This window comes from Neofelis nebulosa, chromosome 2, assembly GCF_028018385.1.
Source record: "Neofelis nebulosa isolate mNeoNeb1 chromosome 2, mNeoNeb1.pri, whole genome shotgun sequence".
NCBI lineage: Eukaryota > Metazoa > Chordata > Mammalia > Carnivora > Felidae > Neofelis > Neofelis nebulosa.
The window spans coordinates 199,264,452-199,335,060 of NC_080783.1; the positions used below are offsets into that span (position 1 = coordinate 199,264,452).

Here is a 70,609-nt window from a genome sequence, read left to right on the forward strand (position 1 = left end):
CACCATGGAAGTTGGCAAATGCAAAAAGCCTATCTTCCCCCTCCCCACCGTGCTGGTCTCCCAGCACGCTACTGCAAATCTTTGACAATGGGGTCATACACAGAATAAATAAGACAACGATGAAGAGAGAGACTACCCACAGAAAACTGGAAAATGACTTATTTTACGAAAGAGGTTATGCAAGTGATCTATTAGCATACGAGAAGTTTCTCAAATATTAGCCACTGGGAAAATGTAAAACTACGATGTAATACCGTGATATATGTACAAGAATCAGCTAAGATGGGAATAGAGTACCAAGTGTTGGGGAAGATTGGAGTAGCCAGGATTCACATTCACTGCCGGGGGGACAATCTGCTGGTACAGTATTGGGGGACACTTTGGTACTTTCTACAAAAGTTAAAATCCACTTATCCTATGACCCAGCTACAGATTCCACTCTCACCTATTTACATCTGTTTAGCAGTAAAAATGTATGAGATTCTTCACAGCATTACTGTTCGTCATAGCCTCAAACTGGAAACTAACCAAATGTCCAATGAAAGCAGGATGGATAAATAAAATATGGTACTAAACAGCCATGAGAATGAACAAGCCACGACGACACACGACACGGATGAATGTCACAAATGCAATGTGGAGAGAAGACACCAGGCATAAAAGAGTACATAGCACCTTATTCTGTTACATCAAGTTCAAAACAGGCAAAAGGATTCTCTGCCGGTAGAAGTCAGGACGCCTGGTGGGGGTGTAGTGAAGGGATTACAAGGAGGCTTCTTGGTTTGCTGGTAAGTTGTGTGTTCACTTTGTGTGTGAAAATTCATCCAGCTGAATGCTTATGGTTTGGACGTTTTTCTGCATGTGTGTTATATATGCGTCAATACAAAGCTTGCATTACACAAAGCAACCAGAGAAAGGCTTGATGACCTGCCAAGGAAAGACAACAGACTTCTCTGCAGCAACAATAGAGATCAGGAGACAATGGGATAATGCCTTCAATGTCAAGGGCTAGGGCTGTCAAATTCTGGTGTCAGCTACACTGTCACTGCACAGTGAGGGACATCCTGGTTGAAGTGGGAAATAATGCTCATCTGACCAGTTTTCTCTTCAAGCCATTTCCATGTTGATGATGCTGATGGGGCTCAATTATATATATTTAAAACTTTTTTTTTTAACATTTATTCATTTTTGAGAGACAGAGAGAGACAGAGTGCAAGCCGGGGAGGGGCAGACACACACACACACACACACACACACACACACACACACACAGAATCAGAAGCAGGCTCCAGGCTCTGAGCTGCTAGCACAGAGCCCCCCTGCAGGGCTTGAACTCACGGACCACGAGATCATGACTGGAGCTGAAGTTGAATGCTGAACTGACTGAGTCACCCAGGTACCCCTCCATTGTATTTTTTTAAATTTCAGTCACTCCTGATAAATAACAAATTTGAAGGAATAAAAAATATCTGAAATCCAAAAACAACGTTGAGGGAGAAAGAAAGATATTTTCCAAGAAAGTCTGAGAGATGTCACTCACAGGACCTTGCTGAGAGAACTGATAAAATGACATGTTTCGTGGAGGACCTTGCTATCAGAAGGAAGGAGCAAATCACGAATACAGTGCCAAGCGGAGAAACCAGGCCACATGCACTGATGATACAACACAAGAGCAATGATAACAATAATCGCGATGTGACTAACTTGGAGTGTAAAGGACAGTGAAACCATCACATGAAGATGGGAAGAGGCATGAAAACTGATGGAGTCTAAGATCTTACCAGAGGGGGAGGGAGGTATTGACTTACTTTAGACTGTGTTACGTGTGCCTATTAAAATGTAAAGATTAACCAGTGAAGAAGAGAAATAGAACGTATAGTTTCCAAACCCGTAGGGGGTGGGGGAAAGGGAATAAAAGCTGATTGATACTGCAAAGAAGAAGGCAGAAAGAATCCTGGCCCTGCCACTCATATCTGTGTGTGACTTTGGGCAAAGGATTTAATGATGTCGCCTCTCTAAGCCTCAGTTTCCCTATCTGCACAGTGGGGAGATGATGCCCCCTTGCACTTGCTGTGGGGATGTGATGAGACTGCCCCTTTGGCCCTTACTGTGGGGTGACACAACACATGGAGGGCGAGTGACAGCCCTCGCCTCTTTGCAAGCAGGGACCTTGTGTAAGAAATGGATTTTATGGACATTGTGGGCGAGCGTCTTCTTTTTTTTCCTCTTTTCTTCTTTGGTGATAAAGCTTTCTGCAGTCAAGCTTTGTTTTGTCAGGAGAATAAAAGATTATCACACTGGCTGAAGCAGTCCACTGAGGACATTTCCAAGGGGACCAAGAGGCGAGAAGCGTCTCTCCCAGGACGCCCCCTGCTTTATCTCTGCTCCTCACACAGTCGATGACAGCGGCGACACGTCTGGAATGTTTCCAGGGCCCCACGCTGCACCCACGTTCTTGCACTTACACCTGTGAGAGAGACGCCCCCTCCCGCTCCAGAGATGAGGAGTCGGAGGTCTGGAAGGTGAAGTGCAACCTACCCACGGATGTGGCCGAGCTCACACTCAAACCCAGGTCTGCTTGACTCTGAAGCCCTGTTCATTGTCCTTAAATACTCAGAACCCCCTACTCACTTAACTATTGAAGGATTGGCTCTAACCAGGGGTTAATGCATCATATGAAAAGGATATTTTAAAATGTCCATGTTTAATTATTGATCTTTTTCATAGGACCCACCTCTATTTTCCTTCTCGTGTTAGAACTTCTTCCTTGATCTCTAAGAGTGGTTCGTTAATGCTTAGGGACGATTTGAAGAACGGAGCAAACCAGAAGCAAACCATGCAGCTGCCTGTCTGGTTGCTGGTGTCCTTGGGGGTGTCCTTGGCTGCCTTGGGAAGGTGAGCAGGGATCCCTTGATCCAGTTCCTGGTGACTCTGCTGGGGCTGCCCCCCGGGAGGCTGGACTTGCTGTGGGAGAGCAGAGGGAGTGCAGACGAGTCTGAGCCAGGCTGGTCCCGCCAGGTAGAGCCGAGCAGGTGACCGGCAGGGATGATCCCTTGGTCTCTATGCTCAACATCATTGGCTGAGACGGGAGACAGGAAGGTTCTAGAACTGGTAGAGGGTCCTCTAAGCAAGATGTCCCAAGGCAATTTGGGGCTACCAAGGGGCCACCCTTGGGGGTGGGGCTACCAAGGGGCCACCTCCAGGTCTTTGACCTCCCTGAGCACAGAGCAAGGGCCCTGCTTAGCGGAGCGACTGCCTGGTTGTACAGAATCTACTACTACGGACTCTGTCTCAGGAGCCCGTCCACTCCTCATACAGGATAGAGTCCACACTGCTAGGCATGGCCAGCAGGGTCCTTTATGACTGACTGGGACTCTCCCGCTTTGTCTTCCTTTCTCCTAAAAACACATACACACACATGCACACAATACTCTCTCTCTCACACACACACATGCACACAACACTCACATACGCATGTACATGCACACTCTTTCACACACGCATTCTCACACACACGCATACACACTCTCACACTCTCACATAAACACACGCACATACACTCTCCCACATGCACACACGTGCACTCTTACACACACACGTGAGCACACACACACACCCCAGCTACATCCATATGCTACTCATGGTTCTCTAAATACTCCAGGCTTGGGGTGCCTGGGTGGCTCAGTTGGTCGAACGTCTGACTTCATCTCAGGTCATGATCTTGCGGTTCGTGAGTTCGAGCCCCGAGTCGGGCTCTGTGCTAACAGCTCAGATCCTGGAGCCTGCTTCGGATTCTGTGTCTCCCAATCTCTCTCTGCCCCTGCCCCACTCACACTCTGTCTCTCTCTGTCTCAAAAATAAATAAACATTATAAAAAATTACAAACAACAAACAAAGACAAAACACCCCTGTCTCTCACCCAGCTCCCCACTTTCTCACAAATGTTACCTTTTTCCCAGAAGGCCCTCCTCCCCCACCTGTCTGCCTGGTAAACTCCCCATCCTCGTCCTCCACGACTTAGTTCTTGTTTCCTCTGTGCTTCTGAACTCAGATGTCCGTGTCCTAGAGTGTCCCGTGTTTGCCCCCATCCGGGCACCCACCTCTGGGCAGCGCTTGCTTAGGGACTATTTTTTCCAGACTGTGGGTTGCTCGAGGGCATGTGGGAGGCGCCCAACACATATTTGCTGAAAGACTGAGGGTGGATGTGATGATTCAGTCACACTATCCTTTCTCTATTAGTGAGAGGGACGGGAGCGTTCGCATCGGCCCTTCTGTCCCCAGAACCCAGCCTGGGGCCTGGCACATGAAGGATTCTCAGCCAGTGTTTCTGGAATCAATCAGTAGATATGTACCACGCTGCCTGGTCCAGACCAGGCTTAGCTGGTAGTGAGGCTGTTGGGATCACTGAGCAGCCCTGTAAAAATGTCTGGAGTCTTCTCTAGTTTCGACTGGCCTTCTCCAGCCTCCTCCCCCACACTCCTCACGGCCAACTCCATCAGGTGGGATTAGAAGAGGGTGGCCATCACCCAGGTGCGGGAGGTGGGTGCAGAGCAGAGAAAGGAGGCAGTCCGGTGGGTGTCCAACCCAGAGAAAGTTCTGCAGGCGGGGACCTATCCGTGCAGGATATTCAGTCTGAGAGACGGAGGAGACAGTCTGAGTGAGCTGGGCTATTCAGGAAGGCAGACTTCTGGAAGGAGGCAGAAATTCCAGATTCCCACTTGCAGACACAGCACTCAGTCCGCAGGACTGAGGGACGCATCGAGTCCACCGTCAGGCATGAGCTCCTCCGGGAGCCCGCGAGGCTTGGCAGGTGTCAGGCCCACGAGCTGACCCCGGTCACTGGCAGGTCGGGGCAGTGGAGACAGGAGACGAGATGCCCCCTCGGGCGCTCTTCCTCAGGGCAGAGCCCCTGGGCCCCTGGTCAGAGCCCTGGCGCTCGCGTCCCGCACAGTCACGCGGTTGTCCCTCAGGCTCCCTCCGTCTCAGGCCCCGGATATTAGAGGGGGCACACAGCGGGGTGACAGAGGGGCCCAGACAGGCTGGCAGCGGAGGAGTAAAGGGAAGCAGTGACACCTGGAGAGACTCAGACAGGCTCCCTGAGGACCACGGGGAGGGGCCCTCTGCTTATCAAACCTCCTTGTCCTGCAAGGGACTCCAGGCCGCTTGTAAAAGCCGCTGCACGGTGGGATCCGGCCGGCCCTCGGCGTTTGCTGAGCACCTGCTGTGTGCTGAGCACCTGCTGTGGGCGGACGGGCCCCGCCCTTCGTCTGGTGGGGGAGAAGCGCAGGTCAGGAGGAGCCCCCGTTTCTCTGCCGAGGACGAGCCCCTGCCGGGGGCCGGGGAGAGGTGACTGACTCTGCTAGAACAAGCCCCCGAGTCCCCCAGGGAGGTTGGGAACTGGGGTACTGGTCTCACTTTATAGGGCCCCACACTGAGGCCCAGGTGGTTGAGTTACTTGTTTAATGTCACATGGCAACAGATGGGGCCTGGGACCCAGGCTCTGAGCTCCCCAGCCTCCTCCCTGGGCCGCATGGCCTCCCCGCTGTCTTCTCAGGACCCCACGGCCCCCTCACTCCCAGGCCACTCGGCAAACTTTCCCATGCCGGCAAGTAATTACAGCACCCGGAGGTTAATTTGTAAGGAGATGAGGCAAGCAGCTATTTTAATAGCAATTATTAAAATCAGGCTGGGGGGTTGCTACCTAATGGGTAATTATCTGCAACCGAATTGGGAAAACAATACAATCGATTCTACTTAGCTCTTTCCGCAGAGCTCGGAGTAAATCCTGTGGAGCGGCCACCTTTAGCCGGTGTTGTTTAATAACATTCTTATCGAATGCAAACAGAAGCTACTTAAAAGCCCTTCCAGGAGAGGAGTGTGGCCAGTCTGCCAAGACCTCCGCTCCAGGGGGTCCGAATGGATACCCGCGGGGTGTGGCCGTGTCCTGCCCTACAACCCACCGTCCCCTGGGGTCCGCCGGGCCGCCTTGTCCACCGGTCGGCTCACGTGTTCGCTCGGTTACTCATTCACAGACTGATCTTCCTGCTTCCACGTCCATTCTTTCATTCACTCGTTCGCTCCTTTATTCCCCTCCTCAACCATCCATCTGAAACTGGTTTCTCACCCTCACTCTGTGTGAATTTATTCCTCCTTTCCATCGTTTGTTCACACATTTCTTCTTCCCTGTGCCTGCACTTCGTTGGTCCCTGGTTTCCTCTGTCTCCCATTTGTGTGCTTTTCTGCTTGCGCACTCCATCACTAGAATTATGGAATGCATAATGGAATTATATTATGTATTCCTTCCGTGATTGGCTCACTCATGCATTTGCTTACGCGTGTCCTCCTTCGTGCGAGGCTTCACGCAAAGGCCACGCCTTTGTTCGTTCCCGGATTTGTCCCTTCCTTTATTTTTTTAAAAAATCTATTCCTCAGATATGTACCGTGTGCTCGTAACCCACGTCTGAGGGATGTCTGGTCTGATGGGATCCAGCCTTACACATCCCTCCGTGTGTTCTGGGCGTCCCCTAGAGAATGCTCCTTGCCATTTTCTTAGGCGAAGTCTTTGTCAGACTGTGACAGGACGACGCTGAGGTCCCATGCTCGGGTGGCTGGGGGAGTTCGTCCAATCTTGGAGATTGAGTACACAAGGGAGGGACAGGTTGGGTGCAGAGGAGATGACCTCATTTTCGGACAAGGTACATTTGAAGGTGCCAATAGTACCCCCAAGGGAGAGATGTCTGGTGCTTAGAAATGCAGAGGTCAATGGAAAAGGCCTGGGATTGGAGCGGGAAAGCCGGGTGAGTCTCACCTCTGTGGCCCTCTCCCGGGCTGCAGTCAGCGGGATTTACCTCTCCTGCCCTTTCCGCCTCCCGCTGCACGGGGCGTAAGCGAGGCACGGCGAGGTCGGAAGCAGTTGTCAGTGATGTGTTCGATTTCGAAATTGGTTTTGGGCTCCTCAAACGGTCGGGGTGAACTTCACTGCCTCGCCGAGCTGCTTCAGATGCCGCTGAGCACCTGCCGTGTGGATGACAGAGTCTGGGATGATGGGATCGGGCTGAAATGGGTCATCGCGGGGAGGTCTGTAAAAGACAAACGTAAAAGTTGATCCCGCCATGGTGCCTGTGCCCGGTTCCTCCCCGGCTTGTGGACGGGGGTCCCCCTTCTCCGGGAGGGTACGGCCCCTCTCTCAGGGTGGCTGGAGGGCTGTGGGTGGCCCGGGTGTCAGCTCCGAAACCCTGTTTCCCCCGGGGGGGCCCTGTCAGGACCTAGAAGGGAGAGTGAGAAGCCTCGCTGCCTTCGTCAGCTTTCTCCAGCCAAGTTCCAGCAGGTACAGAGTCCAGAGGGTGACCCCCTGGGACAAGGCCCCTCTCCCATTTGGTCCTCCCTGGGGCAGGGGGGCGGGGCCTCTGCGATGGGCCCCCGGGAGAGGGATGCCCGCCCCGCAAGCCCCCACCGCAGACGCTCACCCTCAGCGTTTGGTGCAGGGGCGCGGACGTGCGACCACCTGCATGTCTTCGTGTTGAGAACTCAGGACTCTGGGCATCTGGGGCAGGGACAGGCCGCGTGATTTGGAGTCAGAGAACGGCAACCAGTCCCTGCAGGAGACTTGCAACCGAGGGGCTCCGGGCAGGCCTTACCACCTGTCCGGGGCTTCAGTGCCACAGCCACGGAATGGGATGGCACCACGCACCTCCTGGGTCTACACGAGGGTTGAGCGAGACAATGGAGGGGAGGGTGTCTCGCGGACTCTGCCGCCTCATCCCGCGCCCGTCCCCGGGCTGGTGCCACACTGTCAGGGCAGACTATGCTGTCCTTACTCGGGTCCTACGAATCAAGGTCCCAAGCGCAGCAAGAGTATCCTTCCTGCCTCCCCTCCCCCTCCTTCCTCCTTTCTCTCTATTCATCTTTGACTTGTTTATAATTCTAGAAACTCGAAAAGGACTCTTAGGGATGAAATAATCCTTTGTTTCACGCATCGGGGAAACTGAGGCCCATCGAGGAGGAGCAGGGGGTTCCAGGTCACCTCGCCAGCCCGCCACCAAATCCCGACCCCCACCCGAGAGCTCGAGCCCCGTTTTCTTGCTCTGCTGGGTTCCACCTCTCCGCTCTCCGAGGTCACCTCGGACCTTGCCTTGGCGGTCTCTCCGGTGGGTTCATCACATCCCAACCAATTGGGTGGCTGAATTGCTCAGGGATTGATGCTTTTTCTTTTTAAACTACACACGCGCGTGCACACACACACACACACACACACAGTCTCCATCCTAACCTGGCTGTCAGCTTCGCTCTAAAAGAAATGTGTGTGATCGCTCGCCCGTGTGAACAAAGCATGGCTGCTGCTGTAATTACATCCGGTTAAAATCCCAGTGACAGAATATATTGCAGGAGGAAAGGGTTCCATCTGGGAAAATTCAAGTCCCCACACACCCATATCTATTTTACCTCTCAAACTTTCTTCTTCTTCTTCTTTTTTTTTTTTAAACCAAGAAAGAGCAAATCATTTTTAAAGGTTACCTTACCCTTAAAAATATTCTGGATGTGCATCTTTAAGCACATGTCGGATGTGTGAATGTTAGGGTTTTATCACTTATATAATCCAGGCCTCTCGTCTTTTCCACAGTCCTGAAGACCTCGGCAAGTGACTTACACCCTCGTCATGTCGCTGGCAATTGCTCTCTGCAGCCCAAGAATTTGTCCTTTTCAGTCCCCTCTGAGAGTCTGAAAACAGTTGCTGGGCCGCAGAGAGATGAACGCAGGCGGCCAAGAGGATTGGATTTCCGGCACCTTCCGTACTGCTGCCACAGCCACTGTCTCTGAGGGCCTACTCTGTGCCAGGTGCTGTGTAACATACTTAAAAAAATTCCTCATCTCTACCCATCACATCCCCACACTGATCGGAACCGCCGTCACCAACAGCCCGGAATCTTCTTCCCAGTTGCCTCGTTGATTCCACTCTCGTCCCCGGTGGTGTCTTCTCCACCGAGCAGGAGGACAGAGCCTTTAAAAACGCCAGTGTGGCTGCCTCTCTCCTCTGCTCACGCCCCCCATGGCTCCCATCTTCCTCAGGGTAGATTCAGAGTCCCCCACAGGCCCCTGGCCTCCTGGCCAGCCCCGTTCCAGCCACACGGTCCTCCTTGCTGACCTCATCTCCCGCCTCTGAGCCTGTGGCTCCTGTGGCCAGGGATTTGCTCCCCAGGGACATGCACCCCCTTGTCCTTCCATCCTCCTGCTCTGTGCTCAGTGAGTCCTTCCAGGTGAGGCCCTCCTGACCAACCACATAAACCTGCACCCTGACTCCCTGGGCCCACCCCTCACCCCTCCTCCTGCCTAATTTCTTTCCTGATCACTTAGCACGGTCTGACGGCCACCGCATAGAATGCGGACTCTATGTGGGTAGTGATTTTGGTCTTTTTGTCCACTGCAAAGTATCAGGCTCCTAGAACACCAATGAAGACGGAAGCCCTTAGTGTCCGAATGAAGGAAGATTCACATTTTGCACGCAGGGGATCAAAGGCATTCAGACAAGAACCAAGTGAGCAGTTAAACAACGTGATATGATCTCTGATCGTGATGGGTGCTATGGAGGAAATAAAACGGGGCTGTGTGGCTGCTTTGGGTTGGGATCCAGGAGAGCCTCTTGGAGGAGGTGGCGTTTGAGCTAAGTCCTGGGTTTTACAGACCAGGCGGCAGGCCTGGGAGGGAACGACCTGCCCAAAACCTTGACGGTGGTGAGTCATGGAGGTTTGGAAGCCACGGGGGAGGCGCGCCCCGTGCGCTCCTGGGGATTCCTCCTGAACGTCCAGCACGGACACAGTCCTGGGTCTTGAGGTGCCCTGTGCTGACCTGGCCCTGGCCTTTTGCCCCCATGTTGGGGTCATTACTCCACGGGGTCCCCCTCCCCATGGGGCCAAGAGTATCACTTAACGAGATCAATGGGACCTCATGCATCCTTTATCCCCGGGATCGGTCCAGATGTGCCTGAGGTTACTCTGTGAGCGGGCGTCAGCATTCAGCCTTGAACTCTGGTCTCCTGCTCCTGGTTCTTCCCACACTTCTGCCCGAGAAAGGAAGGCTCGGGGAGCTTGGCTGCAGACGCCGGAAGCCGGGTGACTGGGAAAGCTTGGGCTCCTGCTTCTTTTGGGAATGTGTGAGGAACACAGCTGCATGGGGACAGAAGCAAGGCTCAGCTAATAAGGTCTCCAAAGACCTCCAATTGGAGAAGTCCCTAGAGACCCGTGCCAGCTAGAGTTCCCTGGGGGGCGGAGCTGGAGGAGTCTTAGATTCAGGCCCCGGGTGACTCCCTATAGAGGCAGGGAACCTGGGGCCAGAGAGGGCGAGAGATCACCCGAGGTGATGCGGACAGTGCGGGGCAGGGCTGGGGCACCGGCCAGCTCGCGGCCCAGCCCCGACTGTTAGGGTGAGAGGCTTTGAAAGACCAAAACAGCAGCGCACTGGCTTGTTCCCCTTCGGAGCTCCTGACATCAGTCTCCTCCTGTCCCCTTGCAGCTGCTCTCTCAAAGCTGCTTGCTCTTTGGGAGATTGTTTGGGTCTTTTCTGGAAAGATTCTCAATGAGACGTAGTGCGCAGAGAGGACGAAAGCATACTGACGCAGTGTGGGGCGCTGGTCCCCCTGTGTGATAAATCTGGAGTTGGCAAGGGCTAGGAGCTGAGGTCTGGGCTCCAGCCGTCATCACGGGGCGCGGTGGAGACAGGCTGGGCAAGGGCTGGGATGGGGTTGGGTTAAGTTTAAGGCGAAGGTTAGGTTACCACCAGGAAGTCTTTGAGCCCTCGCCATGTGCCAGGCCCTGTTTGGAACGCTGGGTGTAAACGATCCTGTGTGGCGATATAAGGAATTTCTCTGGGCGGGGTCGTTAGCCCCATTCGAAGGATGAGAAAAGAGAGACTTGGTGAGGCGGCATCCCTCAAACCCAGCCATGTCTAACGCCAGACAAAGCACCCTGTCTGTTTCTTAAGCTCAGGAGTTAGGCTTTTGATTGAGACAGATTAGGACCCGCTTAAGGGCAAAGTCAGGATTGGCCGCGTGGACTGCGTGTTCAGAGCTGGGTTAGTGCTGGACAGAGGTGAGGGCGGGGTCGATGGAAACACGGAGCTTAAGGACGGGATGGAGGTGCTCCCTGCGTGCGGATGCTTCTAGGGGTGGGCGAGTGCTTCTCCAGGGATGTTCCCCACGAAGAAAACGTTCTAAAGGCTGATGGCTTTAAAAGCCCTGTGGATTTTGCGGTCCACCCCATAACATAGTTGTATTTCCTTATTGAAAATGTTGCCATCTGAATCTTTGAGTAATATTTACACCTTGGGGAGGTGTCCCCCCGCCTGGCAGTCCACCAGCTGGAAAAGTGGGGATGTGGGGACAGGGGGCGGTTTGGGCGCAGCCCGGGGCTATGGTAGAGTGGCCAGCTGTCCTGGATTGCCCGGCACTGGGGGCTTTCCTGGAGTACTGGACCTGCCATGCCACAGCCAAGCAAGTGTCGGGCAAGGCAGGAGGAGTGATTGCATCTAGAATGTGGAGGAAACCAGAGGTTAGCAAAACAGCTCGCCTTGGAGGGGAACACAGGGTGGTTAAGAATGTGCACTCTGGGGGCGCCTGGGTGGCGCAGTCGGTTAGGCGTCCGACTTCAGCCAGGTCACGATCTCGCGGTCCGTGAGTTCGAGCCCCGCGTCAGGCTCTGGGCTGATGGCTCGGAGCCTGGAGCCTGTTTCTGATTCTGTGTCTCCCTCTCTCTCTGCCCCTCCCCCGTTCATGCTCTGTCTCTCTCTGTCCCAAAAATAAATAAAAAATGTTGAAAAAAAAAATTAAAAAAAAAAAAAAAAAAAAAAGAATGTGCACTCTGCTGTGGGCAGCACCCAGTATTTTGTTCATTTTTCCAGGCAAGGATTCACCCGCGCCTTTAAGCCTTGGGTCATTTTCATGGTGAGTCAGCAAGGGCGCCCCCTCCTGCTCGATTTCAGGCACTGTGTCCCCCTCATCAGGTGCTGGTATTAGTTTCTCCTTTCCTCAGAGCTGGTAGGAAGGGAAACCTCACGGGGCCAAGCAGGGAACGTCTTCCTGTTTTACTCCCAGAAGCGATAATCAGGTTAAGTCAAATTAACCCAAGGCCAGCCCAAACTGGAGAGTGAAAACAAGCCACCATTTTCATTTCCGGAGTCTGGGATTAATCTATTCATCAGCCTACTTCACGGGGAGAAAACATGCTTCTTCAATAGTTTTCAAAGTGAAAACAATGCCTCATTAAGTTAAACAGATGAACTTGAGAACAGTGTTGAGGTCAGCCAGACTAATGAACGTCATCACAGGGAATGCACGGTGGTCCACAGAGGGGCCCCGCTGGCCACTCTGAGGTCTCTGCGGACGCGCTCAGCCACTGCGCGAGGGACAGTCATTGAGGGAGAGAGGGAGGGCGGGGGAGAGGACAAAGGGAGACAGAGGGGGCGGGGGATGATGCCCCTGCAGGCTTGACTGTCCCTGTGGGTGACGATGCATGGTTAATTCAGGCAGTTTTGGCCACTGAAGCAGGGCATAGGAGTAAAGGAGGATCTTCGTGTGGGGTCTGTAGATCCACTGTTCTCTGTGCATGGGGGAGGGTCTACGCGACCACACAAGCAGCCACAAGGTGGAGGGGGTATTGCATGCACATGGGAGCCAGTCTGACTTGGGCACAGAGTCTGGCTCAGTAAGTCACCAGCCACCAGCCCTTGGCCAGCTTACTCTCTGGATCAGTTTCCTTATCAACAAACAGGGAGTTTGAATTACTCCTGCCCCGCAGGCCTGTTGGGGGGCCTAAACGAGCTAATAAGGAAAAGCCCCTGACACACGGCAGGCATTGGGGGAGCTCTGGTCCTGGCTGCTCTTAGCAGGGTTTCTGGTCCCTCCAGGTGGGGTCTGGTCCCTGATGGAGGGGCCCCATGGGTGACTGAGGAGCTGTCCAGCCCTAAGCCCCATGGTCCACGCACATTCCCTGCGGTGCTGGGGAGAACACGGAGATGGCTCTCTGATCCCTGATGTCCATAGCCCAGTGCGCAACACGGGGAAATGGCACAAAGAGAATCCAGGCTGGGGGTGGGCCGGAGAGCAAGGGAAGCATCTGGCCGTGAGGGTAAAACACTGGGAAGGGCACAGATCCAGGGGACTGACAGCTAGACGCCTGGCCCAAGGCTGCAGGGATAAGAGGAAGAGGGGACATTCAGCCTTCCAATGTCTGCCTCTGCAGCCTCCAACTTCCCACCCTCTCTCGGTGCCTACATGCTGTGTCTTCTACAGATGTGTTCAGGAGGGAGTGAACATCACATGTGTAGTGAGGACCGGGGGTCACAGATGTCCAGCAACTGCACTAGGATGGTCCCACTCACAGGTGGCAGAGCTATGGCTCACTCCCCCTGAGTCTGGCTCTAATGGCCACAGTCCTGTCGGACAGTGTTCCTTCTCCCCGTGGACCTCCTGTTCCTCCCACGATTGGCTTCCAGTCAGGACATGTCCTGTGGGGGAGATACGAGGGCTCACGGAGCTCTTCCCGTCTTGCCCCCAGAAGCCCTTGTGTGCCCGCACAGCCCTGAGGACTTGCTAAGCCCACGAGCCACTCTTGTGATGCAGAGGTGATGTTACCCCCCCCCCCCCCAGTGCAGGGCAAGCCAGCCTTTCTCCCCCCACCCCACCCTCTGAGCACCTGCTATTTCATAAAGGGCCTCTGAGCACTGAGGTAGCAACTTTGGATCAGGCTGAGATAACTACAAGCAAACTCAGTGCAACGCTCTTTCTTTCCAATGTTATTATGTCTGCAATTGTTCCTTTAATGCCGCTCTTCTATATGTGTTCCAGGATGGCAGGGACCACGCGCCTTGTACAAAGAGTGAGCACGTCCGTCAATTGTTGCTGAATGACCGGATGAGGGAATCCCTGGAGAGAGAAATGCGTTCTGGCTACTGTCTATTCCTGGTCTTTCTGGACGTGGGAAAAATTCTTGTGGCCTTCTGGAGTAAAGATGGTGGTGGAGGGAGAATTTGGAAGAGGCAAGGTACTAGCACGGTTGAAAGATGTCTGACTATTACTGCTCTGGAGTCCGAGGTGCGGTGTATCAGTTAGCTATCACTGCGTAACAAGCTACCTTAAAACTTGGTGACTTAAAATAACAAGCATTTACTTAGTTCAGGAATCTGTAGGCCTGCTGTGTGGTTCTGCGGCTGTGGGCTGGACTTGGCTGGACTTATTAGCATCTCAGGGCAACTGTTGGCTGGAATGTTGGCTGGAGGGGTCTGGGACGCCCTCTACTGCGACGGCTTATGTCTGCTCCTTGTGTTTTCTTGTCCTGCGGTAATGAGAGAGTACTTCCCCAAAGTCGTCGTCATAGTGAAGGCATGTAACAAGGAGAGCGAGAGTCCCCAAGGTCTCTTAGGGTTTAAGCTCACACATGGCACAACGTCACTTCTGCGGCATCGAATTGGCCAGAGCAAGTTGTAAGGCCAGCTCAGATTAAGAAGTGGGGAACACAGATTTTACCCTCTTGATGGGAAGAGTTGCAAAGTCATGTTTCAAAGGGCAAGGACGTGGAGGTCTGCAAGTGGGAGTCAGGGGGAGGCATGACAGTAAAGTGCTAACATAGGGCTAGGCACACAGACACTCCCAGCGGCCGAGTCAATGGCAAAACTAAGGTCCGTGCTGTACTTTTTTATTGAGGGCATTCCAACATCGAGTCCCTGGGCCCTTCTTCGTCCACTCCCAGAGGTCAGGGTCTTCAGAAACCATGTTTATATTCATGTATTAGAATCGAGTAGCTGGTAGGAAAGAGTCAGTACTCTTTCTGGCTCTAGAAAGGTCTCTGCTGGTCCAGAGTCCCTGCCTGGCTTCCCTTTCCTGATGGACTGTGGCGTCGAGGTGGCATCTCGGGTGTCCTCTCTTCCCACGGCCCCCACGCATGTGAGGGGGCATGGTGTCCAAATGTGGGAACCAGAAGCTCTTCCCCAACATTCCCGGGGTTTGAGGAACAGAGATCCCTCTGGGGGTGACTTGTGAGGGGCCCCTCCGTGTCCCCTACACGGGGCTGTTTTGCTCTGACTCTTCCTTAATCGTCCTCTCCAGACTCAGAAATGAAGTTTCATTTCAGCTGGAGGAAAGATAATTAAGGCTTGTAAAGCCTTGTTGTGGACAGTACTCCAGGGCTCCAGGCAGAGCGGCCCCATTTTTATCATCTCTCGGTCTTAATCGAAGGCCCCTCAGTGAGTGATTGGCCAGTTAGCACTGTTAACGGATCTAACTTCCACAGGCTCTGGGTGTTTCCTTGCAATTGATCTGCCCGTGAAAAGTATGCTTTGGAGACATGAAATAACTGTCAGAGAGCCTTAAACCAATTACACTTCATCAAGAGGGGAAAACAATGTGCTTGAAACATGTGCTACAAGGAAACTGAGGGTTTCCTGGCCCGGGAGGCGAGGAGGGGACCGTGTGAGGCTCTTCCCAGGGGAGTGTGATGTCCCCGGTCATTTTCTTAGTCATAGGAGGCGGCTTTTTCTGATCCCGTCCCCACCCGGCTCTGCCCCCACAGGGGGAGGGGTGTCTGAGTCACTCGCTCCCCTCTGGTGGGGGATTCTGGCTTTGCCTGGAGAACGGAGGTGGGGACGGGTCTTACTCTCTCCTCAATCCCTCCTCCATCTATCTGCTGGGGAATGAACCCTGGAGACACCGGGAAGAGGGGAACGTGTGGAGACGTCTCACCGGAGATGGGAGAATTGAGATCAGCCCCCCACCCCCACCACCCCTTCCTGGACCAGGGCCCCAGGAGGGGGCTCTGTTCCCTTAGATGTGCGGTAAGCAGGTGCTTGCTGAGGGCCAGCCGGTGTCCTGCTCTGTGCCTGGGCTGGCGATCCGGGCTGGACAGGCCCTGGTCCCCACCCTCCCTCTGCACGCAGTGAGGCCACGTCAGCCTCCAACCAGCACGCCGTCACCTCTGTCCCCTCACCCTGCTTTGTGTCCCCTTAGCGTGTATCACCACCCGACCCAGATACAGCTGTGTCGGTTAATGTCTGTCACCCCTCCCAACGTCAGCTCCACGAGGATGGGGCTTTCTCTGTCCTGTACCTGGAATAGCTCCCGGCACGTAGTGGACGCTGTTTTGTGAACGTCATTGGATGTGCTCTGATGGAGGGAACAGGGGGCATGGAGAGTCGCAGGTGTCCTCCGTGGGCAGACTTCCTTGGTGTGTGAGGGTGACCAGCTGGGGACATGGGCGGGGCACCCACGGCATCTGCCACACTAAGATCTCCAGCCCACGGAGCGCTCAGGGATCAGAGCCAGCAAGCCCCACCCTCCATAACCAATGTCAGCGCAGCCCCCACCAGAGACAGAAGTGCCCTCGCACGGCTGCCAGGTCCTGTGGATCCTCTGGCCACGGCCAACCCCAGCCCCCTCTCCGCAGGGGGAGAGTGGAGCCGCTGGGGCTTCTGAGCTACGCTGGTCACTGACCCTCTGCTCTCTGCTCTGCGTGGGCCTCAGTATTTTGTGTCCTTTGTGAGTCAGATGGCAGAGGCACTGGAGGCTTGGCCTGGCCATCCCCCAGCTGAGCCCTTCAGGGAGAGGCCGCTTCTTTCTGAAACCCCACAGAGTGTTCGATGGAAGGTGGCTCTTCCCCATGGGGCAGCTTTGATGAGCCTCGGGCTTTGAACCTCGTCACTGACAAACGCTGGAGCTGGCATGGCACCTGCTAATGGGGCTTAATAAGAGAATTCCACTGTTGATCCCAGGAGGCACCTGGGGGAGCACAGAGGCACCTGGGGCCCAGGGCCCAGGCCAGCTGCAATCTTGGGGGCTCGTGGGGGCTCAGGCAGGTGCCAAGTCCTGGACGGGGGTAGCTCAAGGCCATAGAGACAGTTGGTTAGGGAGACTGAGGGGGTGTCACTTCCGTGTCTGGACTCGGGTAGGGAAAGCAGCCTGGGTCCCACTGGGGTGGATGAAAGCAACAAGGTCCTAGCTGGGATCCAGGCTCAGCACTCAAGACCTGGACACTGGACCACACAGACCTGAGTTCGATTCCCAGCTCTGCCACCTGGAAGCCTGAAATCACGTGAGTTTCTTTGTCTAAAAAATAAGAATAATCAACCTTTAAAAAATTTTTTTTAAATGTTTATTTATTTTTGAGACAGAGAGAGACAGAGCATGAACGGGGGAGGGTCAGAGAGAGAGGGAGACACAGAATCCGACAGAATCCAAAGCAGGCTCCAGGCTCTGAGCCGTCAGCACAGAGCCCGACACAGGGCTCGAACTCACGGGCCATGAGATCATGACTTGAGCCGAAGTCGGGCGCTCAACCGCCCCAAGAATAATCAACCTTTTTAAATGAAGAGTAATGAAGAGCCAGGGCTCTGGAGCCAGATTGCCCGGGGTTCAAATCCTGGTTCTGCCACTTACTAGCCATGTGACCTTGAACCTGTTGATGTGTCCTTGTGGAGCCTTAATTTCTCATCTGTTAGTGAGTGGAGATAATAGTGCCTGCCCATAAGGTTGTTGTGAGCATTACATGAATACATATTTAATGAGCTTAAAAGAAGGGCCTGGTCCTCGTAAGCATACATAGGTGATTGTTATTATTATTATAATTTATAGCTGTTCAAATCCATCCCCTGCTGAGAGGCCTCATTGGGTTCCCCATCTTGCTTAATGTAAAACTCCACGTCCTGGATGGTCTCATGGTGCCCACTCCTCTGAGCTCACCTCTCCTTCACTCCCTTCTCTCCAGTCACGTGGTATACTTCTGCCTCAGGGCCTTTGCACTCACTCTTCTGGCTGCCTGGAATGCTGTCTCACCTTGGCTCCTTCCCTTGCTTTCTTCAAGTCTCTATCAAATCTCTATCCCTGGCCACAGGCCCCTCCCCATGGCCCTCTATCCCCTACCTGCTTGGTTTCTCTTCATAGTGTTAATCTGACATTAAGCTATATATTCCTTTCTTTATTGTGGTGTCTCACTGGGATAGGAGCTCCACAAGGCCAGGCGAATGAAGGGCTTTCATTGGCCAGACCACAGTCCCATGGTCCAGGCCGGGGCCAGGGTGGAGTCTATCCCAGCCACAGGCACAGAGAACAGAAGGGGTACATCCTGCTTCTCCCCTCCTTAAAAAACCAGAGGTCCATAATGGCGAAGGGGACAGATGGGGGCGAGGTGGGGAGAACCAAGCTGCTGACTGTAGAGGAGGTCAAGATCAAGGATCAGGAAATGGAGGAGGTCTGGAGCTCCCAGCTCCACAGTGTCTGAGTGGGGCTGGGGCAGTTCATGGGCTCTGCAGCAGGGGCACTCCCGACTCCATGCAAACCTCTCTGAGTCTTGGCTTCTGCATGGAGATGACAGTCCTCGCCTTGCAAGGCTGTCGTGGGGATTGGATTCAATGTGTTCATCATGTCTGGCCCACAGGGGTTGACATCGCATGACAATGAGGCACTTAGCACCGCTGAGGGAGTTAGGAGGACTTGGTTTGGGCACCCCCCCGCTGCCCTGTGTTGGCATGCAGCTTTGGGATGGCATGCCCCCTCCGCCTGCTGTCCCCGTGGACTCTGTGACAGGAAAGGGCCTGGCAGGAGGCATGAGGAGACTCAGTATCCTGTAGCCGGGAGAGACTTGGAGGTGATTGGCGCCCACTCCCGGAGGGTGGCCGGGGCGGGAGGGCCGAGACTTCAGCGCTTTTGAGACTTGGATGCACCTGCTCTGGGGTGTGCAGGTGCAGCTGTGGCCCGGGAAGGCTCGGGGAGGGGGGCTTAGTGATACCCTGAGCTACTGCTTTTCTAGCAAATCCCAGGCCATGCTGCTGCTGCTTCTGGGCCACGGAGTGCTCACGAAGGATGCGGGGCAGTCAGAGGTCATCTTGCTCGTGTGCTCCTATTCCAAGTGTTCACGGAGAGCCTACTGTGTGCGGGGCACTGGGACACGGTGCTGAGCAGGACGGGCTCTGCCCTGCCCTGTGGAGCTCACGTGCCTGCTGGGAGCACAGACAGCATGAGTCAATGGACATGGGCTTTATTTTGCAGTTGAGAGGGGGAAACTGAGGTCCGCAGAGGAAAAGGGGGTATTTTTCCTCAGAGAGGTTAGCCACTGGCCTGAGTGACACAGACAGTAAGTGTCTGAGCAGGATGCACACCTGGCAGCATGACCCCCGAGCCTGCACACACACCCCACTGTCCCTCCGGGGGCACTGCCTGGAGGGAGCCTGGAGGGGGGCCCAGAATTTCTTTGTTTTTGCTGTCTGTTCTTAGAGGGTCAGGGAGAGGGGGCAGTGCTGGCTGGTCCAGCTCTGCAGCTGGCCATAGAGGTGGCTCCTCAGCCCTAAAAGCTGCAGAAATGGACACCTAGGAGCAGAGGCAGGGGCACTGAGTGCAGTGGTCAAGTGCAGGGAGCTGGAGCCCGTTCACTCAGACCTGTGAAGACTGGACAGATTTATTACCATTGCAGGGTCTCAGTTCTTTCAGCTGTGACATGGGGGTAGTGGGCTCCCTTCCTTTGAAGGTGACCGTGAGCATTAAGGAAACGATGGCACACACAGTAAGCCCCCAAGCGATGATGTGGTTAGTGCTATAAATTATTGTTATTATAATGATCATGGACGAAAGAGCCTGAGGTTCATTCCCACTCCTGGTGTCCGTCAGCCCTGAGCCTCTATATCTGTAGAGCCTGGTCCCGTCTCTGCTCTGGGTATTACCTTAAATACATTTTTTTTTCTTGGGCGCTGCCTACGGGAGGGAGGACTGTCTGCTTATGTCTGGAGTTTTAACAATATTTTCCCAAAGAAACATTGTTATTCATGGCTATTAGTAGTAGAAATCATTGGGGCTTTTATTTGGACTAATCATAGCGAGGGCAGAGTTTTATGAAACAATAAAAAGTGAGTTTCAAAAAACTTCTGGAATACATTTCTAAGTTGTTAGAAAAGCCAACATCCGCCATGTACTTATTGTGTAGTAGACATTGTGCCAAGGACATTGCCTGTGTCATTTTACTGAATTTTTGCAGCAACCCAATGATACTGATGGCATTAATCCTGGTTTAGGAAAGAAGTGATTGATGCTCAGAGAGGCTAAGACATTTGCCCAAATGTCTTACCTATTAAATGTTGGAGTTAGAATTGAAATCCAGATCTTTCTGACACATCACACCTACAAATAGTATCATCACCTTTTGATATCATTCCACTGACACTTTACAAAGAAAAAGAAAAACACCTAGGGATTCACTGGTATCCAAGACGGTTGTCATATACCACCTCCCTATGGCAGCTACTAGAATTGCAGGCAAAGCACTTTGTAAAAACACCTCCCTCTTCTGAGAGATTGCAGCCTCACATAACAAATTAGGGTCCACCAGAAAGTTCTGGGAAGGTTTCAGGAAGGAGGTGAGACTTGAATTCTGCTTTGAGTTCAAGCATTGAACAGACAAAGGTTTGGAAAGGGGGAGCCTCCAGACCAGTGGATGTCACGTGTGAAGTCTGCAAAAGGTGGAGAGATTGGCCTGCTGGTCTCACAGGGCCAAACCATTGGATGGGGATGGGAGGAGTTTGGGTTTCTAGTCTAACTGAGCTAGGGAGAAAAGCTACACACTTAAGGGAAAGAAAGAAGAGAAGCCAGCATTATTAAGCACCAGCCTTGTTAAGACACATTTCATAAGGAACTCCCTTTGACCCTCACGATCTGCCCATGAGGTTGTGTCTTTGTCAGGGTTGTTTTCTTGCATTCCTTAGTCACTTATGAGCAGAACCAGTTTTTATGTGGGTCGTCCCCTTCCATGCTTTGAGTTCATGGAGGAGGCAGCCCCCGTAGCTCAGAGGTGAGCCACACAGTCTAGGCTCAAACCAATCCATCCAGACCATTCCTCTGGCTACAGGAATTGGCTCAGGGATGGGCATGTGACCCAACCAAAGCCACTGGTTTACAATAAGCCTTTTACTGGCCTTTCTGAGAAATATGCTTTTGTTCTTCCCTCTGGACTTGAACGAGATTCCTCCTACTGAACCTGAACCCAGAAGTTCATGGTCTAGAGCAGTTGCTACCATGTCAGGGGTAGCCTGACAACGAAGACAACATATAGAGGAGAAATAGAATTCGGGTCTTGATGTCATCAATGGGGACCCCAGCAAGTTGCTCCTGACTCAAGTCTAACCCCACAAGCTCCCATCACACCAGTCACTGGATTGATTCTCTTTTTGCTTGAGCCAGAAATGAGTTAACAAACCCATGCAAAGAAACTCAAGTAGAAGTAGGACTAGGATGCCTCGATCCCAAAGTTGAAGCCCAGCAGGTATCCGGGACCTGTAAGTCACCTGGCAGGGACCCTCTCTGACTCCCCCTTCCTTCTCTGCCTTTCTCCCTCACTGGGTCTTCAGGGTGGCTCATCTCTATTTCCCTTTGCCCATCTTTTATTTTATTTTATTTCATTTTATTCCATTTTACTTTTTAAAAATGTTTATTTACTTGCGAGAGAGGGCAGGGGAGGGGCAGAGAGAGAGACACACACACACACACACAGAGAATCCGAAGCAGGGTCCAGGCTCTGAGCTGTCAGCACAGAGCCTGATGTGGGGCTCAAACTCACGGACCACGAGATCATGACCTGAGCCAAAGTCGGACGCTCAACCGACTGAGCCACCCAGGCTCCCCTCCCTTTGCCCATCTTTTAAATTTCCTCGCAGACTGGCTTCTCTGCACACTGGTGATCCAAGTCAATAATGCCTCTACCCCAGGGCTGACGTGACTGGTTCTCTGCAGATGTTAACTCTGCCCTCGTGTTCCAAACTGCAATTCCCAGGAGAGAGGATCTGATTTTTCCTGAAGTGTCCACTCCAGGCCTGTTAAACTGTGGGGGTTGGAGTAAACCCTTAGCAGACTTGTGGGCTGATAAGAAGAGATATGCAGGAAAAAAAATAGTTGGCATTTCTATACAGATGGGCGTGATAGTCCTGCTTTACAGACACTGAAACGGAGACTCAGGGGAGCGACGTGCTGAGATCTTGCAGCTGGCAAGTTGTAGACTCAGGATTTGTAGCTTCTTCTGCTGGACCCTGAGCTCCGTGGTCTTTCCACAATTGCCCGCCCCAGAGTTCTTCTGTGGGTCGCCCCCCGTCTGCTTCTCCAGCTTGCTCACTCTGCGGGTGACCAGAGCAGGATGCAGGGAGCCAGGTAACCAGCTGGGCTGGTGATGGGGAAGACCCAAGTTCACCCCACGTGGCACCTCTGATACTTCCCTGCAGGAGCAGGCAGGCTGCAGCTTCCCTTCCAGAGACAGGCCTGGGCAGCCAGTGCTGAATTATTTAACACAAACAAGAATTTCATTAGGATTTCATGACAGTCATTGTTTCTACTCAAACATCTAAATGATGGCCTTGCATTTTTGCCTCAGTCCAGCACCCACTGCTGAGAGCTTCATGAGAAGCCTTCCAACCTCCACAAATCAGTTTTGATCACCAAGCCCTCCCGTGGTGGCCCTGAAGTCCGGAGTTGGGTGGCCTCCCGCAGACACAGTGCGTGGTGACCGTCAGTCACACGAGCCCTCTCATGAGTGGGGCTGGACTTTCACACGTGTCTGCTGCCCATGAGGTCCTGACCTTCCGTGCCAGGGATGATCTCTGACATTCACTTGGCGGGCCCGACGTGCTGACTCCAGGTTCCTGCGGCTGGTCAGTGCGACCCGGACTCAGAGATTCCAACGCACGGAGTTGCTGGGGCCCGCTCTGGAGGGAACCAAGATTCTACAGGGATACGGTGGTAGATGGCAATTACATATCAATAAGACTGAAAAAAAAAAACCCAAAACAAAACACAAAACCTCAGAAAGAAGAGGAATCTACAGGGAAGGAGGAAGGTTGAGGATCTGGGCAGGAAACAGGTCTAATGTTGGAGGAAGAACAACCATATTCAGAGTTGGGAGACGGAGTTCTGGGCCAGACTCTGCCTCTGGGTCACTCTGGTGACCTCTGGGTCACTGTGGGCCTGGGCCCTAGACTTCAACATCTGCAGGCTGAGAGGTTTTAGCCAGGTGACCTTCACGGCCCCGGTCAGCTCAGCCCTCAGCTTTCAACAGCCCTGTGTGATCGAGGTTCTCCTGGCCAGGGCTCGCTGAGTGAGAATCAGCCTCCTGTCAAAGGAAGGCCGTGCTCCTGTGTTGAGATAACCCTGGGGAAAATCCATCATGGGTCTAGCACCCTCTGAGTGGTGCTCTCTGTGCCCCATCAAGGCCACCTGTGCTCATGGCTCCCCACCTTCCACCTGTCAAGGACGTTCCTCCAGCAGCACTGACCTGCCCGAGTCATCAACGTTCCTCCTTCAGTGGGCTCATCCCCATCCGGCAAAACGTGCCATCCTTTCTTCCATAACTCAATCCTACTACAACCCCATCGTGTGGCTTCATGTTTTTGTCACTTTTTTTTGGCAGACTTTCCTACACTTGTCCACCTCTGCTCCTCCTCCTCTAGGGCACCTGTGCCTGCTGGGCTGTGCCTGAGGAGTCCACCCACACCTGGACCTACTTTAGATGAGGGGACCCCTGCTTGAGCCCAATGACCCCCATGATGAGCCTTTTGAGGAGAGTTTGGGGAAAGGATGGGGATGTTCTGCCTCCATTTGGCTGGCTGCAGGGTCACCAGAGCTCAGCCCAGATCCAGGGGGAGGAGCGTAGAACCCAGCCTTCAGAGGGAGGAGTGTCGGCAAATTTGCAGACATGTTTTAACACTGCCACAGACCACGTATATCATTCTCATGTAAAGTTCCGTAGGGTTCTGAGTGTCTTCCTGCTTCTTAACGCTTCTGGCAAGGATAGAAACTTTCTGAGTGTCTTGGATGAGATCAGAGAGCTGTAAGTACGTGTGAACCCTGTGCCTCACTTCTGTCCTGAAGTCAGAACCCCTGCTTAGGGAACAGTAGTCCTCCCAGTGATGTGAGGGACTGTGGGCTTTGGACCATCCCATAGCTAGCAACACCCCCTGCCGGCTGAGGGAGGGGATGGCGGGGGGATAGCTGCATATTGTGGGCACTTCTTAGGGGACAGAGAGAGAGAAAGAAACCCTGTGGGCCAGATTCCATCTCTTGGTTTCCCACATTTTCTGTCTCGTAATAAAAAAGTCATCAAATTTTATCTGATCCTGAGAGGATGAAATGTTTCTGATCTGAGTAATTCCTTTCTTTTTAAATGTTTATTTATTTTTGAAGGAGAGAGAGACAGAGCATGAGCAGGGAAGGGGCAGAGAGAGAGGGAGACACAGAATCCGAAGCAGGCTCCAGGCTCTGAGCTGTCAGCACAGAGCCCGACGTGGGGCTGGAACCCATAAGCCGTAAGATCATGACCTGAGCTGAAGTTGGACGCTTAACTGACTGAACCACCCAGGTGTCCCCAGGCAATTCCTTTTTTAAAAATTTGTTAAAAAAATTATTTATTATTTTTGAGAGAGAGATTGAGCACATGGGAGGGGCAGAGAAAGAAAGAGAGAGAGAATCCCATGCAGGCTTCAAGTTGTCAGTGCAGAGCCCGACGTGGGGCTTGATCTCATGACTGTGAGGTCATGACCTAAGCTGGAACCAAGAGTTGGACGCTTAACCGACTGAGCCACCCAGACGACCATGAGCAATTCCTAAATAAAATCCCAAATTTAATAGTGCGTGTCCTGAAGAGGCAAGACTGGAAAGATGACAACTAGATAATGTATAAAGTATCCACTAGATACTTTATTTAATATTTAATTCTTCATAACATTCATCTGTTAATATTATATATTCAACATTAACACACATATGAATACATATATACATTCACGGTGTCATGAGAGAGGGGTATTTATGGTACAAAAGGATCCCATACTTCTGCACTTTACAAAAGGATTTGCCAAAGGCTTTCTTGAAGTGCTGTGCTCTCCAGGGAGCAACAGAAAAGGACTTTGATTTTCAAACATTTTCTTTTCATGCTCCAGTGCAACTTTAAAAGCATGTTCAATTTCTGTTTAACGTTCTTTTCGATCCAACCAGTGTTTTTCCAAGCTCCTATTAAGTCCTAGACGCTGTGCTTTGCACGGTGCAGGGACAGAGATGAATAAGATCCATATCGAAAGGGGGATGGATCCTAAATGCTCTCACAGAGGTGGCTATTTTTTTTTTAAGTTTTCAATGTTTTTATTTATTTTTGAGAGAGGGAGACAGAACATGAGCGGGGGAGGGGCGGAGAGAGAGGGAGACACAGAACCGGAAGCAGGCTCCAGGCTCCGAGCCATCAGCACAGACCCTGGGGCTCAAACTCATGGACTGCGAGATCATGACCTGAGTCAAAGTCCGACACTTAACCGACTGAGCCACCCAGGAGCCCCCAGAGGTGGCTTTTAAAGAACACTCTGCCTGCGAAGCTGGCATCAGGGTGACCCTGTGGAATCTTGAACATTGTCCACAAACATCACCAGGAGTTGAGTCTGGAGAGGTGCCTCTGATGTCCCTGGCTGGTGGGGAGGCCAGACGGCTTGTGACAGAGGGAGGAGAGAAACGACAGCTCCTCTGCTCTCTCCCCCACTACTGGGCATGCTTCACAGAAGTGGCAGTTTTTGATAAACAGCAGAATGTTGACATGATGGCTTTTGAAGCTACCACAAAAAGCCATTAGCAAAAGCAGGTGGCAGCAAGTCCCAGGTTCATCCTGAGAAGGCAGGTGAAGAGTGATGGCACCTTTAGGATTTTGTCCCCCAGTGAGCAGACACCTTCCCCTTAATGAGTCCCATGTCCAGGGTCATCTGCCCCATTTTCCAACCTGCTTATGCCTCTGATGTGTGTGTGTGTGTGTGTGTGTGTGTGTGTGTGTGTGTGTTTGAATCCCTGGGAGGGATTCTCCCTTTAATCCATTTTTTTTTTCCCTTTTGGAAATTGGTTTCTTTCACTTGGTGATAGGCATTTAAAGCTCCTCCCTGTCTTTGCATGGCCTGATAGCCCATTTCTTTTCAGTGCTGAATACTATTCTGTTGTCTACACGTACCACCGTTTACTTACCCATTTATCTACTGAAGGACATCTTGGTGGCTTGTAAGTTTTGGAAATTATGAATAAAGCCGCTATAAACCTCCACGTGCAAGTCTGGGATCTTTTATTTCCTTTTCTTGCCTAATTGCCTCGGCTACGACTTTCAGTACTCTATTGAATATAAATGCAAGAGTGGGCATCCTTGCCTTTTTCTTTCTCTTAGAGAAAAAGCTTTCAGTCTTTCACCATTGAGTAGGATGTTTGCTGTGGGCTTTTCAAATGTTAAGTTACTTTTTTGTTATGTTAAGTTACTTTTTTTCCTCTTCCTACTTTTTAAGTGTTTTTTTTTTTTTTTTATCATGAAAAAGTTCGGGGTAGAACTGACTTGTTGCTCTGGTTAGCCTCAGCACATCTTAGGCTTTGAAGTCTTATAGCAACAACATGTGTGGGGTTGGTTTGCCGGTACAAAGTCTGTTCAGCCCTTAGCCTTAGGTTTTTTCTTTGCACTGTTCTTCAGAGATGGTCTTTTTGCATCGTCTTGATGGTCTTTCAGTCCATCCTTTTGCCTCTAGGTAGGAAAGCAGTGTTTTATTTTAAAGATGAGCGCTCCCTTCATCCCATGCCCTTATCCCCATTTAAACAGTTGAGGAAACGGAGGCATGTTCTGCCTAACGCAGCCCTTTTCCCTATGAGCGCAACGCTGGGCTCTCATTTGCCTAGTGTAACATTAGCGGTTCAGTGACTCATGAGGGAAACTGAAGCCCTGGGGAGGTCTCAGGCAGTTGGGAACAATTGGTTCACTTGATTAGAGTGTTTTTTTTTTTTACTCTGGGTTCTTGTTGGTAAATCAGTATTCAATTGTGGCACCCGGTATGGCACCTGCCTCCCTGATTGAGGATGAGAGAGAAAAATGGTCTTGATAAAATCTAAATGGGGGTGTTCTGAGAACCCTGGATGGAGACATATGCAGGCGACTCGTGAGAAGTCCATTAATTTGAGGCTGATGAATTACAAAGGCAGGTACCTCTGCCACAGGCTTCCTGATTCAGGGCAGAGAAATTTACTTTTCTGGCGCTGGTGATCTGGAGCAATCTCGTCCATTTTTCTCTTTTATTACCATTACATTTCAGGAAAGTGTCTGCTGAAGCTCCCCACCCCCCCACACCCTCCTTTTCTAAATGTTGGGTTTATTGGATGACTCCACTAGGCTGGTGCCCAGCCTGCCCTGCAGTAAGGAGGACTCGGTCCATGAGCCGCCCACCCCAGGGTTCTCCTGTGGGTGTGATGGGTGGTGGCTGGCCAGCCAGCCATTCATAATTGTCAGTGGTGCGGTAAATTCCCCTCCCTTTCCCTGCTCTGGGGATGGCTGAATCCAAATCTGAGGCAGCTGTGAATGGGCTGAGTTGGGGAATCTTTGGGCTGGGTGAGAGGGGGCATCTCCAAAGGGGACCCCAAATTCCTTTGCGGTGAGTATTTCCCATCTGCCAAGCGAGACTCCGGACTGGAGGAGGGCACGCTGGGACTCGGAGTCCTTCTAAACACTAATGAGGACTAACACGGTTGAGGCTCCCCTGGTCCCAGGCTGGGTGTCACGTGCTTCACCCAAGTTACCTCCCCCACTCCTCATGACAGCCCCATTTCACAGATGAAGTACCAGGGCAGGCGAGGTGGAGCGCCTTGCCCAAGGGCACAGGGACAGGAAGTGGCCTCCCTGGAACGCCAGCTCGGGGGGGGGGGGGGGGACCCCATGCACCTTTGCAGGAGAGTGGGAGGACTGATGCGCGAAGGGAAGTTCCTGAGCAACGGTCCACGCAGCCCATTGTCTGTGCCCGCAGTGGGGGAGGCACGGCTAAGCAGCACCTGTTTCTTTCCTTCCTCCCTCCCTCCTTCTTCTCTCTCTCTCTCATTCATTCATTCACTCATTCGCAATCCTATACGGAGTCCCTGTTGTTAAGTCTAGCTCTGAGTGGGCAAGGCGCTGCTGAGACTGCGGTGGAGAAAACAGTAATTTTGTCTTCATGGAACTCAGAGTCAAGCAGGAAAGACAGAACACTGGGGGAAGTCAGGATGGTAAAAAGTAGTTTCCTGTGTGGGAGCCCTGAGGACAGAGGCAGGAAGACTGGGTTATATCACGGAGGCTGCCCCGCGGGCCTGTGTGGCTCCTCCCCCCGGGAGGTGGAGTCTCTTTCCTCCCCACTTACTTGGGCCAATAGATGGCAGGGGAAGCAGTGACGTCAGTGCTCACGTGGTTACCCGGTCAGAAATCTACTGAGAACAATCCCGGGGGCGGTCCTACTGGAGGATGAGGAACCCTGGTGCCTCATTGTCACCGCAGGCAGCCGGCCAACCCCAGACCAGCCCGCAGAAGGAGACAACCGCCCGGCTGAGCCCAGCTCGAGTCGTTAATTCTCGGAAATGTGAACTAAATCAGAGATTGCTCTTTAAACCACTAAGTTTGGGGTAGTTTGTGTTGCGGGAAGAGGGAGCTGACACACGGGACCTTGACATAGGTTTTCCTGAGAGCTCAGCTACTGCGTGAAGCTGCCGAGGGCCTTGATCAGTATATATCATTATGATAAGGTTAAGAAAGCCCAACGCATCAGTGGTTAAGATGGAAATGTGTTCTTTCTTAGTAAACTCCTGGTATTAGCCATCAGGGGCTCATGTGATGGCTCCGGTGTGTTGGGGACCAAGCTCCTTCCATTTTGTTGCTTTGCCCTTCTAAGGTGTTAATCCCATCCATTGATCGGGTCTGCCTCACCTCCCTGTCCACGTTTCAGTCAGAGGGAGGGGGATGTAAGGGGACACTTCCCTTTAAAGGATACGACCTGGGAAAGTTTCGCGTACACATGCATGTGCGCCCCTGCTCCTGCTCACATGCCATTGGCAGAACTTAGTCACATGACCTTACCTTGTTGCAGGGAAAGCTGGGAAATGTAGTCTTTTATTATTTGAAGCGGCGTTACCAGCTGACGTTTGAGGTTCTGTTATCAAAGAACATACACTGAGGGGTATTAGGTGGGCTCTGCCATTGTGTTCTGGGAATCGAGGTGGGGGTTGGTAGTGGGAGGGGGAAGAAGATGCATCCATTTTGTCTCATTTTCCTTGCCTCCTTCCCCAGGGACTCCTTTCTGCTTCTGTGAACTTTCTCAGCCCTGACACTGATGTGATTCTTGTCTTGCCTTAATTTGGCCCTCTGGTTATAAACATTAGCTCTGGGACGCTCTAAGCTAGTGAAACCAGCCTGCAAGTTTAGAGAGCTTCGATCCTGAGGGTGCCATATCCACACTGATGGTGTTTTCTCCATCTCCGATAATGAGTCCTGAAGCTCCTTGAACTAGCGGCATCAGGAAATTCAGGGACCAGTGGAATCATCAGAAGCATTTAGACATGGACCACATCGACATTGGCCACTAATAAAAGCTGATGTTTACTGGGTGCTCGCTGCCCCCCAGGTGCTATAGAGAGGGATTCATGGGTCGTCTCATTGAGCCTCTTGACAACTTGGGAGGTGGAGGCTGTCATTTTCCCACTGTGCACAGGAGGAAAGTGGGGTTCATAGAAGCAAAGGCCTTTCGCGGTCGTGTAGCATTTGAGCAAATGACCCATAACCAGCAACTGGTGCTGCCCTCCTCTCCCCTCCCCTCCCTGGAGCGACAGATCCCTTTATGGCCTCCGTCCTATTGCTCCTGGGGTCCCAGCCTGATCCCGGGTCAACTAGCCCGTCTGTAACAGTCCGTCTGTAAGCAGTCTGTCTGCCCAGGAGTTGGTGAGGACAAGAGGCTATGGGACCAACACACTCCCTCCCTGAGGGCGTGGCTTATTCAGGGCACCAAAGCGTAGATCACACAGATTTGAGCGAATAGAGGTGGTGTCCAAAAGCAGTGTTTCCATCACATGAGACCATCTGATGAATCTACTTCGTCCTCCTTGGAGATTTCTGCCCAGGGACCCAGACATGCTGCCCCATCAGAACGCTGCCACCCGCTACAAGCCATGCAGTGTTGGGATGAGCTGTCAGAGCCAACGCTTGTCACAGACTCACTGTTTTTTTTTTTTTTTTAATTTTTTTTTCAACGTTTTTAATTTATTTTTGGGACAGAGAGAGACAGAGCATGAACGGGCGGGAGAGGGGCAGAGAGAGAGGGAGACACAGAATCGGAAACAGGCTCCAGGCTCCGAGCCATCAGCCCAGAGCCTGACGCGGGGCTCGAACTCACGGACCACGAGATCGTGACCTGGCTGAAGTCGGACGCTTAACCGACTGCGCCACCCAGGCGCCCCACAGACTCACTGTTTTTGACAAAATGGTGACCTCCACGGGGACCCTGGGTCTCAGCCACTCCGATCGTTACATTGCTATATGTCATAGCTCCTAAGCTTTCATTGGCTCTTGTAGATTATATTTGAGCCCAGCTGCTTCCTGACGGCCAAGGGAGGCCCCTTAAGCTCAGTCCTGAGCTCCCTCCTTGTAACCAATGGAGGACAGAGTGATCCTGAGCACACCATGGGGCCCTGTGGACACGGTCAGGATTCAGGGCTTCAGCGAGGTCTGGAATAAATACCAGGACATCTAGACAGCGTGCCTTCTTCAGCCCAACCTTGTCGAACTTTGTCCCTGCCCAGATGTGGAGCAAGTTCTGGGAGACATGCCTGAGTGCAAGGCCCACACTCACCTGCCCAAATGCCTTTGAAGGCTTTCTGTGGCTGGTCCTATAAAGAAGAAATTTCTCAACGTGGCCCCGAAGGACCTGCCTGGCCTGAGCCCAGCCTCTTTCCTGCTTTGTCTCACTTTCATTCCTTCCTTGTTTGATCTGCTCCAGCCGTACCTACCTTCTTTTATTATCACCTATTGCCTTGCTGATCTCCCACCGCAGGGCCTTTGCACCTGCTATACCTTTTACCAGAATGCTGCTTTTGCCCATCGTCACCTGGTTAAATTATTCAGTGTCTTGCTAAATTACCCATTCCCTGGCTTTCCCACATTAGCACCATGCACCTCCCTTTTCTAATATCTGTCACAGCTGGAATTTTACATTTTATGTGTCTGCCATTGTTGTTATTATTATTATGTCTCCATTTTACAGGCCAAGTAATTGAGGCCCAGGCTGGTTAAGTAATTTGCCAAGTGTCACCCAGTTAGTGAGCTGGGATTTGGACACAGGTTGTCTGGCTCCGGAGTCCATGCTTTGAGAAACGCTGAGGCAGCAGCTGTGGGAGGGGCCCAGGAACCTGACTCTTTAAAGAGCTCCCCAGAGGAGGCTGGCGCAGGGAATCTTGGGGCTGGAGCTTGGGAACCAGCACAACAGGGACACAGAGGTGCACGGAGTGGAGCCGCTGTCCTAACGGAACACGCAGGCTGGAGGGGAGATGCCCCCTTATCAGGACCTTCAGTGCGAGGCTGACCCGGGCACCAGCTTCGGAGCCGGGAGGTCTGAGTTTGAGCCCTGCCTCCTCACTCTCCTGCTGTGTGACATCCGCGGCCCTCCCCAGCCTCAGTTGCCTCATCCGCAGAATGGGGATGGTGTGGGTTTGCTGTGAGGGATCGATGAGTGACCTCGGGTGGAGAAATGGTGATCCCTGCTGAGCCGTGAGTCTCCTGCCCTCCTCCCTCGCCGACTTCACCACTGAACAACCCCACAGACACGCCCTTTGTCCTGCGTAGGGGTCACCAGCTCCTGAGAGGCGGGAAGAGGCCGCCCTCCTCCCTGGGCCCTGAGTCACCGTCTGGAGGAAGGCTGCCTGGAGGGGGTGATGTCAGAGGAGAGCCCTGGGTGCTGCGGCCTCCCGCAGGGGCACAGTGCACCTGTAGCTAACACCAGGTAATTGCCATGTCACTACGTCCTGGTGCCCCTTCTTCCTCTGCCCTGGCACACAGCTGCCCCATGGCCCTTGGCCTTCTGCCCCAGGAGGGAGGTTGGGCATGAGTGTGGCTGCTGGAGGCAGGTAAGGAAGGAGGCTCGGCGTCCTTGAATGACGTCCCCTGGGTCACTCGGCAAGTCAGTGTCAGTGGGGCTTCTGGCTCCTTCCAGGCACCCTGTGATCACTGTGAGAACCTCCTCCCCAGGCAGTGTCCCCGAACAGCTGGGACTCACAGCGACCGGCCATATCACTGCTGACATCTTTCCTCCCGGGAACCGGGTGCTCCCTCCTCTCCACCATCCCAGTGAGCATCGGGGCTGCTTTCATTAGGGGACGTCCTCCTGGGAGAGATGCAAACCATGTCTTTACAGAACGCACAGGGTCTGTTCTCTCCCGCGTCACCTGTCCTAACGTGTTCCCCTCTCGGTGGCATCTTTCTGCTTCTTTCTGAATCAAATTTCAAAACCTGTAGCGTGGCAGGCCAGCTGAAAAGGCTGTATTTTGATTCAAAACCCACAGTCTTAAGGGCATAGTGTGGATCTCCCCTCCTCCGTGGTAAAGCCTTTTCACCCTGCTGATGAAAGGCCGTCGGCCAGTGCCTGCAGGGTCATTTGTCCTTGGGGAGGCAATAAGTCCTCTTCCAAAAGTACTCCAGGAAGGAGATGGGTCTCTCCCAGTGCTACCTGGAGATCGCTACACCTCACTGTGCCCTGTGGGGCTGGCTCCCTCCTCCCCAGGGGCTCCCGCCTCAGCTCCGCTCTGGAGAAAATAGTACACTTCCCAAACCTTAGAGTTTGAGCTCCACACCCTGTATGCAAAGAAGAACTGGGACACTCAGTACTTCTCTCTTCCCGGTCTGTGGTCCAGAGGGGTTTTTGAGGCCGCACTATCTCGACCCCTCTCTCTTTCTCCCCCTCGTGTCTCTCCGCGGAAGGGACTCCCTCTTATCTGCAGCTCTGCTGTTTTTCTCTCCCCGTACTCCTACTATTCATGCACCTTGCACCTGCCAAGCTGTCTCCCTCAAACTGTCGAGATGCTTCTGCTACGCCACAGATCGCTTTCCTGGGTGTTCCAAGTATTCTGACCTCAATACAGTTGTGTTTGAGAGATGTGGGAAGCCTCAGGTCTGCATACTTCTCCGTCGTCTTAACTCCTCTCTGGAAAGGCCATATTTTGAGCCCACGCCCTTCCTCAGCCCCCTCTTGCCCTCTCCCCGCAGTGGGAGGGTCCCTGTCCCCCGGGAAAGTGGTTCCCACTAGTGGAAGGTCACTGAGGGCCAGGCCCCGCTCTGACCACTGTCCAGCAGGTGCCAAAAGACAGAGCCTCAGGGCAGCCCCGTGAGCTGGGCCTCAGGACCCCACTTACAGACACACAGCCTGAGACTCGGGGTGATGGGACCTGCCTGGTCCACACAGCCGCTAAGGAACAGGGCCGGAATACGAACCCACGACTGCCCGGCCTCCTCCCCACCCTCCCCGCTCCCCTAGGACCTCGGGGCGATGTGCCGAGGCGAATGTGGTGGTGGTGTCGCTAAGCATGTGGGGTTGATGATACTGACAACAAAGGGGTGCTGAGTGCGAGGGGCTGGCGGAGGTTGCTGGGGGGCCTGATTCCCTGCGGAACCTCTTCAACGGAGCAGAGGGATTCCTGTTGCTTGACAGAGGCAAAGGCTGGGTCTGGGGAAGGGCGTGGAAGCCGAACTGTAGCGGCCCCTGTGCCCGACGGAGGAGCTTGTGAATGATCCCCAGTGCTCTGGTGGTTGGTAAAAGGTCCCAACCCTGCGGTCAGATTTATATTAGGATGAGCCCTCTGGCCCTGGAGAGGGGGAGGCCGGAACCAGGAGACCAGGAGGGGGCAGGCTCAGCTCATGCAGGGCAGGCAGGGAGGGCAGCATTTAGGGGGGTCCAGGCTTCCCAGTCAACAGGACTTCGTGATCGATTTCAAGGCAGAAGGTAGGAGTGCAGGTGAACCCCAGGTTTGGGGCCCGGGGGTCTAGGTGGGCGGTGCCTGGCAGGGCCATCGCTGAGATGGGACCTGGAGGAGGAAGTTCAGAAGGGAAGGACAGGAGCCCCAGTGGGCGTGCAACGTTCTCTGTGGGTGCACCTGGGCCATGAGCCCCGAGAGGCCGGCCTTGGTCTGTCTGGTGTACGTGCTCCTCAAGCATGGGGCTCGCTGGGTGTTTGCTGGAGGAAAGGAGGAAGGAAGGAAAGAAGGAAAGGCAGGCGGGCAGCCTCATGCAATAGCGTCCTGTCCTCAAAAAGGCAACTCCCGGAGCTCAGTGGCTGGGCCAGGGCAGAGGGGGGCGGGGCAGGGCAGGCTCCTGGCGCAGGTCAGCGGTGGGGCTGAGCGCCTAGGGAAGCTGAGAATCCAGCCCTGGGCGGTAAAGGCAGAGGGGGCAGAGGGGAGCCACGGGAGGCTTTGGATCTGAGGAGATGGGATCAGACACCCCAGCCTGGCAGTGAGGCTGAGTCCCTCTAGGAGGAGAGGGGTGTCCTGGCCACCGGCCCGGGGATGTGAGACTTCAGGAGTTCCCGCTGTGCAGTAATGGGAAAGAGGGAGCCTGCTGCTCCCTCGACCCTGCAGGGAAAAGAACGACCGCTGCCTTCCTGCCACCAGGCCCGGGCCCCTCTCGCTCCCTCCAAGCAGCAGGTGATGAATGACTTCCAGGAGGACCCTGGGCACGTTACTTAACCTCTCTGAGCCCTAGTTTCCTCATTCGTAAACTGGAAATAATAACAATAATAATAACAACCACCCAGAGAGTTGTTGTTGTTGCTTAGACCCGGGTCGTGCCGACAAGCTCTCAGTATGGACTGTCGCATGAAAACACTTTTCTTTACGTCTGATCGGCAATTTTCCCTTTGGAATCAGGCTCCGCTCCCATCCCTGCCCAGGTCCATTGTCAGACTGCCCACTCAGATGAGCCAGTGTGTTTCCCTTTAAGCTCAGCTGCAGTGAGAGGGGTTCAGCCAAAGAGCCCAGGCCCGCACAGGCCAAGTCTGCCTCGGCAGCGGAGCAGGTCCCTTCCTGCTCCCAGACCTGAACTTTCCGCCGCAGCCCCACTGACTGTTCCCTCAAACACCTGCTGTTCCTAACTTTGTGCCTTTTCTTCCTTGAAGTTGCCGCTTTCTGGAACGGCCCCTTCTAAGTTCTTGTTCTTAGGGGCGCCTGGGTGGCTCAGTCGGTTAAGCGTCTGACTTTGGCTCAGGTCAAGAGCTCACAGTTCGTGAGTTCGAGCCCCACGTCGGGCTCTGTGCTGACAGCTCAAAGCCTGGAGCCTGCTTCGGATTCTGTGTCTCCCTCTCTCCCCTCCCCGCCCCCTGCTCCTGCCCCCTGCTTGCACTCTCTCTCTCTCTCTCTCTCTCTCTCTCTCTCTCTCAAAAATACAAATAAGAACATTAAAAAGAATTCTTGCTCTGCCCACATGCTGCACATCCTTCGGAGCCCCAGCAAGCTCACAGACCTTGACCCCTAGGTCAGAGTTTCTCAGATTCAGCCCTATGAACATTTGGGCTAGATTATTTTTTTTGGGGGGGGGTGCGGGCTTTCCTACGCATTATAGGAGGCTTTGCAGCATGCCCAGCCCCTCTCCACTATGTGCCATTAGTGCCCCCGAGTCACAACAATTGAAAATATCCCCAGAACTTGCCCAATGTCCCCTGGGGGTGACCAGAATACCCCCCCCCCCCGCCCTTGGCTGAGAACTACTGGTGTAGAGGAAGAATAGACTTGGGTAGAGATACAAATCTTTGTTCCTCTCCTGCCCCTTCCTTGCTGTGTGGCCCCGGACTTAGTTCTGGACTTCTCAGAGCCTTGATTTACCCACCAGGCTGGAGCAGATGGTACCATCAACCTCACAGGGTCCTGAAACGGACTAAACCGATCGTTCATGAGAAGGCCTGGTACATAACAGGTGCTCAATGAATAATGGAGGCTGTGGTTCGCTCACAAAAGCCACTGATGCCGCGGCACGTCGCCTCCAGAAAGGCAGGCACGGACCCCAGCAGAATCTCACCCTGGGAAAGAGAAGTGGAAAATATTTAATTCCAAAGTGTAAATGGCAGAGGCTTGGTAAGATTTCCGGAAATAAACACTCTTCACAGTAGAGAAGAAAGGAAGGTGGGGGAGAAAGGAGGAGGTGGGGGGGGGAAGCCCAATGTTTAAAAGTTGGGGGATCCCCCCATAAAAATCCGATTTTCCTCTCGCCTAAAGAATCGGGCGATCTGACCACACGGGGTGTGGCGGGACAGTCGCTCGCAGCTTGGCGGCTGCCGCCTCCAGACGGGCCTCACTCGGGCTCTCTGCTCAGACCCCAGGGCACCCTCGACAGCCCTTCAGGCTCTAAGACTGAGCGCAACGTCGCGTCTACTCTGCTGCGTTCCTGTCACCTGAAAGCGTCACCCCCTGACCTGGGGAGGATTCTGGGTGGTGATGCTGGGCTGGAGAATCAGCCCTGGGATTCTATGACTGTCTCAGCTCACATGTCCCTTCTTCCGAGAGGCCTTCTTTGACCCCCTGAGACCCTCACCTCTTTCACGCTTCCCCTGGTTCCTCTTCTAGGACACGGCAATGGTGGGTGGGCTGATGGTGCCTGGGCCAGGCTTCATGGGGGCAGAGTGTCCCCACGTTCGGGCCAGGGAAGGATTCATCCCTAGCCAGAGGCCGGCCGTGCCGCATAGAACTCAGGATGCTGCTTCCTGCCTCTCTGCAAGCTGGTAAAAAAACCCCCAACACTGATGTGCATGGAGCCCACAGCGCACTCTGTTTTGGCCAAGAAAAACAGGATCCAGGTTCCCCCAGTCACGTCTGCTTGTCCTTTATTTTTTAAGTTAGTTTATTAAAGATGCTTTTTTTTTTTTACGTTTATTTATTTTGAGAGACACAGAGAGCGTGCGAGCTGGGGAGGGACAGAGAGAGAAAGAGGGAGAGAGAGAATCTGAAGCAGGCTCAGTTCGTGCAGAGCCCAATGTGGGGCTCGAACTCACGAATCGTGAGATCATGACCTGAGCCGAGATCAAGAGTCGGATGCTTAACTGACTGAGCCACCCAGGAGCCCCTTGCTTGTCCTGTAAACACAACCTAGGATGGGCCCGGCACACAGGAGGTCCTTCCTCACCGCTTAATCATCATGGCAGTGGGGTCAGGAGGCCTGGTTCTGGCTCTGTTCTGATGGTCTGTCTGTCTGTCTCTCCCCTTGCCTCATCTTTGGCCATGAGAGTAGGTCCAGGCACATGCTAAGTCTTTTCCACATGTTCCCTCATTTCATCCTCCCCTGACTTCTATCAGCAGACTCTTGGATTGGCCCCAGGAGGAACTGAGGCTCCAACAAGCTCAGAGACCCCATCGGATGACGAGGCTGGGAGGCGGTGGGACTGGGATTGGAACGAGGTCTGCCCGAGTCCCAAGGCTTTGCGATCACAACACAGTAGGGTCCCCTGTGTGACTGGGGCAAGACCCAGATTCGAGACAGCAAGAAGAAAAAGTGGGGGAGAAGGAGGGAGGTGTGAGAGGGAGAGAAAAAGAGACATCTTGTCCCCAAACCACAGGGGGACCTTGAGAGACCCCTTCTCCTTTTTGATCCTCAGTTTCCCCTCTGAAAAACGGGGGGAAGGAAGGTGGACCGGATGGCTGTAAGGGCTGCTGCCTTTAGACCCAGGTCCGGTCTGCCTCTTGGAGGGGCAACGTCCAGGCTCCCCTGATGGGAGTGGAGTTAGGAACCCTCTAGAAGAGGCCACCTGGGGGGTCTGCCCCTGAAATAGGTGAAATGGGGCCCGGGGCACATGGGGCAGCTTCTAAGGAGGACGGGCACAGAGGAGCCTCTGGTGACACACCCTAGCCACAGAGGAGGGGACAGCGGGCATTCCTGTCTCACAGGCCCGGGACTCACCTGGACGTCGTCGTCTGTCACCCAGTCGAGCACCTGAGAAGCAGCAACAGAGGAGAGGATTCCCACGGCTTCCTCCCTCCAGGTGCTGTGACAAAGGGGTGAGTTGTCTGCGCATTCTTGGGGGGGCAGACGATGACCTGCCCTCTCCAGGGACGAGGGGCCAGCTGAGCGGAGCGTGGGCAGGGCAACGCCTTTGAGGCTCCAGGGAATCTTAACGCTGGACCTCCAACCTGGCCCTATGTGACCTCGCCCCTCACCACCCCTGCTCCCTTCTCCAGATTCCCCAGTGACGGTGGGAATTCTGGTTCCCTGTGTGGCCCGGGAGCAGAAAGCCCTCCTCGCTCCCAGCTGGTCCCCAATCCCCCCAGCAGAGACCGACACTCACCCGGGTCCCTGGGATCTGGGTCCTGGGAGGGGTGGGGACCCAGCCCGGCTTCTGCCCTCAGAGGCCTGGGGACACAGCTGGGCATTGGGAGCCAGCAGAGGCTGGCTGGGCCAGGAGTCTGCCAGAGGCTCCCTCCACACCTGGGGGGCAGGCCGCCGGCTCCAGAGGGCTGGGGACACACGGAGCTGGGAGGACTGACTGCTGGCGTCATCCATCCATGTGCCAGTTACGTCCTGATGGTGCTCAGGACGGTCCCTACTCTGCAGGGGATGAGTCACACAATGCGGGGAGCATTTCACCCCTCCCCCCGCCCCCGGGGACCACAGGTGAAGGTGGTGGTGGTGTGAATGGAGTCACGTGATAGAAACTCCCACGAAGTGTTTGTGACAGGCCAGGCGTTGTCCCTTTGCTCTATGTGGACACCTGGAATAAACCTTGCAGCAGTCCTGTGAGGTTCATGCTCTTTCCCCCCCATTTTACAGATGAGACACAGAGAGGTTGAGTAACTTGCCCAAGGACACACTTCATGGCAAAGCTGGGGACTGAACAGAGTCTGTGGTTGTAACCATTATTCTAGGAGACGGCTCTAACGTTACTACCCTCGGGGCGCCCGGGTGGCTCAGTTGGTTGAACATCTGACTTTGGCTCAGGTCATGATCTCATGGCTCGTGAGTTCGAGCCCCACATCAGACTCTGTGCTGACAGCTCGGAGCCTGCAGCCTGCTTCCGATTCTGTGTCTCCCTCTCTTTCTGCCCTTCCCCCACTTGCGTGCGCGCATGCTCTCTCTCTCTCTCTCTCAAAAATAAATAAGCACTAACAAAATTAAAAATAAATAAAGTTACTGCCCTCAGGGAGCTGCAAGCCCAGACTGGATGAAGGGAGACTTCATTTCTGGCTGTTGGGAATCGGAAAAAGGCTTCTTTGGGGAGGGAGGCAGTTTGACTCAGTCCTAAATAAGGTGGCGAATTTTTGAGGAGGCAAAACTTAACCTGTCAGTCAAGGCTTTTATTTCACACAACACAAACTCAATCTGGCTAATGTAGCAGAGAAGTTGTCAGGAACTTTCTTTCCAAAGTGTGGGCTGGAGACATCTGATTGATTAACAGGAAACTCGAAACGCGGCTGCATCCAAGCATCTGAGGAGATGGGGAAAGACGGCCTCCGGCAGGTGGGTCCTCCCTAAGTGTAGACAGGGGCTTCAGTTGCTAGGCAATGACAGATGATTTCTCCACATCACAATGGAGGACCTTTGTGTGGAGGGAGGAAAAGTTCCAGACACACCCGGGTTAGCCTTTCTGTTCGGCTGGAACAGAAAGACAAGAACAAGTTTCTGCTTTTACCAAAACATGCATCACGGCTCTGACTGAACCCTCAGAGAAGTGAATGAGGCTGGGGTGGGCCGGGGGATTCGCCGTGTTTGTTCGAATCAAAAAAGTTGGGAGGAAAGATCCATCCATGAGGGTCCTTGTCCTTGAAACACCCTAAATGACTCACTGCTCTCAGCTCTTGCGTGACCATGTGTGGCCCAAAGTGGACACAGGCACCTGCCCAAACGTGGTGGCCTCTCCAGCCCCCAGGGAGGCTCCAGCCTTCTCCACGTCTGCCACCACCTCTGTATCACTTTTGGAAAAAATAAATGAGGTGGGGACAGGGGGGCGGGGATCCAGTTTGGGTGGGTTCAACTCCCAAATGGCAAAAAGGAATAAGAATTCTTCAGGCTGCTCTTCCCCTCCCCCCCAACCCCAACGTTCAGAAAAAGAGACTCAGGTTCTTGAAGAGGCAGGAAGTAGTGACTTAGAAAAAGCAAGGAGGAAGTAGGTTTTAATTTTCTGGAATGTAAAGAAAATATTTAATTTTCTGGAATGTAAAAATATTCGAATTCTTGAACACAAAGGACAGGACAGGGCATTGAGTGACTTTAAAGTTTCTCTACAGGCTGATGAGAGAATCCCGGCCAAAAGTTTACAAATCTTCTGGTAAATTTCTTATTACCAGTCACACCCCAAATGTCAAACAGCAGTGAATGGATTATTTTTCCCCGTCCCAGCCCTGCAGACGGGATCATTTCCCATTCAGACTCCAAGTGCCCTTTATGAACCATGGACTTCCTTTCATTATTTTTTAAAATGGTCACTGTCATAATCTTTTGTGTCTGTTTGTTTTAAAAGCAATTTCCACTTTGGCTTTTTCTAGCTTGAATTCCCCCAGCCCGACTCTTCAAGAAAACAAAACAAAAATCCTGCCTCCCCAATTACTAGTTCAACCTCCATAGGTAAAACCAGGATAGAAAAGTGGGAAGATACAAAAATAGAAACGTGCCACATATCAATAGTGATTACCTCGGGGGGACAAAACTCAGAGGTCACGCTCTGTGCTACTGACCAGCCACAAACATGGGCCAATTTGAAGGATCTGGAGGGATCACACGCTGCTTGGAAGACAGGGGGAACCTTAGATTTCTAAGTCATGGGGCTCGGGCGCTCTCAACAAGTTACGGACGTTTTTGTTTCCAAAGCAAAGGAATGGGGTCGCCCGTGGGCGGGAAGCACCTGCTGGCATCTGAGGCTGCGGCGGAGGGGGGCGGGCTTTGGGCGGAGCCCAGGGTCCAGGGGGCGGGGCCCTCGGGGTCGGGCCTTGTGACGCTGGCTGGCGCCGGAAGGCCCTTGGCGCATCAGGCTTTGTGACGCTCCCTCGTAAGTAAGACCCTGCCGGCACCGCCCTCGCCATTTCGCCCGCAGCCACCTGCAGCTCCGGATCCTTCGTTCCCCTGAGCACCAAGCGCGACACAGGGGACATGAGAAGAGGGATGTTGATGAGGCTGCAGCTGGGGCTGCTGCTTCTGGCGCTGCTCCTGCCCCAGGAGGTTTCTTCCCAGGAAACCACCGCGGCGCCGGCGGCCGCCGCCGCCGCCGCCACCACCACCAAGGCCTCAGCCACGGCCGCTACCACCAAGTCAGGCGCGTGCGCCCTCCAGTCTACGGTCAGCGTTGTGCTGGTGTCGCTCTTCCTTCTTCTCCACCTCCACTGTTGAGAAACTCAGGCCGAAAAACATTTTCACCTTTCCAGCTCATCCTTCGCAACCCCATCCTAATGGCCCCCGCGTATCTGGCGTGGCAAAAGGAAGCCACAGGTCCTCACGAAATCTACGAATTCCACCCCCTCTTTTACGGACGCGGACGGTGTTGAGCATGGCCGATCTGGTTCGGAGAACATCTGAAGACGTTGCCCGGGCACTAAGTCTGCGGCGTTTTGTGCACCGGACTGAATGGGCCAACAGCCAAACTTAGCGAGCGATCTTGTTAACGGGGGGGGGCTTAAGGAATGTGGACTCTGAAAACTCTGCCATGCCAAGAAGAATCAATTTCACCTGGATCTAGAAAAAAAAAAAAAGAAAAAAGAAAAAAAGGATGAGATGTAGAGGGGAGATGTTTCGTTTTGATTCACCAGATGTGTAAGGCCATTAAAACCATGTGGTGATACCAGAAGCTTCTGTGGTTCTTTGGACGTCCATTGGAAGGGGCGTCCAGGTGTTACTGGAAATCAGGGTGAATTTGATGCGGGCCTACCTGTAAAGTTTTACATTGTTCAGCTTTCACCGTTTCCTTGGGAACTGAACCCTTTCCTCTGTGGTTTTGGATTTAACGGCACGTCTGGCTGTGTATGGAGGAGTCGATAATGTGCCAGAGCAATGGTGGGTTGGAATCTACCCTCAATCCAAACATAACGAGGTCCATCTTGCTAAGGCCCTTATAAAGGCACGTGGTAGACACCTGCCATCGAACATTCCCATCCACCAAGAGTGTCAGGTTCATTTAGCTGCCGCACTTAACCTGCTTCTGTAGAATAGAAATGCTTTAAGTTTATTATTATTTTGTTTTAAGTTTATTTTTGAGAGAGACAGAGCGTGAGTGGGGGAGGGGCAGAGAGCGAGGGAGACCCAGAATCCGACACAGGCTCCAGGCTCCGAGCTGTCAGCACAGAGCCCGACGCGGGGCTCGAACTCGTGAACAGAGAGATCATGACCTGAGCCAAAGTCGCTTAGCCGACTGAGCCACCCAGACGCCCCAAAATGCATTGACTTTAATCTTAAAATGCTGCTTTTCATGAACAGATAGATGGGGCCCTGCTTTCTCTGAGCCATGCTAACACGAGTCGTACCCCACGGAGGTAGGTGGTGGGTTGTTTTTTTTTTCTTCATTTCTCGAGAAATGGTGTTTCTTCTAAACACCATCTCTGGTCACAGGGTTTGACCTACAGCGTGTGTTCTGCTGAGCAAAGGCCTGGGTGGGAGTCCAGAGGGGCCACGAAGCGGGCACTAGGCAGTAACCAGTCCAAACGCCAACGCAAAATCATGGGTTCCTCTCCCCTCCCCGCCCTCCAGTTCGGGAAGCTGTGACGTCATGTGCTGCTCACAAGCCTTTTGGGTCCACGTCATCAGACACACCTTTCAACAAGCCATTTGTGAAGGGTTTCCTATTATTCCACCTTTTTGAATGTGTTTTTTAGGGGCACCTCTATGGTTTGCAATATGTGACTTTCACATAGTATATAGCGTATCTGCCAGTGATTATCACCCCACATCACACACAGCGCGAGCACCTTAGAGCAGTCGGCTTTCACGTCTGCCATTCACGCTATCCTTTCTGCCACTGCGTTACGTCGCCACGTTCTAGATCCTCTAGTACACTGCTATCACTTTTGGCTTTGCAGGGCTACCCTTTTAAGGGAATCCTAAAAATGAGAAAGGTATCTTCTATGTTCATTCACATATTTACCATTTCCAGTGCTCTGCATTCATTTGGTAAATCTTAGCCTTCCTTTGTTACCCCTTTCCTTCCTCCTCTGTGTCCAGTCTGCGGACAAGCCCAGTAGAGGCATCTCATTTCAGTGTTTTGGATCCCTGGCATTTCTTTTGGGTCCTTTCCTAGGATTTTTATCTCTGCTTCCACTGGCCACCTGCTCCTGTGTGCCGTCTTTTTTGTCTGCTACAACTCTTAGCACGTTAACCATAGTTTTCAATTCCTGGCCAGGTAATTGCCACATCCCTGCCATGTCTCATTCTTTTTATTTTTTTAATGTTCATTTATTTTAGAGAGAGAGACAGAACACAAGCAGGGGGGAGGGGCAGAGAGAGAGGGAGGCACAGCATCCGAAGCAGGTTCCAGGCTCCGAGCTGTCAGCACAGAGCCCTGTGCGGGGCTCGAACCCACGAGCCGTGAGGTCATGACCTGAGCCGAAGTCGGACGCTTAACCAACTGAGCCACCCAGGCAGCCGCCTGCCTTGTCTTATTCTGATGCTTGTTCTGTGTCTTTAAATCCTGCTGTTGCCTTTTAGTGTATCTTGGGTTTTGTTCTTGATAGTCCAGCGTGACGTATTGGGTAAAGGGAACCACTGGAAATTGGCCTTTGGGAAAGCAGTGGCGAGGGGTGGGGAGAGGGGAAGGTTCTGTAGGTCCACAGTTAGTGCTCAGTCTGTTGGTGAGCTTGTGCCTCTGGACTGGGAACTTCCCAAGTGTTTCTTAGTTTTTCTCTCCCCTCATGGGGGGGGACAAGATGGCTAGCACTCGAACAGAGGGAGTTGGGCAGGTGAAGCTCTGCTTAGTTTTTCTGGAGGGCAGGCTTTTTGTTAAGAGCAGAGTTCTCTGGTGTATTTCAAGATGGTTCCTTTCCCCCCTCCACCTGCCAGAGGCACGAGGGGACTTCTAATATTCACTGTGAGAACCTGGTTTGAGCACCTGGAGGTAAAACTCACAAAAGTGTGGGTGCCCTTCTAAGGCAGGGTTCCCCTGTAGATTTTCATCCTCGGAGTTGTCCACACTGAGCCTCCAACAGTTCAGTCCAACTGAACTCCAACCTGTTCAGGTTTTCCTACCGAGGCACTGGTTCCCATAATGGTGTCCACCCAGGAGTCCCTGCACTTACAGTCACACAGGTAAGCTGTGATGACCTGTCATGCCTGTCTGTCTCTCCAGTCTTGGATGTAGTTGTTTTCCCCATGTCCTCAGCCATTTTATTTTATTTTATTTTATTTTATTTTATTTTATTTTATTTTATTTTATTCTATTCTATTCTATTCTATTCTATTCCATTCTATTCCATTTCATTCCATTTCATTCCATTCCATTTCATTTCGTTTTGTTATTTTTGTCCTCATGTATTGTACGTCTAAGAAAAGTTATTGGTTTTTCAGTTCAGCTTTTTATTTGTTGGGATGGAGTAAGGGACTGGAAGTCCCACCATTTTCATTTGACCCGAAGGACTTGTGTTAACGTTTGCTGTAGGGGCAGGTCTGGAAGCAAAAGCATTCTTTGGTTTTTGGTTTGAAAAAGTTTTTAGTTTGCCTTCATGGGTGAAGGATATTTTCTCTGGAGATGAAATTCTAAGATGATATGTAATATTGATTGATTGATTGATTGATTGTCTCTGCACAGGTGTCATGCTGAATTTGCCTAGTTTTTTTGGCTTGCTTTGTTTCTGACGCAGTCTGTGGTCAGTCTTATATTAGTTCCCCGAACAGTAGGTGTCTTACTGCTCTATCTGTTCTCTATCACTGTTTTTCCAGCAATTTATAATGTGTGTTGGTGTTGTTTATGGTAGACTTTTCTACACTGTCCCACTGGTTAGTGGTACTTGTCTACACTGTCCCACTGGTTAGTGATACTCTAGTCCTTTTTTTCTTATAAGTTGTTTTCTCCGAGTGCTTCAGTTTGGATAGCTTTTATTGCTCTCTCTTTTTTGTTTTAAGTTTATCTTGAGAGAGAGAGAGCACACGCAGGGAAGGGGCAGAGAGAGAGGGAGAGAAAGAGAATCCCAAGCAGGCTCTGCATCATCAACACAGACAGAGACCGACATGGGGCTCAAACCCACAAACCTGAGCTGAAATCAAGAGTCTGATGCTCAACTGACTGAGCCATCCAGGTGTCCCTCTTGCTCTATATGTATGTTCAACTTTTCTTCTGCAGTGTCTGTTCTGCTACTGTTCCCACCTAGTGAAATTTTCATTTTGCTTCCATTGGATTCTTTTTAATAGGCTTCATTTTTCTCTTCATCATGTACATGTTTTACTTTAAGGTTGTGAACTTATTTACATATATAGTTTGTTTTCCTCCATGCTTAGTTTTTTTCAGTTTTTTCCCCCCTCCCTTAAGTGAGGGAACTCTCTCTCTCTCTCTCTCTCTCTCTCTCTGTAGTTATTAGGTGATGAGTTATATGACAGTTATTTTAAAATCCTATGTTGCTAATTCTATCATATTTGCTATTTCTTAGTTGGTTCCTATTGACAACTTTTTCTCCTGGTGGTTTTGGGTCACATCTTTGCGGTTTTTTTTTTTTTTTTTTTTTTGGGTGTGTCTGGCAATTTAGGATTGTAAGCTGGACATTTTGCAGGTTTTGTTTCTGAGTTTCTGGATTTTGTTGTCTTCCTTTAAAGAGTATTGAAATTGTTTTGGGCAGGTAGTCAGGTTGCTTGAAAATCAGTTCGATCTATTTGGGCTTGTGTCGTAGCTTTGTTATGATGGGCTAGAGTAGCCTTTACTTGAGGGCTAATTTCGCCTCATTTCTAAGGCATTGTCCTTAAAAGGCTCTCCTTATCATCCCAAACGTTCAGTGGAGTCTCTCTACCCCGGATTGTCAGACTCAAGTGTTGCACAGCGCTGTGAATGCTGGGATTTGGGCTCCGAAGTTATTCTCTGCTTGGCTGCGTAGACTTCCATTCTGTTCCTGCTCAGCTTGGTATCCAGAAACAGACTCAGGAGGCCATTGGTGCAGGTTTTTGGAATTCTCTCTCTGTGTAGCTCCCTCTTCTCTGCTACTGCCCTGGTAGGTTCTAGCCACCCCTACCTCCCCAAACTCAGATCTGCCTCTTCAACTCGGTGAGACTGCCCCTTTCTAGATCCGTTACCCCCTGCTTGTGCTGTGGCCTGACAAACGCCTCCCGGTTGAAAGCTGGTGTGTTTTTAGGCCTCCCCTCATTTGCTTCCCTTCTCTCAGAGATCACAGTCCTTCACTGCTTCTTGTCCACTATCTGGAATAACCGTTTCATGAGTCTTGCCCACTTCTTTGTTTATTTACAGGGGCGGCAGGAGGGAGTGTATATACTCCATCACGACCAAAGCCAAAGTCACAAGTGTAGGTTTTAGCGTCGAACACACTTGCTTTTAGATTCTGCCTCCGCTAATTACTTGCTGTGTGACCTCGGGCATGTCACTTGGCCTCTCAACCTGTATATTCTCATACGTAAAATAGTTACTGGTCCGTATGATTGTAGAGATGAAATGACTTCACATGTGGAACACGCATCACGTGGTCGGTACATGGTGGGTAAATGTTCAATAGATGAAAAGCATTATTATGAATAAGAATGGTCCCCGGGCTTCTACAAGATGCGACAATAACTAAATCCTGGCAACGAAGATCCCAGAAGACCACTATCTCTCTGCAGCCTTAACTGGCCCTTTAAGTGATGGATTGTACTTGTAAATATTTAAGCAGCCTTGGTTGCTCTGCATTAAAAGTGTATAAGTTTCTATTGAGCTCCTGTCGGCTGGTTTTAACATCTTGCCACTGACCCATTCAGAGTGTGGTATCTTCTCGGGTGGCTCCAAGGGGCCCCTCGTGAATTCCGAGGTGTCTCTATGAAGGGGCTATTGCCGGAATCTCATTCCGAGGCTGTTTTTCCCACCAGGCTCCTCCCTCCAGTTTACCAGGAAATCAGAGCCTTTCATGGTAACTGGCTTCCAATCACGGTTAATGCGGGAACTAGAGTTCCAGAAGGCAGGCCCTGGAGGGTGCATTCATCTCCCCCTGTGTGGGGAGCTGTCAGGGCAACCTCTGAGTGGGTGGGAAGGAGGATTGGGAGGGAGAAGTGAGGTGAAATGGGCCTCTAAGCATGTCTGTTTACTCCCTTTTGCTCCCAGCTATCTTTAAATGGAATCAAAATATCCCCTAATCCTCTTTATCTCAATTCAGTGCTTCTAGAGAAGAGATACTTGACATTTAAGGTTGTAGGAAAAGGGAAGAAAGTACCAGTGTGAGAGAGACATAATATTTGCTGGAAACCATAGCATGGAGAAATTTCAGGGAACTCACGTTAGGAGCCTCCTTAATTTCTTGAAAACCAAAACACCAGATGAGAGAAGGCGGGACCACACCGGGGTCCTCCTGCTGGGACAGGTTGTCAGGATGCTTGACGTGCAGAGTTTTGCCCTTAGTCTTCACACTTGGCGTCCCCCATTAGCACTGAGGCTGTGATGTCCCCTGATAAGACTTTCTGCCTTCTTAGCCCTGCGAAAGCTGGTCCTTTTGTCGTCCATCCCCTGTCAGCAAAACAGATCTTTGTAGGCTGAAGAACTGTGGCCCCTGCCACCCCCTTCCTCCCCATTTGTGTGTCGGTTTCCCAGAAATAGTGAGACACGTGCTGCACATGAGTGGGCCATTTAGCAGGCGCTCAGGATGCCACATCACCCTGCGGCTGAACACTGCGGGGGCTGACCGCACTGGGATCCAGAAGAGGGGTCTTTGGTCCTGATCCTGAGAGAGACAGACATTCTCAGTGTCTTTTTTTTTTTTTATTATTTTTTTTAACATTTATTCATTTTTGAGACAGAGAGAGACAGAGCATGAACGGGGGAGGGGCAGAGAGAGAGGGAGACACAGAATCTGAAACAGGCTCCAGGCTATGAGCTGTCAGCACAGAGCCTGACATGGGGCTCGAACTCACGGATCGCGAGATCGTGACCTGAGCCGAAGTCGGACGCCCAACCAACTGAGCCACCCAGGTGCCCCTTCTCAGTGTCTTTAAATGCTCTGTGTCAGAGCAAGAGTTTGGCAAACCGCGTGTGTGATGCCCACATCAACGGACCCAGAGCAGGTATCTGTTGGTTAGTGGAGAGACAGCGCACGCCTGGTCTGTGTTCTTAGAAACATGGAAACATGGCGGCATTCACTTTGAATGTGTTGTCCCCGGATCGTAGTCCTTTCTTAGGACTTCGGAGACGTACATGTTATCAAATCCAGAGCTTTCGGAGCATGTTGCCAGACTGTCCGTGTTCAAATCTTGGCCGTCTGTAAACTATTTGACCGTAGGCAAACGACTTCACCTCTCTGGACCTCAGTTTCCTCATCTGTAAAATGGGGATAATAACAGTACCCACCTTCTAGGGTTGCCCTGATGATCGAAAGCATTTGCCATTATTATCTTTAAAATGGTTATCATCGTAATTAGGATGCCCATGGGAAACTTGTGATTGATGTGCCCATGGGCAGATTATGAGAGCATTTCTGACTGCTGCAGAAACAACTGTGAACGAGGCAGGAGAGCTGGGTTCTTGTCCTGCGCCTGCCTCCAATTCACGTATATTCTTGCAGTAGTCTTTCCCCTCACTCTAAGCCCAAGTTCGCTCCCCTGTTAAAGGGGACTGTGGTCCTGTTTGACCACTAAAGCGCCTCCAGGCCAATAGGTTTGCGAATAGAAATTTCCAGAAAATAATGTACTTCTTTGAACAGGACAAACAGCTCCTTGACCGTCTTACTGACTCTTCCAAATAGTTCCGCAGAACTCGTTCCGTGGGCAAATCCAAGATGAACATCATACCTGATGTCTGATAACTTCTGAGGCAATTGTGCTTCCAGCCAGGATTCTGGTCCACTTAATCGGCATTTATTGGAAACCATCATGTGCTAAGCAGTGTGATAGGATTGGGGATCATAGGAATTCATTCATTTCTTCTTTCATTCATTTATTGATCCAACCCATAGGTATCTTGCACCTGCTCTGCGTCAAGCACTGTTCTAGGGACTAAGAATACAACCATGAAAAAGTAGGGACAAGGGTCTCACCTTGTTGCGACACTCCAGAGGAGAAGGCAGCTAAGAAACGATCAGCAGTCGCGGGATGATTTCAGACAGTGGTGGTGCACTTGAAGGAGACATACGAGGACCATGCGCGGGAAGGAGGCCTGGGGCGGCGGGGGGCTGGGGAGGGGGCATGTAAGTTCAACAGGATGAAGTGACAATTAAGCAGAGGCCTGGATGTGGGAAGGCGCTGGCCACGAGGGACCCGGTGAAGAGGACTCCAGGCAGGGATCAGTAAATGCATAGTCCTGGAGGTGAGTTTGTTTTTCTTTCTTTCTCTCTTTAATTTTATTTTTAAGCTTATTTATTTATTTTGAGAGAGAGAGAGAGAGAGGGAGTAGGGGAGGGGCAGAGAGAGTAGAGAGAGAGAGAGAGAGAGAGAGAGAGAGAGAGAGAATCCCAAGCAGGCTCCTCACTGTCAATGCAGAGTCCATGTGGGGCTCGAAACCATGAGCTGTGAGATCGTGACCTGAGCCAAAGTCGGGAGCTGGCCACTCAACTGACTGAGCCACCCAGGCACCCCCGGAGGTGAGTTTTTAAAGAAAAGAGGTGGCTTTTAGAAGATTTTTTTTACGCAGGAGAATGAATTGGTTAGCTCTGTCATGCGGGGTGGCACTGGAGAGTATGAGAGTGTGCCATGGGGCACAACTTTCTGGGATGGGATCCCAGCTCAGCCGCTGACTGTGTGATCAGGGGCAAGTGACCCAACCTCTCTGTGCCTCAGGTTGCTAATCTGTCAGATGAGGCCGACAGCAGAATCACAGTCTTGTAGTTACGGGTAAAGCAGTCGTCCACGTATGCGTCTACTTTCTAGCACACAGCAGGCGCTGTCCAAATGTGGGCCATTATTACATTTCGGAGAGCTGACCTGTGTATACAGGTAACACGGGGCAAGAACAGAGGGTGGAGACCAGCGAGATGATGGCGGGGGTCCTTCTAGGCTGGCGAATTTCTGAGTGAAAGGCTGGACAACTATTTGCTTGCTAAAGCAGGATAGAGATTCGTACTTCTGTCTTGTTTACATTAAGAGGTTTAGCAAAACATTCTTTCTAAGTAATGCAGAGGTGCCCAGAATTAGGACTAATTTGAATTAATGAGACTCTGTTGTACCTTTAAAGACAAATCTTTCCAGGGGCGCCTGGGTGGCTCAGTCAGTTGAGCCGCCGACGTTGGCTCAGGTCATGATCTCGCAGTTCATGGGTTCAAGCCCCGCGTCGGGCTCTGTGCTGACAGCTCGGAGCCTGGAGCCTGCTTCGGATTCTGTGTCTCCCTCTCTCTCTGTCCCTACCCCACTTGTGCTCTGTCTCTCTCTCTCTTTGTTTCAAAAATAAATAAAAACATTAAAAACATTATTTAAAGACAAATCTTTCCATATTGCCCTTGAAAATATGAAAATGTAATTACAATATTCAGAAAGTCCTCTTGAGTTTTAGAAGAATCTTATCAGAGCGTACTAGGAAAGCTTGTAAATTCGGTAAAATCCTCCTTCGGGACACTTAGACCTTTTTCACACCCCAGATGCCCGGGGTTCAAATCTCAGCTCTGTCCCTCACCAACTATGGGACGTTGAGCAGGTCACCAAAAGCTACTCACCCCCGTTTTCTCCTCTGCTGATTGTGGACAACTATAGAACCTACCCTTTATGGGTTCTAGGGAGAATTAAATGAATAAATATCAAGATCTTAGAGGGGCGCCCGGGTGGCTCAGTGGGTTAAGCATCCTTCTCTCGATTTTGGCTCAGATCATGATCTCACGGTTGGGGGGAGGAAGCCGTGGGCTGGGCTCCACAGTGACAGCACAGATCCAGCTAGGGATTCTCTCTGCCTCTCCCTCTGCCCCTCCCCTGCTCACGCTCACTCTCTCTCTCTCAAAATAGATAAACTTAAAAAAAAAATCTTAGAATAGTGCCTGGCCGATCGAAAGCGCTCAAGAACTGCTGGCCGCTAACTGTTAGTCCGTATTGTGGGTTCCCACTCGCTGTCTCTGCAGACCTCTGGGGCTCTGGCCCAGGTCGGCTGGTTCAGATCCTTAAGGGTTGGCTTGTGACCCCAACCCTGGGATGTGTGCTCCTGCCAGGCCATGCCCTGGGTCTAACTGGATCCCGGGCCCCGGCCTGCCCGGGTCTGTCTAGCTATCCCACGACGACGCGATCCCCGACCTCGTCGGTTATAATGCAAACATTTGTAGCACCCACTGGGCTCCAGGGAGAGCGTAATTCTGCAGGTGCAGGGGCGAACCGGGGCAGTGTAATGACCTCTCTTCATCTTTAGGATGAACTATGAGGAAAGCTATTATTCTCCTCATTGTACAGATGGGGAAACTGAGGCTCAGAGAAGGGAGGCTACTGGCTAGGGTCACCGGGCCGGGAGAAGATCATCGTGGCAGCTCTGACCGGGGCGGCCTCTGTTCCAGGCACTTTCCCGGAGGCTTGATTTAACCCGCGTATCTCTAGGCCCCTGAAACTGATGCTCCATTCCCCCCGCATTTGTGCTGAGGTCATGGAGCCACGGCCGGATCTGTCGTGACAATGAAAAGAGAGTCTCTGCCCTTGGGCGCCAGGGCAGCCAAGCACACAGCTGACCTGGTCTGGACCGGCGGGTACGAGCCCAGGTCCTCCGAGAAGTGCTCCACAGGGGTGTGGGGGGAAGGTCTACATACTCTCCCCCAGCGCTCCCTTTGGGCACAGTGTCCTAAGGAACCAAGAGTCTGCTTCTGAGGATGACGACCACCAGTGGCCACCGCAGCAGTAGTCACCTTAGAGAATGAGCACGTGTCGCCTCCTCCCCCAACCCTTGTCTTAAGCTGGGAGACCCGGACAAGCCTGTGCAGGGCTCCCCGCGACCCCCAGCGTCCTCCCCTCTGGCCCCACTGAATCTGCCTGCCCTGCTGCCCCATCCATCCGATTCCCAGCCGTCCGGCCCCTCAGCTCCACTCGGCTTGGAGCACGGCCCCCGGGGGAGCCTGATCGCATTCTCTAAAGATGCCTTTTCCCGGCGCGTCAACCCTTCACCTCTCGCCGCTACTCCCTGAGCAGCTCACAGCAGAGAACAGGGGAGAGGAAACGGCCCAGACTTTCATTGATTGAAATAAATATTGGGAACCTGGGAGGCCACATGTTACAGGTGTACCTGTGGACGCTGCCCTTGCCCGGATGCTGCCCCGGGGACAGAGTTCATGCCTCACTCTCCACCTGCCGGCCGGTGGGCGGGCTGCAGGACAGTCATCGGCCCTGGGCCACACGAACCAGCTGGCACCACCTTTCGGAGTCTGCAGCTGGGTGCCGCTGATTTTCCCGGGTCCTCCGGGGCAGTGACACCTGCCGAGAGCCTCCTGGGGTCAGGCCCTTTCCTGGAGTATCTCTTGACATCGCTATAGCTACCGTGTCAGGGAGGAGAGGGAGTGGAGAGGGCCCACTCCCTCATCCCTGCATTTGTTTCCCGTCTGCCGGGCATCTCTGAGTCCTGGACACTGTACTGGCTTGGGGCAGGTGACAGTGACCCAGACACCAGTTCCTGCACTTAGAAGGCCAAAGGGGGGAGTGGGTGATGACAAGAGGGAGACCCTGGGGTCTGTACCAAACCCAGGCTCGGAGTTTCCTGGGAGGTTCCAAAGGGAATGCTAGACGGGGGTGGCAGGTGCCTGGAGGTTAGCCAGTGAAGAGAGATGGGAAGGGTGTCCCAGGCAGAGGGAACAGCACCGCGAAGGCCTGGAGCCAGGGGAAGATCGAAAAGGCTCAGGATACAGAAAACAGGCGGGGGTGGGGGGCGGTGGTCTTTCCCAAGGTCACAGAGCTGGCTAGAAGGGCAAATCCAGATCCTGACCCAGGCTAAGTTGCTGCCAGCATGGGGCTCACCCCCACTCACCGGGGTGGGTGGAGCAATCCAAGAAGACAGGGGACTCCCTGAGGTCCAGGGGCTCTGGGGGTGGTCAGGAAGCCGGTCACAGGGATATGGCCAAGGGCAGGGTCGGCGGGCTGCAGCCTCAGATCCTCACGAAGCGGAGCGTCCTTGTGCGGGTGGGAGGGAGGCTGGACTGGGTTGGGCTCCGCATAGCTCCCCCTCCCCAGAGGCGGCCATGGGGGAGCCCGAACCCTGACATCAGGATGCATTTGGTTGTGAGCAGAATTTGTGGACGTCACACCCGCCAGAAAGCGGGGGGGGGGGCTGCCCAGTTCCGAGGCTTCGCTGTGAGGGGAGCAATGCTGTTTTGTGGATGTTCAAAGCTCCCAAATCTTGAGCAGTTAGTTACCATCTCCCTCGTAGAGATGAAAAATCCGGGGTTCAGAGAGGGAAGCGACCGGCCCGGGGTCACACAGCATACTTCTGACTCCACTGCCTCCGTTTGCATTGTGATCACCCTTCTGCCTCCTGTAACAGAGGGCAGCCTGTCTTCAGGTCCCAGGAGCATTTTCCCAATGTGACTGTTACCACGCACAGACGAGTCAGCTCTGGAAATAGGGCTCGGAGACAAGAAAGGCGTTCATATCCACTCAGGCCACAGAGGTTTGCTGAGCACCTACCATGTGCTGGGATCCCCTGCTGGGCCCTGGGGACACAGGTGTGGATAAGACACCACCCTTGCCCTCAGGGCCCAGGCCCATCTGCCGTGTCCCAAGGAAGGGAGAGGTTGCGCCGGTGAGATGTGACCATCTGGTCACTAGAGGGGAGTCTGGGCTCCATTCATTGAGCACCTGCTACGCGCTGTGCTCTGTGCGAGGCGCTGGGAATACGGCAGTGGATAGGATAGAGTCCGTCCCCGCTCTCATGAGAAAATGAACCTGAGACCTTTACAGAAAATAACGGCAAGTTCAATTGTGAGAGTGCTACATGAAGACCACAAAAGAGGGTGATGGGACAGGGGGTGCTGGATGGTTGGGGGTGCTCCCCCGGCCACCGGCCAGCTTAGGGGAGGAGTTCTGCCTTCCTCCAACACACTTGGAAGGACACATGGGAGCTGGTGGAATTGGGAGCTTCTTTTCTGGAAGACTTGGGTTCTGCGGTGGGGGGGGGGGAGTCTCACATCAAAGCTCACCCTGCAGTTTGCAGGGGGATTAGAGCCCACCCTGAGCCAACCCCCTGCTCCGTGGTTCTGGCTCCGGGGCCAGGGAGTCTGCACCACCATCCCTCCACAGGGAGTGACTGTCCTCCCCGGGCACCTGCCCGAGCAGGGGTCTCCTAGGGGACCCATATGGCCGTCCTCTCGAAGCCTCACGGTTTTTGGACTTCCAGACCCTTCTGCCAAGTACTTCCCAGGGCTCACTCTTGCTTCTGTGAGGTCCTTCTCTGGAGGTGGCTTTGTAGGCATTCTGGGGTCCCCACACTTGTCCCCCCAGCCCCCCAGGGCAGACAGGACACGAGGGCTCACTGTGTCTGGGTGCCCTGATACACCGGTGGCCCCAGTGCTTGGCCTTCTCTCTGGTTCCTGGAATCTGGGGCGTGTCCAGCTCAGCACGAAACATAAGAAATGTAAGAAACATTCTGCACCCGAAAGTCTCAGACCTTCCTGGGGTGCGGAGTAATTTGTTCCTGATCAGGCAAACGCTATAGGTCACCGTGTGACCATTTTCAAGGTTGAATCTTTTCTGATGACCTCACTCCACACCCTGCTCATTTCTGACTGGCTTCTCCGCCTCTGGTTCCGTTGGTGCCTCTGAAGTGAGGTCCCTTAGTTCCCCCCTTCTTCCTCCCATTTGGTATTCCTGAGCTTCTGCTGTGAGCTCTGGAATGTTCTGGGTCCAGGGAGGCTTCCTTTTTGAGGGAAGACAACAGCAGGAGTTTGAGAGGTGACTCTGCCTGTCCTCCAGAGTCCGGCTCCCTCCTGAGACCCCAGAGGGGTGGGAGTAGGGGTGGGGACGGGGGGCAGCCCAGGAATCAGCACTGACAATCCAAGGACACTCCCAGCGGCATATGGAAGTAAAACAAAAGATCAACTAGCCCTAGAATCAGGGAGGGATTCCTGGAGGAGAAGACATGTGAGCTGAATCTTAAAAGCCAGGGGACTTTTGTCATGTCTAGAGGACTCAGCTCCAAGGTCATATTTATTGAATGAATGAATGGATGAATGAATGAATCTAATCCAGACCCTCCCTTTGGAAGCAGAGCTGGCTCTGGTGCCTCCAGGTTCTGTCGGAGCCTGGGGAGCACACCCCTCTGTCCCAACAGCCCCTCTGCCTTCCTGGAGGAGAAAGTCCCTCACCCCCAGCTACCAGAGACTTCAGGCCACCTGACACAGATTCACAGGAGCCTCTCTGCATCTTGGGGCTGTCTTGGGCTCTCCATACTGAAAGCCCAACGTCTTGAGTTTCTCCGTGGGTTTGCTCACAGCCTCCAAGAGGCTGGAGAGTCGTGGGGAAGGGCACAGACCCAGCTCAAACCTCACCTCTGCCCCTCCATAGGTATGTGACCTTGAGCAAGTGACTGCACTCTCTGAGTCTCAGTGGGGCATTATGGTAATGGGGACTTGTGGGCGGCTGGTTGCTGAAGGACCCTATGCGTCTATTCCTCCCAGGGCCTATGTTCCCGCCATGTCGATTTCAACTCTTCCCATAGAAAGATGGGGGTGTCTTCCCCACCCCCCAAGATCTGGGCTGGACTGTGGCTTATTCTGGCCAACAGACTATGGTGGAAGAGACAAGGGGCCCCAGGCCTGCAAAGGCCTTGAGCTTCTGTCGGCTGTCTTGGAACTCTGCGGTCTCCAGTGCTCCAGCTTGGGCCAGTGGGCCAGAGGACGAGATCCCGTTTGTTTCTACCAAGATCCGCAAAGCCTACCTACAGCCAACCCCTGGGGCTGAGTGAAGTTGCCTGGGCCAGCCAGCCAAACTCAGAATCCAACCACCCAGCTGTCCCACAGGCTTGTAAGATGAGTGAATACCTACCGCTTTAAAGCGGTTTTTGTAGTTGTTTGTTACACAGCATTATACGGGCTGATACATCTTTATAGGGTTTTTGTAAAGATGAAATAAACTAGTAGGTATAAAGTGCTTTATATCTTTACCATGGACACAGAGTAAACATTCAACCGACATTCACCATAGGTATCACCTTGGGGCTACCTGGCCCTCGGGGGTAGGTACTTGTCTTTGTCATCAGACTGAAGATCCAGGTGGGCAGTGCCTTCTGCTCACAGTGATTCCTCCTCAGGTGCTGCCACTCAGGAGCTGTGTGGTCTTGGGCAAGCGCCTTTACCTCTCTGAGCTTCAGGGTGGGGAAGAAGATCTCCGCCTTGCAGGGTTGCTGGGAGCCTCCTTCTGCAGCTGAGACCACTGGGCTGAGCTGTGCAGGTTCCTGCTCCCGGACGGCAGATGTGGCGTCCAGATAAGGGGCATATGTGTGCCACCCAGCCAGAAGGACACCATTTGGGTGTGCTCAAGATGGATCACATTCCAGCAAAGACCATGGGGCTCCTCAGGGAGTGTGGGCAGAGTGAGCCCGATGACTCTCCAGGTTCTGTAAGGCCCGGGTCTGCCTCGATGGATCCCACAACAGCTGCTCCGCCCTGTCACCAAAACCCTCAGACGTGTGCCCACACGAAGGGTTTTTCGCTTGCATGGGTACCTCTCTGGCTGAGACATGAGGCCCATGTCTTCTTTCTCACCAGATGAGAGAGACTGCTGATTTCCGCAGCTTCCTGGTGTATCCCTTTGGGCCGGACCTCCTTGAGGCATTACAAAAGTGCTTGTTCCTTCTGTCCCACTAGGCCAGTGGCTCGGTCATCCCTATGTGTCACCGGGGCCCTGGTGCCGTGCACAAGGCCGAGTAGAGTAGGTGCTCGGAGAATCTCAGTGGAGCGACCACATGGATGTCAGGCTCACGTAGATGCTTATTCTCATCTCCTCTCGTGTCCCCAGCCGTTCTGCTCCCTGGAAGCCAAGGTGGCCACGCCCCTGTCAGCTTTCACCGTCTCCACACCTGCCTCCATCACAGTTCACCTCACTTCATCTTGGGATTGTTCTGGAAACACAACTCCTGTCCCGCCAATTCCCCTCCCTGACCTTTGGACTCCACACTCCAGTGGGATCCTGCTGTTCTTGGGGCAAAGCCCCAAATCTCTTATGTGGCATTTGAGGCACCACCCAGCCTGGCCCTCGCCTCCGCCACCTCGGACTCATGTCACACCAGGCTCCCGCCCACCATCTGCCCTCCAGTCACACAGGCCTTGGAGTTCTTCGTGATTGCCAACAGCTGTCCACCCATAGGACCTTTGCACATGCTGCTCCCTTGCCCGAATGCTCTCCTTTGCTCCCAAACTCTCATGATAATTCGTATTCTTCATACCTCCACTCTGCCATTCTGGTCTGCAGGGAACCCTCTGGGGCATGCTGACCCAGCACCGTGTCCCCTAGACGGCACTTCTGACCTTACACTTGATGTGATTAATTAATCTCTGTGTCTCCCTCTAGACTGTGAGCTCAATGGGGCAGGAGCTGCGGCGATTTGAATCCTCCTGACGCAGTGGCTGTCGAATAGCAGGTGCCCAACAAACGCATTGAATAAATAAATGCATATTGTCACTGCAGGGTCCCCTTCAGTTAGTGAACTTCTCTCCCCACGACAGGGATGATGGTCTTAGTGGTTCCCATGCTCTGGCGCTCAACTCAGGGTCTGTGCCTAACTGGGATCCATAAATATCTTTTGAAGGAAAAGACGAAGGGAGGAGGGGAGGGGGGATTTGGGGTTTGAAGACTCGTTGACTCAGCTTCCGGCCCAGTCTGGAAAGCCGGGGGGGGGGTGCAGGGAGGGGACGCGGAGCCCACGCACACAGACATCTGCTCCCAAAATAGCCTCAACTTCTCCGGCTCTGCCCGCTCACGAGAACAACCCCCCCCAACCCCCACCCCAGCATCGAGCTGCTGTGTTTTCATGCTGTGGGGTTTTACTTCTATAGGCTCATTACCGGGAAGTGGGGTTCAGGGGCAGAGCAGGGAGGGAAAGGGACCCCTATCCCCGACTGGGGACATAATGAGGGGGGTTCTTACCGCCCTGGGATGCTGCTCCCTCGGGAGATTTGCAAGGGAAATGGCAGGGCCCCAGGCAGTGCAGGTGCCCTGCGAGGAGACGCTGTGGGATTGGGGCCGCACAGCGTGTGGGGCTGACAGAATGTGGTCTGATGGCCTCATCGGGACGTGGGTGAGACCGCTGTCCCCGCACTGCAGACGGGCAAGGACGCTGCCCTCCTCGCTCCCGTTCAGCAACACTTGGGACAGAAGCCAAGAGAACAGAGGTGCCCAGGAGCTCCTGCTCCGCCCTGCCCACCACCCCCTACCTGGGAGCCGCCTCCAACCTGGGAGGGACTCAACTCCACCTGCTCTGGGGACAGGTTCCTGGGGCACCTGCTCCAGGAAGACCTTCAACCTCCTCATGGAGAATTCTAGAGCCAGAGGCCTAAAGAACTGGGGGGCGGCAAACTAGGAGCTGCTTCATCCCCCTATGTGCTCTTCTCTGGTCTGTCCTTCAGGGCCCAGCCTGGGCTCCCCCTCCTCCAGGAAGCCCTCCCTGATGCCTCCAGCCCATGCTGCCCTCTTCCTTTCCTACCTCCTCTCCCATGTTCTGTGGGGCAGGGCGAGGTGGGGGGAAGGAACCTGGGCCTTAGTGGTGGACGCCTGGGCTTTGGACCTGCTCCGCCATCCCGAGCTGTGTGGTCTTGGGCAAATCACTAGACTTCTCTGGGACCCCATCTCCTCCTTGTAAAATGGGGGCAGTAGTTACAGAGACCACTGTCGTGCCGTTTCCCCTTTGTTTCCAGGTCCGCCTCCTTCATGGGATAAATAATTAGGCTTTCACAGTGGGGACCCAGTCTGACCTTTGCCGCGTTGCCTGGGTCAACGGACGAATAAATGGCTGTAAACGTAATTGTGACGGCACAGTGTTCAGGTGGAATGTGGGGACGGCAGCCGGGCCCTCTCTGTGGGGCTCACTGTGCATCTGTTGTAGAGTGTTGGGGGCGCGTGCAGAGCTCATGTTTACCAGGCTCCTGCATGTCCTGGGCGCTGTGTCTCACCCCCCCGGGGGGGTAACCCAGGGGAGACGGCGCTTCCGTCCACCCAGCATCTGTTCCCAATTGTTCTTTTCGTGATAGCGTCCCGGTTCTCTGTTGGCCGAATCACCTGACTGCTGACACGGGAGGTGGCCCCTCCGCTCGCAGCCAGGGACTGGCCCGGAATCTTGCCCAGATGCTCTCGCTGCCCTGGAGGGAAAGGGGGGCAGGCAGTGGTGGTGGGGAGCGTCTCCCCCTGCCCAGATGGCGCAAACACGGGGCACTGGTTCCTCCCGGCTCCAGCGGCTGCCCTGGCGACTCTTCCCTGGGGCCCGAATTGTCCCCTTTTCTTCAGTTCTAGGATCAGTCGATCGTTCAATGCCTGCCTTTTCTGTCTCTTTTTCTTACATCATCTAGAATCCTGTTCCATTGCCGCAGACAGGCCGAGGGCAAAGGACAGCAGTTCCCAGGGCCCCCGGGCCACCCATGGGTGGGAGGACTCCAGGCTCGGCAAATGGGGAGGGATCTGGGAGGGAGCTCCCAGCCACTTGCCTGGTGACAGTCCCTCCCCCGGCCCCGCCTCCAGTCCTGAAGCATTGGGCCTCCTGACCTGGGTCAGGTGCCAGGATGTGTCAGGTGACAGGTGTGATGCCGGTGACCCCCACCTGGATCCTGATTCTGTTGGCAGCTGGGTTCTTGTCCTTGGGGGACAGTGAGGGCTGTGAGGTGTCAGCACATCATCTTCTAGAACAAGCATGTAAGGTCATGGCTGGGGCTCAGTCCTGCCGTGGGCTTTTTAGAGTCGCCCACAAGCTTGGTGGCTTGGGGTGAGTCGTGTAACCTCTTGAAGCCTTGTTGTCACCTGGAAAGCAGAGGTGGTGATAACATTGCCTTCGTCACAGGGCGTTATGTCCTCTGTCACCTCCCAGAGAGACATAACCATCAACACGATCTGCGCTGAGCTGGGCAGGAGGTCGCGGCCAGAGCAGGGAGCATGCTGGGAGAGCAGGTGGTCTGATCTGCTCGTGGGAGGGGAGTCCCAGGCAGGAGGAACGGCTGGAGCAGTTGGGGAAACTGAGGCCCGGAGTGGGCAGGTGGCCTGCTCAAGGTCGGACAGTGAGTGGGTGACAGAACAGACCCAGGGCTGGTGCTCTGTCTGCCTTAGCCCTTGGATCTCAAGCCTGGAGCAGACGAGGGAGGGCGAGTTTGGACCTGGGTGAAGGAAGATGAAATTAAACCCATGAAGTAAAGGCCTCACACCGGGGCCCCTTGGGCTCTGGAGGGACGGGGAATGAGGGTCTCCCCAGCCCTGACTGGGCCCATGGACAGACTTGAACATGATGTCAGGGCAGCCCGGGACGAGATTGTCAGGCTCTCAAGTGAAATGAGGAAAAATCAGGCAAATGGTATAAGGTTGCCAACTGTTACCACCTCCCAACTGAATGTCACCTGATCCCAGCTTGGGAAATGCCGTGTGAAGACACTTAAAAGTCAGTGCCATTTAGCGAGGAACCGTCACAGAATTGGCTGGGTTTCCCCGAGAGTCTGAGCACGGTGTGAGCTCGTCTGCCCTATTCCTCTGACATGTGATGTAATAAAGGCCCCTGTCTCGGATGGGGCTTCTATTCTGGTGGGGGGACACAGGTAGCGAACAAGCAGTGTGTTCGGGCGGGGAGAAGTTCTGGGGGGAGATGGAACGCGGTGGTGAGGGTGGGTAGTGTAGCAGCCCGGGACCCAGCCGGAGACAGACGAAATGACAGTCAATCAGGTATTTGAGGAGGGTATTTAAAGGAACCTGTTTATGAAGGGGGGGGGGCACGGAGAGTAAGAAAACCCCAGAAGAGGAGGTACATTAGCCTCCTTAGGCTTGCCAGGGCCAGGGGACGAGTGATGAGTGGAACCAGAGAGAGAGAGAGAGCGGGGTGGAGGGGCTGGGCCGCGTGACAGCAGCTGACATTCCCAGTCTGCTGGGACAGAGCCAGCCCTGGAGCCCTGCGGGGAGGGACCAGCAGGGCTAAATACCCGGGCTTCCTCACCTCCTGCCCTGATCTCCTGCTGGGGCTCCCTGTTGACCAAACCCACCTGGAAATCAGAAGGGCACGGGGACCGCTTGATGCTCCCTGTGGGAGCCCAGAGGACGGGCGCAAGGGTGGATTGAGGATCTGAGGGGGCCAGGAGGGACCCCTGGAGCAGGGGAGAAGTGTTGCTTTGGCACTGTGCTCTGGGAAAAGGGCTTGGAGGAGGGGGCGGTGAAGTTGGCGTCTGAGAATGAGAAGGAACCAGCCAGGGGAAGGGAGTCCCTGGTGGAGGGAACAGCAGGGGTGAAGGGATGGGGAGACAGATGGGTGCCAGATGTGCGGGCCACGTGGTGTGGAGCTGGAGTTTTATTTTAAGCTTAGGGGATGAGTTTTAGGCAAAGGAATGATGTGGTCCTACCCGTCTGTGGGAGGAATGGCTTAGAACCGGGCAGGGTGGCCACAAGGGGGCAGGTGACGGGCCTGGACCTGGGCAGAGGGCGGGAGGTAGAGGCATGTATTCTGGAGGGGGAAGTGCTGGCTGATGGGTCAGATACTGAAGCGAAGGACAGGAGCCATGAGGGGGTTGCCAGCCTGGGCTTGGTCAGTGCAGGGTCGGGGTGGGGCTGTGTACTGTGCTGGGGCAGCCTGAGGAAGAACCACTAAAAGGGGGACAAAAAGAGTCCTGTATTGCATGCTAGAATTGAAGATGTCTTTTATAAAATTTTTTTAATGTTTATTTATGATTGAGAGACAGAGAGACATGGAGCACAAGCAGGGGAGGGGCAGAGAGAGGGGGAGACACAGAATCCAAAGCAGGCTCCAGGCTCCGAGCTGTCAGCACAGGGGCCGGCACGGGGCTCGAACTCACAAATCGTGAGATCATGACCTGAGCCGAAGCCGAAGTCTGCTTCAAGGATGGAGCCACCCAGGTGCCCCTATTTTATTTTATTTATTTATTTTTTTAATTTTTTTTTTCAACGTTTTTAATTTATTTTTGGGACAGAGAGAGACAGAGCATGAACGGGGGAGGGGCAGAGAGAGAGGGAGACACAGAATCGGAAACAGGCTCCAGGCTCTGAGCCATCAGCCCAGAGCCCGACGCGGGGCTCGAACTCATGGACCGCGAGATCGTGACCTGGCTGAAGTCGGACGCTTAACCGACTGCGCCACCCAGGCGCCCCTTATTTAATTTTTTTAACTTTCATTCATTTTTGAGAGACACAGTGTGAATGGGGGAGGGGCAGAGAGAGAGACACCCTCAGAATCCCAAGCAGGCTCCAGGCTCCGAGCTGTCAGCACAGAGCCCCACGCGGGGCTCGAACCCACGAACCGGGAGATCGTGACCCGAGCCGAAGTCCGACGCTCAACTGACTGAGCCACCCAGGCGCCTCTCTTCTCAATTCTTTTATTTGCTTAAAGCACGATTAACATACAGCGTTATATGAACTTCAGGCGTGCAATATAACGATCGAATAGTCACCTGCATTTCTCAGTGCTCGTCAGAAGTGTACTCTTCATCTATTTTACCCATCCCCCCTCCCACGTCCCCTCTGGTAGCTACCAGTGTGTTCTCTGCATCTAAGAGTCTGTTTCTTTTCGTTTGTCTCTTTTTTACTCCTTTCATTCATTTTGCTTCTTAACTTCTACCTGGGAGTGAAATCGTATGGTGTTTGTCTTTCCCTGGCTGACTTATTTCGCCTAGCATTACACACTCTAGGTGTAGCCACGTTGTTGCAAATGGCAAGGTTTCGTTCTTTTCTATGGCTGGATAATATCCCAGTGTGTGTGCATGTGTGTGCATGTGTGTGTGTGTGTGTATATACAGGATCGCTTTCCTGTCTTGGCCACTGTAAATCATGCTGCTGTAGACTCTGGGGTGCATATATCTTTTCATTTTCTTTGGGTAAATACCTACTAGGGCAATTGCTGGGTGGTAGGGACGTTCTATATTTAACTTTTTGAGGCACCTCCTTACCGCTTTGCACAGTGGCTGCACCAGTTTGCCTTCCCACCGATGGTGCATGAGGGTCCCCTTTCTCCACATCCCTGCCAACACTTGTTGTTTCTTTCTTTCTTTTTTTTTTTTTTAATGTGTATTTATTTTTGAGACAGGGAGAGACAGAGCACGAATGGGGGAGGGGCAGAGAGAGAGGGAGACACAGAATCCGAAACAGGCTCCAGGCTCCGAGCCGTCGGCACAGAGCCCGACGCGGGGCGCGAACCCACAGACTGCTAGATCGTGACCTGAGCCGAAGTCGGTCGCTCTACCGACTGAGCCACCCAGGCGCCCCGTTGTTTCTTGTCTTTTTGATTTTCACCATTCTGACGGGTGTGAGGTAGTTATCTCCTTGTGGTTTTGATTTGCTTTTCCCCGCTGATGAGTCTGTTAGCCATCCGGATGTCTTCTTGACAAAAATGCCTGTTCGTGACTTCTGCCCATTTTAATTGGATTATGGCATGTTGGGTGTGCCCTTGTAGAAGTTAAACGTGACGAATCTTAACTACGGAGAATGACGTGGCGTGAAAGGCATTTGAGGCCGAGGGAGAGATGGGCCTTGAGCAACCAGCGGCCAAATTGTTTTCAAGGAAAACCAGCAGTGGACTTTTGTTCTCTGCCCAACCGCCAGGGGAATGGGCTCAGGGGCTGGGGCCTCTGGATGTCAGTGCTGGCGTGGGACAATCCCGGGGTGGGATCGGCAGGGTACGGGGCCTCAGGGGAGCTGCTGCCCTCATGGTTGGGACCGTCTGACATTGCGGGACACTGGACCTCTCTGTGCCTCCCTGTGCCTCAGGAACACGGGACCGAGAATACTTCTCACGCACAGGCTGTGTGATCGGCACCCAGCGCAGAGCTCCACAGCGCTCGGCAGTGTCCCCGTGACCCTTAGTCCTAGTGACCACGTTACCCTCTACTGCCGCTTCAGAGACGCTCTGAATTGCAAGGTCCCGAGACATCATCCGGTTAAATGTCCTGTGAAAAAGCCAAGGCCTAGGCACAGGAGGGGGCTTGCCAAGGTCCGTGGAGGGGCAGGACGAGCCCCTGAGCCAGAGCCCTTTCTGGTGCCTCTGTCTGTGGGGTCCTGACCTGCCCTCACCCGGCATCGCGGGGTTTATAAGTGACGCACAGACATTGTTGATGTGGGCGATGGGGGGGTGGGGGTCATACGGGGGTCGGAGAAGGGAAAGGAGCGGTTTTCAGGCCGAAGAGGTCCACACTGGCTCCCCGCTGGTACATCTGAATGATTCTTGGTGGCTCTGCAGACAGGCCTGTGTCTCCGTGGCCCCAGAGGTGCCTGGCACCGAAGGCGGGACATCCTTGGAACCAGGGGACCGACACCATCCAAGCTATGCCCATCGTGGGGCAACGGAAGGGGCACAGGGGGCATGAAGACTGAAGGTTGACCCCAACTTATGAACGACACCGTAGCAACTCCCTTCACTAATACGGAGGGTTCATGCGCCCCAGGTGCCTCTCCCTGAGCCTGGGGCACAGTTCCAGGGGCTGGCAGATCGATGAACAGACCGGGTGTTTGCTCTGGCTGTGCCCCTCCCCCTGCCCCCTGCAGGCTGGCCGGGCCACTGTGGCCTGATACAAGGGTGGGTGCCAGGCTGAGGCCGTCTTGGGAGACAGGGTGGCTGCTGGGGGGAAAGAGGGCCGGTCGGAGCCAGCCAGACGGGAGGCTGGGGCCATGATGCAGGTGCAGAGGACGGCGGTCTGAACCCCTGTGGGAACAGAACCTATGGAAGCATTTGGAGGACAAGGACCCGGGTGTCTGCGGGGCTGGTGCTTCCTTTTTAGTGTCTTCCCGACTCCAGGCTCACGAAGGCCGGGCCACGGAACCCTGGCCCGAGTCAAACTCACCCCTCACTGTGGCCAATTAGTTTCGACTTGTCATAAATTTTTAACGGTTTGCTAATCGATAGGAACTGGGCAGCCGGTCCTGGTGTGTCTCAAAGTGAAGGGTAAGAGAACTGAAATGATGCCCGCCAGGTGAGTGCATTCAAGTGGGTCCATGCTGATCACTTGTTTTGAGTTCACTCCCTGAGTGCACGTCTTGTAAATCTCAAGTAAGGCTCTTGGGGTCTGCTCGTGGTTAGTGACCACAACTACAGGGCAGGGGTGTGGCTTGTGACACAAGAGAAGAAGGCGTGATTCCCGCCCTCAGGGCCGCAGGAAGGAGGGGCTGGCCTGGGAGAGGGGAGGGGGCACCTTACAGCCTCCCTTAACCCCGCCAGGTGATCTTGGTGACCCTGAGCAAGGTCAGGGGTCCCAGACTGCCACCTGCGAGCGGGGACTGTGGCCTCAGGAAATTACGAAACCTTCGTGAGTGGGAGTTTTCCGAGGATGGGGAACAACACCAAGGTCACACAGGGTTCTTCTTCCCTCCCGGGAAGTGGGTCTTGGGGCGGGGGCCAAACTTGGTGGATGTGCCAGAAGGAGGGAGGAGCGAGCAGAGAAGGAGCAGATCCCGAGGTCGGATCCTGCCCCCCAGCCCCCATGGGCAATGAGGGAGGACGCAGAGGGTGCAGGGATGGGTGGGGTGGGGGCTGCCCACGGAGAACACGATGCCTGGGCCTTGAAGTGTGAGCAGGAGTGCCCCAGGTGGACAGGCAGGGGAAGGGTGTTCTGGGGCACAGCATGAACAAAGGCTGGGGGCATCATCTGCATTTCCGTCTCCCGGCTGTAACCTGAGCATATCGGTCACAGCAGCAGAATGAGGGCTGGATCCCAGGGTGCCCGTGCTGGCATGTAGCCAATGCCTGGCACCCAGCGAGGGGGGTTGTGGGGGAAATTTAAAGGGTTTACAACCTGTTTGCAGGCTTTTAGAGCAACTCCCTGATGTTGGACAAGATACTCAACCTCTCCGTGCCTCAGTTTCCTCATCTGTGAAGGGGGTCGTGAGAGCCCCCCCTCCCCGGCTGGGGTGGGGATGAACCCGTGTCAAGCACTTCAGGTGATGCCTGGTGCCCACGCTGTCATGAGGGTGTTTGCTGGGACTGATGCTCCTTCCGGTCCCCATGCCCGGGGGCTTCCTCCTGTCCTGAGAACTTCTAGGCGGTGGGTGGTCAGGACCATCCCTCCCGTTGAAGAGGCTGAATCCAAGGAGGTGAAGTGGCTTCTTCAAGGTCATGTGGCTGAGCTGGTGCGTGAGATCTGGGATCTCAGACAGAAGTCTGACTTCAGAGCTCACCCGGTGCCCAGTGCTGTGTCTGACCCGTGGTGGGGCTGCCCTAGAGCACGGGCCTGAGTGGTCTAGGCCCGTGGGTCCACGGGAGACCCCAGATGCTGGGCAGAGAACAGCCCCACCTGCGTCCACATGGCCAAGGCTAACTGGGAGGGATGCCCTCCGTCCCGCCTCCTCCTACCTCGGCCTGAAGGCTTGGTTCACAAAGGCCCTTCTCGGTCCCTTCTGTCTCTGCTGGGCTCGCAGCGGCCCCATCATCAGCCCTGCCTTGCAGTGAGCGGGGGATTGGCACCCTGTGTTAAAATCCGTGTCTGGATGAGCCCCTGGCTGGAGGAATTAACTCATGTACACACAGAAAATCTCCGCAGACTTGTCTTCTAATATTTATTCCGGAAACTGGAACATGCAGATGAGGCCAGCGCCTGACTCTGGGGCTGCAGAAAAAAATTGGCATTCTCCACGCCGCAAAGAGCTGCACACAGCACGGGCGGAGGTGGGCAGGAAGAAGGAAAAACCGACTCTCAGCCAGTGGAAGACAGGCCTCTCTTCAGTGGCAAAGGCTCGTGAGAATCCCAACAACTTCGTTCTCCACAGTCCTAAAATCCTAGAGGCTCAGACCCCTCAAGCTTAGAATTGTCACTGCATAGAATCTTCAAACCATAACATTTCAAGTCAGAATCACAGGATTTTAGGGTTTAATCATTGTCTCGGCCAGGCCGCTGATCAGCGGTGGCTCCCAGGCTTTTGGTCCACCCCAGGGCCACCTCCTCAGGGAAGCCCTCCTTGACCCTCCATTAACTTAATGAGAAGACCTTTGAGTCTTGAGTGAGAAGAGGAGCGTGTCATTAAAAAAAAAAAAATTAGGTTTCCAACCAAACGGAACAGCAAGTGCAAAGGTCCTGGGGCAGGAATGCACCGGTTGTGTTTGAGCTGGTTTCTGAATGTGTGGTGCGACAGGAAGAGCAGTGACGCCAGAAATTGGAGGAGACCGTGAGTTGACCCTCTCCTCTGTTCTGGCCTCACTGTGCGCCTCGGGTGAGTCACCGCACCTCCCTGACCATCCATGTACCTTGTGGGACACAGGAAGTCACCCCTCTGCTCCTAAGACCCAGGGGGTGGGGCCTGATGAAGCCTGGAGATCCTTCCAAGACCAGGCATGTGTGAAATGCCCCAGATTCCTTGAAAAGGAGGATAGGACGAGGAGGAAGTGATGGTCTTTCTCGAGCTCTACAGAGCAGCACGGCGGCCCACGCTGAGATGCCGAGGAGGTTCCCTATTTGGAAGTAAACACAGGCTCCGTTTAAGGGTTCACGGCAGCGGGAGCGAGGGGGCCGGAGCACTTTGTTCCCGAGCGCGCTTATGTAAAAGCCGTCCCATTACCTATTCTCTGTAGCTTTTCGTTGCAAAACTCGAGAATTTCTAAACGCCCAGCTTGTGGTCCCGGGAAAGGAAGGCAGAGCCCAGGCTGGCCCTGCAGACTCCGCCCTTGGTGGTGGCCATGGTGGGAGTATTTGTGGGAAGCCCGAGCTGCCCCAAATACTGCTGTCTGAATTGGGTAGGTGGCTGGCCCTCTCTGGACATGTTTCCTCAGCAGTGCAAAGATGGGGTCGGATTTAGGTGGCCTCTGTCCTGGTCGGGCTCCTCCAAAACTGTTCTGGAAGCAAGGTGTTGAGTTGCCGCTGGTGTATTTGGGAGGGCACCCCAGGACGTGCAGCAAGGGGGCGGAGAGCGAGGGCCGGGGAGGGAGGAAGGTCACATAAAGGTGCGTCAAGCTGTGGGCGATGGGGGCCCATGACTATGGGGACCCTCAGAGGAACCGTGTGGTACATGCCTCTGCCCCCCACCTGCCCCTTATTGGTCAAGAGCCACCTCTGTGAGCCAGAAGCATCCCTGCCCTCCAGCTGGTCTGACTCCCGGGCTGAGCAAGCTCCCGTGGGTCAGAGAAAGCCAGAGCAACCCGGAGAAATGCGCTTCCTGCAGCGGGAGGTGGGGGTTCTCGGGAGCTGTCCGCTTCGGCCGGTGGTGAACTGAGCCACGGCTGCAAGGACTCTGGGATTGGACCTCAAGAGCCCCTCTCCATCCCCAAGCCCTCCGCTGCTCTAACATTCTGGATCCTCCCTTCTTTCCAGGCAGCTCAACTCGGGTTCCATAAGCATTTGCGTCTGTCGGGTTCATGGCTGCATCTCCAGAATCTGGAACAGTGCCTGTCAACACGTATTGCATGGAATAAACTGGCCGCCCGATGGGCATCTTTCTTGGTTGCGCGCGCCCGGTGCTCTGGGCCCCGAGCTAGCCCTGGGGATACAACGTTGAATCGGGCTTGGTCCCTGCCTTTAGGAGCTTGCTGCACGGAGGGAGCAATGCGATCGCCACCATTGATGAGACTCTGTTGTGCAGGCCAGCTTCGCGTCGGTCGCCTTATTTCAGCCTCCGATAGCCACGAAGGGCCCGTGCGGTCGTGCCTATCTCACGGGCGAGCAACTCAAAGCTCAGAGAGGTGAAACGACTTGCCTGTCTCACCACACACTCACCAGCATGTTATTGGGTTTTTGTTTGGGTGTTACTGATTGGATTAGCCAGAGAAGAAGCCAGGGGAGAGGGCAGCCCCCATGCAGGAAAGAGGAGCTGGTCCTGTTCCACGTGCTGTGTGCCGCGGTGTGTCCTTTCTCCTTCTCTGGGTCTCCAGTTACCCGCTTGCTGGAACAACTTCCCATCCGGTCCCCTTCCCTCCAGCCCATCCAGGGCCCGGCACAGGGCCCGACACGCTGCAGACGTGCCGCGAATATCTGTTGAAGTCCAAACTATGAAATGCTCTTTAAAAAGACGAGTTAGCTACGTCATTCTCGGGCTTATGTCTTTTGCTCAAGCTCTCCATCGCTTCCGTTTACCTGCCTTGTCTTCTTCACTCTGTTTCATGCAGGTACCACTGTGCTCGGGTGATCAAGGACCCAGACTCTGAAGCCTGGATGTGGCTCTGGGACTTCGTCCCAGTGTGACTTGTGGCATCTTACTCCACCTCTCTGTGCCTCGGTGTCTCGTTCTGTAAAATTGGAACAATAGTGACGGTTTCAGAGAGTTGTGCTGAGGAAGAAATAAGGGGATGGACATGGGGAGCGTTGAAAACCGCTCCAGGCACATATATATAGTCACTATGTAAATGCGTGCTATTACCATTTATTATTATGGTTATTATGGGTTATTATGATGCCACAGTGGGCTTCAGGTGCCCTGAATCCACTCAGGCCTGAACCTGGGGCAGCCCTTCTCCTCCTGGGGGGCCCCACAGCTCCAGACTCGTCTTCTTAGCATTTCAAGTTCACAACGAAGGGAGACATTCTCTATTGCCAGGAGTTCTGGAACATTCCTGGAGTTGGATTTCTCGGGACAGATTCGAGTCAGGAGAAACTTGTGAAGCCAGCAGTTTCTGTCTTAGGAAGAGGCCCTGGGAGGACTTGTCCCCCTCCCTGTCTGCCCCCCCCACCAGCCCCTTCCAGGGCCCCCCGCTGGCCCCTCACCCCTCCACCCTGGGCTGAGAGAGGGTGGCGGCCCCACCCCACTCCGGGCTGATGGGATTCTCCCTTCACTCCACTGTCCTTGTAGCCGTTCTTTCAATGCATCCGAGCCCGTGTGCGGCAGGGCCACGTTTGTTCCCTAGTGGGCACCTCAGACAAGGCTGGCCTTGGAGGACGCGGTACTCCATTGTCACTGACACCTGCTTCCCCAGACTTTCTCTAAAAGGGACAGTTGCCATTTCCATGCCGCCCTCAGAACGTGGGCAGAGTTTACATCTTACAGATACAGCGGTGCCAGCCAAGAAACTGGGAGGTTTCAGGCAGCATCAGAGCCGAGGGGACCCGCACTGGGGACAGGCAAGGGACAGCTCGTCTCTGAGTCTCAGGCTTCCTCATCTACCCCTCCCCCTGGTAGATGGAGCCCCTCCCCCCCGAGGCTGTTTTGAGGGTGGCGGGAGACAGAACGCGGAGGGCCACGGTGCCTGGCACGCTGATGATCACCGTCCGCAGCAGCAGCATCAGTTGCCCATGGGCTGTGGATTGCCCCTGTCCCTCATCCTCCGAAGCTCCCAGAACTACTGGCCTGTCCACCCCCAGGACCAGAGGCAGAATCGGGACTAATAAGGGGGAGCAAATGCATTGGACTGAAGCCCGTGTTCTCTGGCTGTGTCTGCACCCACTTCCCCACTGTTTGAAGGTTACCAGGAGTTCCAGAATATGCTCCTGAGCTCTGGCCACGGTCCAGTTACACGGTCCCCGACCAGGGAGGCCCCGTGTCTGGGGACAGAGAAACAGAAGGCAGGGGCCCATTCACCTGAGGGCCGGAGGCTCAGGACAGGACAGGACAGGACAGGACCTTTGCTCCTCAGAGTCTGGGGCCAGGTCCCTGTGGGTTCACGGGGTGAAGCTCCTTCCACTCCCGGGCCTCCTGGGCTGACACAGAGTCAGGGGCCTCCTGCCTCCCAGTCT

The 70,609-nt window shown here is 53.6% G+C and overlaps 2 long non-coding RNA genes across 2 annotated transcripts; one reads left to right on the forward strand and one right to left on the reverse strand.

The window, feature by feature from the left end:
• Positions 1-39,085: 39,085 nt before the first annotated feature.
• Positions 39,086-41,622, reverse strand: LOC131505139 (uncharacterized). Its single transcript, XR_009258286.1, has 2 exons — positions 40,441-41,622; positions 39,086-39,348 (listed from the first exon to the last, which is right to left on the reverse strand). It is a non-coding gene; the product is annotated as an uncharacterized LOC131505139 (long non-coding RNA).
• A 26,245-nt stretch (positions 41,623-67,867) lies between these two features.
• Positions 67,868-69,280, forward strand: LOC131493597 (uncharacterized). Its single transcript, XR_009252774.1, has 2 exons — positions 67,868-68,625; positions 69,049-69,280. It is a non-coding gene; the product is annotated as an uncharacterized LOC131493597 (long non-coding RNA).
• The last annotated feature ends 1,329 nt before the right edge of the window (positions 69,281-70,609 follow it).